This window comes from Empidonax traillii, unplaced genomic scaffold (assembly GCF_003031625.1).
Source record: "Empidonax traillii isolate 1590-97213 ecotype Southwest subspecies unplaced genomic scaffold, ASM303162v1 scaffold875:size256809, whole genome shotgun sequence".
NCBI lineage: Eukaryota > Metazoa > Chordata > Aves > Passeriformes > Tyrannidae > Empidonax > Empidonax traillii.
In genome coordinates this window covers 158,872-230,960 of record NW_020956068.1, presented here as the reverse complement: position 1 = coordinate 230,960, position 72,089 = coordinate 158,872, and the positions used below count along the sequence as shown (strand labels likewise).

Here is a 72,089-nt window from a genome sequence, read left to right as displayed (position 1 = left end):
AACCAAAAGATTAACATAGAAATCAGAAAATTAAATCCAGAATAAGAAAATACTCCCAGGCTAGAGAGGAGAAAAGAAGCATTTGGGAAACAAAACAGAACACAAGCAAAAGTTTTATGCTTTTCAGGAAACTAATTTAGATGTGTTTTAAAATTTTCTAATCAAGTGAATTAACAACTTATCCACGCAACCAGAATTGAGATAATTGTAGAATTTAACTAAATCCTCCATTTCACAATTTCTGACAATCCAATGATGTTAAATAATGGGCTTGAAAATCAATTGTCCCATTTGCCCAGAGCACCTTCTGTCCCTAACCACTAATGAGACTGTACCTACATATCACAATCTTCACCCTGGAAAGTACTCTCATACCCTCCATCATCTAGTGCTTCATGCCTTTAAGGACTGGCCAGAGCACACATGTTTTATATAATATATATTTATACCTGATAAGAGAGACCACACTGCTGGTATATGGTAAACAGTACACCTGCAGCAGGTATAAAATGAGAAGGGCCCCTCCTGCAGCCTATCTTTTGATATAAATTGGAAAAATCCCATAATCTCAAAGTGAAATCACTTCATTTTTTATTTTTGGAGATACTTCCTGAGAATATAATGGAGCAAATACATTAAAAATTTTCCTCACCTTCTCGGTCAAAAGAATTCTCTCAACAGTTTAAGCGATGTTTTACTGACTACTCTCAGCCTTCCATGTCTTTTGTCTCTCTCAACACTCTTCACAGCTCTCCAGCTTATTTCTCTATCTCTCTCTTCAATCCAACATCACGCCTCTAATGGGTGAATAAATAGGCCTTGAAACCAGAGCCCATCAGTTCTACCTGTTGAATCACATAAGCTCCTAGGTCATTTATAAATGACAAAGCAAATTACACCCAAAAACCTGAGCAGCTTTCAATCAGAACTGCTGTACGCTGCAGGACATTCAGCATACCTGTAAATGAGCTGTAAATTTTTCACTGCATTATTTCCCAATAAAATAAACTTTGCCTGCTTCTCGGCCTTCACTGCCTATACACATAGAATTGCATAGCCAAGCAGAACAGAAATGTCAGCTGCCAAGACCATTTTTATTACAAATTCAAACTTTCTGGCACAGTTCACTATTAGCACAACTCTGTCTCAAGTGACTGGAATGAATCCATTTGCCCTCATAATCTATACAGAAAGAATTAGAGGAATAAATATCCCATCAGGTTTCTAAACTGGGAAGCTGCTGGGAAATGAATAGTGAACTACCTGGAAAAGAGTATTTTTCTTTATTTAGCGAGTAAATTTCCAAAATAATGTTTTGTAAGCATCTAAATATTGTCAAAGTGGTTCAAATAATAATAATGACATGCCTAAAACTTATATAAAAGGATTCTGATGAAAACAAAAATTGCACTGCAAAGCCCAGAAAGAAGACAAGCTATGCTTATGACCAATTGTTCTAGAGATTGCTAAACATATGCTTGGAAGATATCAGTTATTGTGAACATTCAAATTATCTATATTGACTGTTCTGTTTCCTTCTGAAATAATGGAGTTACTAAAGATTTTTCAAAAGTATAGACCTAACCATAACTGTATTATCTTGTCTGTCTTCAAGTGTAATGAAGACCCCCACGCATTTACATGAGTGCACAATTAAGATCATGTAAGAGCATTAGAACATATGAAGGTGCTGCCCTGCTCCCAAACAGCTCCACTCCTAAGCCCTGGCCCCACAAATATAATATATTAATATTAAAGTACTAAAATAATCTGAGATATAAAAATAGTACTCTGGAGGGCTGTAACACAGACCTCATATTCTTCCAGTCATCCTGGATGAAAAAACCCATTAATACCAGTAGTTGTTTTTGTAACCCACACGAAGTGAGGTGTTGTTATTGAAGCCATGGGCTGCCTTTCCAGCTGACAACATGGGCCACAAAACTTGCCAGACTTTGTCTGAACTCATCTTGAGTGCCTGGAGCTTTGCTACAGCTTATTTAGCTGCAACAAATTCAGTTAACAACCAGGGAACTTGTCTAATTTGTTGAAGCTTTTTGCTTAGCTTTGTCCATTTATGTTTTAAAGTAACAGATAGCAATAACCGGTAGTTACTCTGTGAGGAGGGAACCACCTGTGATCTACAGCCCCTGCAAAAATGCAGCATAGGGTGGTCCAGCCATGGGGTGACTGCAGGGGCCTGAAAGTGCCAACACAGTACAGTGCTGGGGCCCTAAGCTGTGATATTTCACCTGTGCTTAATTCTGCAGGAGTCAGCCTTGGGAGCTGGGTAAAACCCAGCAACACAGAGGACAAAGAAAGAGTACACATGTAAAACACACCACGTGTAGTAAATTCAGATGGAATGTGGAACCATGAATTTATGGTCAGAATAGAACAGAATGCAATAAAGAGCAAGGTGCACAGTGTGTTAACAACCATGTAAAAATGATCCCAAACTGACACAAGGCAAGGAGGGAGAAACCATCAGCATCCTCCTCCTGCCACAGAATGTTGATGACTTGCTGTAAAGATGTCCCCCTCCCAGCTGAAGCCAGTCAAGTCCCAGAGGATGAGTGAGTGGGCAAAGATAACACAGAGGATTTGGTACTGGAGTTTGTGTTTGTATCACTGTACCCATATGTGGCTTGAACTGTGTTGGTATCTGGACTAATACTAAATCTTTGATTAGATTGTTAAGATTTTAATTAGACCAACAATCACTTGTTGGCTCTGCATTTGTGTTCCCTCGTAACTGCAGAATAAAACAAATTGGCAGGAATTCAAGCAGCCTGTCTGTTACTTGGACACAAGACTGTTCCATGGCCACTTCCAGAGTGCACATATCACTGTTAGAGGCACCATCACATCCAGGGGTGTTACCCCAGCCCTCTGTGGAGGCAGGGATTACTCTGTGAGGCAAGCACCTTCAACAGTGTAGATACAGCCAAGACACAAATTTTGTCTGCCTTCAGGGCACTGAAGGATAAAAAGAAATCATCACACATCGACTTCTTCTTCTTTGAAAACGAATGGGATGGTATTTAGGGAAGGCATAAATTCCTACAGGTCCATCATCAAGATGTCTAATTATATATATATATATATATATATATATATATATGTTTTTCTTAACTCATTGTATTTTAAGCAAACAAATTGTAAGAACTGGAGGATTACAATTATCCATCACCTCTGTACTGGATATTTCCCACTTTTAAGAATATTTTGCTAAGTATCATTGACACACAGCAATACAAATGAACAGAAATTTATGATGTATTCTAGAAGTACTTTGAAAAGCAATGGACTGAAAACAAATTGAAAAAGGTGAACCAATGACAGCTCCCTTGAAAATTTCCAAAACCATTTTTTCAATCTTCAAATGGTTTTCAGTTTTATAAATTGGTAACATTATCATATTTTCCATACAAAACAAGAAACCTTAGTCTGTCAAGTCTTGCCAACTCATTTTCCCACCAGTTTATAATATAATTCAATTAACAAAAGAATGCACAGTTTGTCTTGAGAACAAAAGAATCATTATTTGAGTTTCACTTCAGTTAGCCTAAGGACTTTCTAATTAAGAAACATTTTTGTTACCTGATTTTTCAATTGTTACCAACTAGTTTGAGCTGATTATAAAGTAAGTTCAACTTGTGTGAATCTACAAAGATATAGATTTTCCACTGTGTATTTAATGATTTTATAAGGAATGAAACATTGTGGGTTAGCAGTGGGTCTACTAAGAAACACCACCACCACCACCACCACCAAAACCCCAAGTCCCTCTCCTCAAGTCTCCATGCAGGTTTTTAGAAGCCTAAGGAATCGAGATCAGGTCAGTATGGAATGGCTGAAGTAAATCTGCACTTGCACAAACTTCAGAAAGAGTTTTGTTTCCATAATTTCATACTCTTTCACTTCAATGACTCCTATTTATTGCTATTATTTACATATTTTTTGTATTGAAAACACGTTCATTATTAAAAAAAACAGTCAAGCACCAGATCACTGCAAAGGACATGACAGACAGAACAGAGAATACAAAACAACTGAAACGGTGACAGGAGATTCTCTCCCTATTACTCCTAAGTAAATCACAGAAACAGAACCATTGGACTACAGGTATTAAGCAACAGACAGAAAGGAAAACCACTCAGTAATTCTTCTCTCACAGCACACCCAGAGCTCAGCCCTGTAATGCAACTTTTTATGACCTTTTCGGTATTAACACCCCTCCAGGACCAGGGGACGCCCGGTGCCTTCGCTGGTCACCGCACGGCACTTCCCGAGTACAAACACTGACCTCTAACGGCCTCCTCAGCTCTGCCGCCTATCCCGAGAGATGGACAGGGCAAGGAACGCGGCTTCGGGCAAGTACAGAAGCATCAACCCAAGTCATTAAAGTGCTGAACTTAAGAGCAAAGAAAAACTTCAAAAGAAATTCGTCTCACTCCTCTTCCTCCACCCGTTTGATACCCAAATGCTGTATTTTTTCCAGAAGAGAGAGGAGCAAAATAATTTACTGTACACTCAGAGATGAGACTTTAGTGAGAAGGAAGAATTTTATTAGGGAAGTTTTCTGCTGCTTTTGACTTAACTGTATGTTTTTCTTCTAGGCTTACCAGTTTCTCACAGACTCACGGAATTAATGAGGTTGGAAAAGACCTCTGAGATCATCGAGTCCAAACACCACCATGTCAACTAGACCATGGCACTGGTCCAGTCTTTCCTTAAATATCTCCAGGGATGGTGACTCCACCACCTCCCTGGGCAGCCCACTGCAACGTCTAATCATCCTTTCTGAGAAATTCTGCCTAATATCCAATCTAAACCTCCCCTGGTGCAGCTTAAGACTATGTCCTCTTGTCCTGCATTTTGGTGAATTAAAACGCAATATGGTTTTAAAAGCCAACGTTATGTGAACCTGACTCTGTGACAGTAATATACAGTGTTACTTTCATCAGCTCTCGAAATGAGAAAGCTTCTCTAAGTCCCAGGTCAGGGATAAGGAAACATCAAACAGGGAATGTTCAGGCCAGTCCTAAAACCAGGAAAAGGGATTATGTTTCTAAATCAGACTCCGCCACGGAGGCCCACGCCGTCACTCATATTCCCACCAATATCCCATGCGTGCAGACTTACCTAGTTCAGCTCAGCCATCCTTGGGCGCAGCTCTCCAGTTCCCAAGATGCAAGCGGGCAGCTTTCCTTCACCGAGCACAGGCGTTCTTAAAGAATGCACCGAATGTTATTTTCAGTCAGCACTTCCTGACAATACATTTTAAGTCACCGAATCGTAGCCACACTAGATGACTTTGCAGGAAAGGGGCTGAACACCGGCGGCCCGAGACTTTTCAGAGGCCAAGCCCAGGCCTAGGCCCGGGCCCGCTACCAGCGCCCGTAGCCCCCAGGAAAACAACAGCCCGCGCCGCGGTCCAGTTTCCCCCGAACGCTCCCTCCGCCCCTCGATGTCCCTGCCACCTCCGTCGCGGCCCTGCCGGCGATATCTGCCCGGCCTGGCCCGGCCCGGCCCCGCCCGCCCGGAGGACGCGCCGGCGGTTGCCGCGCTACGCTCGGAGGGGCCGCGAAGCCGCCATTGACAGCGGCTGCCCCGGCAACGGGCCGGGGGGCGGGCCCTCGGCGCCAGCCATTGGCTGTCCACCCTGCCAGCTCGGGGCAGCTGCTCTTCCCATTGGTGAAGGGCCGCATCCCGGCTGCTGATTGGCTGAGGTGCTGCAGGCGGGGCGGTGCCGGGCGGGGCTCTGGTCGCGCTGCCGCTCCGCGCGCCTCCGACCGCACCGGCAGGGGGCGCAGCGGACCCGGCGGGCGCGGGGCCGGGGGAGGCTCGGCGTGGGTGGCGGGGCCGCGGCCCTGCCCGGGTCTGCCCTGCCCTACCATGCCCGGAGTCTGCCCTGCCCTCCCTGAGTCTGCCCTGCCCTGCCCTGCCCTGCCGACACTGCCTTGGTTCTATCAGGCCGCGTGTGCGCCGTCGAAGCACAGCAGCCCAGGGAAAAGTACCTGGGGGCGCTGGTGGACAGTGGCTGAGCACGAGCCAGCAGTGTGCCCAGGTGGCCAAGAAGGCCAATGGCATCCTAGCCTGTATCAGGAACAGTGTGGCCAGCAGGAGCAGGGAAGTGATCCTTCCCCTGTACTCGGCACTGCTGAGGCTGTGCCTCGAGTGTTGTGTCAGTTCTGGGCCCCTCAGTTCAGGAAGGATATTGAGGTGCTGGAGTGTGTCCGGAGATGGGTAACAAAGCTGATGAAGCACCTGGAGCCCATGTCCTACAAGAAGCAGTTAAGGGAGCTGGGGTTGTTTAGCCTGTGAGAAAGGAGGCTCAGGAGAGACCTTGTTGCTCTCTACAACTACCTCAAAGGAGGTTGTAGCCAAGTGGGGATCGATCTTTTCTCCCAAGCAAATAGGCACTGGTTGACAGGGCAGTCTCAAGCTGCACCATTAGGAGGAATTTCTTCACAGAAAGGGTGATTAGGTTGGAATGGGCTGCCCAGGGAAGTGGTGGAGTCACCATCCCTGGAGGCATTTTGGGAAAGACTGGGGATGGAATTTAGTGCCACAGTCTAGTTGACGTGGTGGTGTTTGGTCATAGGCTGGACTAGATCTCAGAGGTCTTTTCCAGCTGGAATGAATCTGTGATTCTGTTTGGAGAGCTGCCAGGGAGCACAGGGGTGGACAAGCAGCCCACCACGATGCTGGCACTCATTGCATCCCCTCACAACCCCTCCAGACAGTGGGACTGAGGGAAACCTTTGGGGAGCTTTAGGCACATACCGGCAGTGCCAGCTTGAACACAAAGCTTTAGGTCAGGGCAGCACCTGGGTGTAACGACTGGTTAGGATGAGAGCAAAAAGAGAGAAAGTGCTCTCTGCTGAAATGTTTACTTAGGATGAGAGTTAGAGGAATAGGCAGTATGACCAATATGTGACAGGTTTTATGCATATGTACAAATACATCTTTGTGTGCATGGTGTAATTAAAAAGCAAAACTCCCCCACACTAGCAGGAAAAAAAATAAAAGAGGAACAGTATCAGGTTGTAAAATACCTAGAACTTGAAGCAAAATAGGTTGTACTGACAAAAGGATAAAAGTACTGCCTAAGGCCAGCAAATACACTTGAATTCAAAGGCAGGCCCAATTTAATGAGGTTGTTGTGGTTTATTCCACAAAGAAGTTACAGGGTTTCTAAATATTTGCTTTTATTACTCGAAGTTAATGTTTTTGGTTTTGTTTGGTTGGTTGGTTGGTTTTTTTGGGGGGGGGGTTGTGGGTTTTGGTGGGTTTGGTTTTGGTTTTGGTTTGTTTGTTTGTTTTTTTTTGTTTACCCTAATGCTAATCTTTGTTAATAAATATAGTTAAGTAAACTTCTTTCTGGAGAGAGGAAGGGAAAAGGCAATAGCAGATCTTGCTTGCATCACTTGCTGATGGAATATGTTATGAGAGCACAGTGATGGAAGTGACAAAAGAATTTGGGTGGAGTAGGATAAAGCAGAACATTTGGTACGAAAATTATAACCTGCCTGCATGGGGAGGCACAAATGGGACATTCTTGAGACGAAGACAGATTTGCTTTTGACAGAACTGAGTTTCCACAGTTATGAATGTTCAAAAGTAATGCTCATTGACCATTAAATGAAAACAATAAAATGGAGAAAACAGGAAAAAATACTTGTTTTTTTTTGCCATGGTAATATTTTCAGGCAAAACCTGAAAAAACTTTCTTCGCAATAAAAATAAGAAAATATGTAGGAAATCGGAGTTTAATGCACTTGAAATTAAAATATTGTCATCCTCTCCTCCCAATCATAAATTTCAGGAGGAAAAATAAAAAAATAATGGTTGTGAAAGAACTGAGAGATTCTCAAAAATTATGTGCTTTGTGTGGAAGAACTCTGAGTATGCTTAATTAAATTACTTGAAAATGTGATTTAGTGAGTAGGTTAGAATGCAATCATAGAGACGTTAGCGTAAACTCCTGTGGAAGGAGACAGACACTGTTATTTCAAAAGCAATAAAATATCTGTGAGGCATAACCTGACATGAATTCTCTTGAGCTGAATGGAGCTTTTAATTTTTTGATCCTAAAATCCAAGAAAGCAGGCATGAAGCATGCAAAAACCCGAAAAACCAGTCTGTGAATTCCCTAATTTTGATTGCCTTCCTAATTGCACTTCATAATTTTGCTATACTTGCCTTAATATTATGAAATTGCTTTAAATAAACAATAAAAACTCATGTGGCTCATTTTTAAAATTCATCCTTCTGTGGCTTTGTGTAGCTCACCTTTGTGCTAAACAGTTAAACCATATAATTCATCATAGCAATGCTGGCAGAGAATCATTGATGTCCTTCAAAAAGACCCAGGGAATGACAAAGACAGAATAATTTTATTGCTTGCAACTGGAGGAAATGTACTGCTTGTATCTGGCAGCAAGCCAGGCCAGAATCTGAAATGCTGTTGCTGCTGTAAATAGGATGAAAAGGATTCATAATCCATCTCCATGCCCACCGCAGCTAGGAAAATTGTAAGCAGAAAAAGCAATTAAAAAACCAACTAGACAAAGCATTACAAAATGTGTAAGGGACTTTTTTTGTGTTGATAATTTATAGGCTAATTGTCATGACTAACCATTTGGGGCTTGGTTAGTAACTGACTAATGATTAGTTTCTGATTGTAAGTAATACAGGTACTGAGTTCAGGCGGTGCGTATGTGTAATATAGGTATTGAATACAGGTATTGAGTCATACTGAAAACAGGACTCTTGTTCGGAACAAACGACATCTTATCAGACTTCTCCATCAAATGCTTCATCCAGAATAATGCCAACAGATTTGAATCAGCTGCTGAGCTGGAATAGATTCAGATATTGCAAAAGGTTGGCATAAGGATTAGTTGATGGAAGTTTGTTAATCTAAAACCTGCAAATAATGTATTTTATATATTTTCCTAGCAACCTAACAGTTGATACAGTGAAGATAAATGGTGATGTGGTATTTCAGATTCCCTTGGACAGGACAAACATATGAATCACCTGAGCAAGAAATAGTTTTGCAGTTTTCTTCTTTCTATGTAAAGCATGTCTGATGTCTTAACTGATTGCTTGGATGGGAAGGTCGTTGAAACAGAGTACGTAATTCAAAAGCTGGAGGGGGAAGTAGAAGCCTCAAAAAGAACATCAGCCCCAGAGCTTAACTGAGGGGAGGGATGCTTTAGAAAGAGGGATGGAAGCCTTCAAAAACTAAATCAGGTCGTAGTGTCACACAGATTGATACTCCCGGAGGTACCAACAGGGATAAAAGCCCCAGGCTTATTCAGAGGAGTGGAACCCATGCTCATTTAATTGTCATACATAAATATTGACGGTGAATCCCTGATGCACAGAGAACATACTATTGATTTCCACTGCACCACAGCAACAGCTGTAGCATATGGGGCAGGAACTGTTGCAATGAATGTCTCTAATGTGATGGATACAACAGATTCCCTGAATTGCCAGAACAAAGATGATCAAATTTGGAAGGGGAAAATCTTCACGGTATTGCTTTCAATACCACAACTTCTTGAAGAAGTGGTGACCTAAAGTATGCACGGAGATATGAGGGAGCCAAAGTGACATACTGCTTGCTTTAACCAGGAGCACAGCATGGGGTGAAAATTCACAGTGAGATTTAGGTTTAGACACTCAGTTTATGCAAAAGAACAAAGGCTGATGAAAACTATCAGGTTGAGTATGAAGTACCAAAGAAGATCCCTTTTGGCTCCAGTAGCCTTCACTTTTTCTGATGCTTTCCCTCAGAATAGGCTATGTGATACTGCCTTGCACATTGGAACAGATGAGTAAACTTAGTATATATCTCCCTGAATATATACCTAAGGTAGTATTTTGCATTCACACTTGCAAAAAAATCTTTGTTTAAAGTCAGTGAGTTTACACCAAAGAGATTTTGGCTCAAGGCAGTTCCACAGGTCTGGGTAGCCAGGAGTGCTAGTTCAGGCAGCTGCTCCCAGTAGCAAGGCAGATATTTATAGAATAGAATAACATCATCATTTAGGTTGAAAATGACCTTTAAGATCATTGAGTCCAGCCATAATTTATTCCCTCTCTCCACTGCTATAAAGGTGGCCTACAAGGTCAGTAAGATCTCTCTATCAGTATGAGTATGGATGTAGTTATGGTCCAGCTGAAGGTTTTTTTCTTACCGTGTGTTGTAATATTCTCCTGCATTCAAGATACATTGTGTATGAGCACACAATTCCCTTTGTTCTCAATTACCTGCAATCATATAATCAAAATATTTCAAATTCTAATGCAAATAAAGTTAAATGTCAGTCTATTTTGATGTTATAAATATTCATGGTGTCCTTGTAGTTTTTAATGCATGTGTCAAAATAAGCTGTGGTTTTGCTGGAGGCCGGCTGCTTCACTTACCTAAGGCTCACCCACCTTGAGAAATGAAAAGCCCAAGATCACTTTCAGAGTTTGTCTCCCATGCCCTGGCAACTGATGGGACCCAAAACCTTTCCACTGTTTCTTTTCGCAGGTGCTCCTGAGTCACTGGCCAAATAGCAACTGCTCACCTTTTACGACTTAGTGTTATAATTCCTTGAAAGATTGTCTTCTGGTGTCACTTCTCATACTATGACAAGTTTCAACCCCCTCTAGGGGATTTTCTTGAGGATTTTCTGACCACGGTGGCATTGGAGCTGCTGCGGTGCTCCTGACACCTCTTTTGTGTCTCTGACAGGCACCAGAGAATGGACTTTGATGAACTCAGCTGAACTTGCAAGTGTATAAAAGGAGCATTGGACATTGTTCATGGGGATTTGCTTTTAAACAATACAATTTTCCAAGGCTGTGAAATGGGGAAATATTAAAGGGAAAGTATGATGCAATGAAATAAATATTTTCATATACTTTGCAGCACTAGTTGATTTCAGAGATTTTAGGCATTTCTTATAATTCTTTGTGTTAGTATACCTGCTTGGATTTTGAGCTCACAACTGCCTTGTGGAGAAATACCAGGTGAATAACAAAAGCGTTTGCTGGTGAATCAAGGGAACGTAATTTACAGTGTGATGAATTAACACTTCCACATAATAAAATAAGGTACTCCAATACTACAATGTGAAGTTTTAACTTCTCATGTTGTGTTTTAGCAAGGGCCCAAATTAAAACAAGGTAACTGTTCATGCTCCAGCAACGAGCAATTTATAAGCAATTTAAATTAAAAAAAACCAAACCCAGTACAGCCTGGGAAGGTGGAGAAGATGCTGAGCAAGTATTGGATGTTTGATTAGAAAAAAAGTATTTGAAGGAGACATTTCAGCTTAAGGACATCTCTCTTTGGAAAACATAGCTACTGGGAGGAAAACTTCAGAGGTATTATTCAGGATCTGGTAGTTTTATGTTAAATACTGCATTTGTTCTTGGAAGGTTTTAGTAATTTTTTTGGGAAACCACTTTTTGAAGGACAAACGTGGCATCTGTGGACTTGTTTCTGCTGCTTTTGCATAATCTACAATTTCATATTCACAGTGTGTGTATTAGTCTTTGACAAAAAAAAAATATGGTGACCAAATAATTTTGACAAATTGTTTAATCAGAAGCAATGTGTATTGCTTTTGAACATCCATCTCTTTTGGCTTTAAAATTAATTTCTACTGCTAGGATAGGAAATGAATTTTGTTCTGTCTCTGTAGAGTTTAGTGATATAAATTATGTTGTGGAGGAATGAGGTCAAATATATCTTTGAAACCAGTAAAGAGAACGGATGTTATGTCAAAATAAATTCGGCTTCAGCATTGAATGTGACTGCTTTGAAAACAGCTATATTGTTCCAGTTACACAAATATTGTGTAGGGATGAAGAAAAATCTTCCCCTTAAAAAAAAAAAAATCTGTATTCAAAATATAGGCAACCCATATCATCAATAAAAAAGGAGAAACACCCATCCAAACAAAGTGGATGAAATAGGCTTTACTACCACTTGCTTTATCTCTTTCTGGTCAGCGGTGGGGAACCTTCTGGAAGCCCAACACAGTGTCACGACTGGCCCTCTTGCTGGATGCACGATCTGAAAAGCCATGAGTCAGCTCCTAGCCCTTGGGAGAAGATGGTGGTGGGGCATGCTTCCTTGAGGAAGGAATGGATTTGGGGCTGTGTGTTTCACCTGTTCCACAGAGCAGATTCTGCTCCTTTCTTTCTGTCCTGCACCTTTCAGGCTCACGAGTTTAATGCAGTCTAGAACTGGAGAAAAGGTCAGTTTGTAACCGGGATTGTAAATTCATTTTGGTTAAAGTAATTAAAAAATTATAAAGAGGTATTGGTGATTGGATATTTAGTCCAGTCCTTTCCATGGCTGCTGCCAGGAGATACCAGTCTGGAGAGGAAAGTGGCATCACATCTTCCTCTGCCACAAGTCTAACCTGTCAACTGGAATAAGATAGGCAGTTGTGGTGTCCACACTTGAAGAAAGGTGTTCAAAAACATTTCAAGAATTGCCAAGGGTCCATAAAACTCAATGTTACAGTGAGAGACACCCAAAAGAAGATACAAATAAAGGTTAGAGATTGTTTGAGGGTTGGTTCTATTGTTCCTCCTGGTAGATGTCTTTTAGTCCATCAGTAAAAAGGTGCAGGGAACTTTAGTGGTTAGAAGTTGCAACTAGTTCCAAGCAAGAAAACGCACATTTTTTTAGCAGCAAAAGGGAGTTCTTTTACCCAGATGAACTGAGTGGAAAAGATGTAGGAGCTTTATGAGTGACCCCAGCTGCCTGCTCTGCCATGCTGCTGCTGGTGACTGCTCTAATGAGACCCTACAGAAGGAGGTGAGGGGCTGTATCTCAGGTAGTCTGGAGTAAATCTGGTATTTTGAGTCAAATTAATCTCCACTGATGACTGAAGCTGTTCTTCCAGGGAAGGAGAAATTGTATCACGCTAAATTACCACAGCAGTGTTTGCCAGAAGTGGTTGGTTGTGTCCTTATTGCACTGTGAGAACAACCTGTAATGCCCGGTTGACAAGGACTACCTGTTACTTGGTGAAATAACTGTGATGAAGCAGGCTGGAGTGGTTCTCAAAAGCAGGATGTTGAAATTAGCTAACCTCATGGTTTTAACTGGATCGCAGCTCCGAGGTCACTTCCAGTCTGGACCAGGTATGTGTGTGACACAGAGTACTTATGCTGGGAGGTAGTTAGGTATTGATCTCTTGTGTAATGTGTGAACACTAACATGAGCCAGCAAGGCACCCTTACGGCCAAGGCAACCAATGGCACCTGGGTCTGTGTGTGTGGGAGCACTGTCAGCTGATGGAGGGGACCCTTCCGCCCTGCTCAGCACTGGTGGAGCAGTTTCAGAGTGCTGGGATCAGTTCTGGGATCAGTTGTGGGGTCCCCAGTAGAAGACAGGCATGGATATACTGAAGTAGGTCCAGTGAAGTAATGAAATGATTAAGGCATCTGATGTACAAGGAGAGGCTGAGCAAGCTGGCACTGTTCAGCTTGGAGAAGAGAAGGCTCAGGGGGGTCTCCTCAGTGCCCATAAATACCTGATGGGAGGAGTAAGGCAAAGGGAGTAAAGGCAAAGGAACCAGACTCTCCCCAGTGATGCCCAGTGGCAGGGCAAGAGGCAGTGGTCATAATCTCAAACACAGGAAATTCCATTTAAACATAAGAAAACACTTTTTACTGTGCAAGTGATTAAAGACAAGAAGTTTTTTCCAGGAAGGCTGAGGAGTCTTTATCCTTGGAGACACTCAAAACTTGACAGGACACGTTCCTGGACAACCTAGTCCTGACCTGCTGACTCTGCTTGAGCAGGTGGGGGATTGACCAAGGCAATATTCTGAGGTTTCCATGACTTCAGCCATTCTGAGATTCTGTGATACCAGAATACATATTATGGACAAGGAGTGCTGGAGCTGATGACACTTGTCCTGCTAAGACACTGTATCATTTGAATTCTCATTTATGCAATGTTTTGATTAGGACTTTTATTGTGGCATCAGCACTCAACTGATGTTCATTAGTCCTTCTTCTTCTGATGGGCTTCCTTTGTCGTGTCCTATTGCATTTTAGCACTCAGCCCCAGATCTAGAAATTTAATTCTGTTTTTGGTTCTTAGGTACATAAGCTTGCATTTGGGATCACATCTGAATTAACAAAACTGGACAATTTTTTTTATCTCAGCAATTGATCAGTCAGTCTGTATAATAGAACTGTTAACTTTATTGTTTTCCACATTAGCAGTTTGTGTGTCACGTTGCAAGTTTTATGTGCAGTAATGTTATGTTTTTATCAAGGGCATTGATAAATGAATTGAAAAAATTCATACCAAAAAAATCCTTCTATAAGCTCACAAAACATGCGATGCCTGGGAATGAAAACACTTCAGCTATAGTCTATTTTTCACCTAGTTGTTAACCAGTTTTGAAAATTAACATTTAATATGTTACATTGATTTTGTTTATAGCCATTTTTTAATGCACGATTATGTCAGATATTTGGTGAAGATACTATTTCAATCACAATCTTCATTATCAGTCTAATGCTTAATCTCATTAAAACAGTATCAAATTTGTTTGATATTCTGGGTTCCTGGCAAACTGTGCCAACTGACATTAATAAACCCTTAATCCGTTAATTCCTTCATTAGTATCCCATAGCAGGGTTTCTATTAGTTTGCTTGATGACACTTGCTAGCTGAAGCTGCCTGTAGTTACCCAAGCGATTATATTTTTTTGTTGAAAATGCGGGTTCAACGTTAACTTTTTCTATACAAAGTCTGAAATTCAAATTACCGCGGTGCCATTGCCAAGGGCCCTGACAGCAGAAGCACAGGATTGTCGAGCAGACCATTTTGTCTTCGGTTTCTTAACCCTTCTCCCCTTCCTTAAAGGCGACGGGCGGGTTTCTGTGGCATCCCCCTCGCTGCCCGCCCCGGAGCGCTGCCAGTGCCGGTCCTGGCGGGGCGGAGGGCGCAGTAGCGCGGCGATGCTCTAGATGGGGCTTCAGCACCGGCAGAGGCAGCCAGCTAGCCTGCCAGCCTCTGAGCGAGTAAAACCAGCCTATTAAAGGCAATGGAAGGGTCGGAAACAGCGTGGTCCCTCCCTTAAATTCGTTCTTCTTCCTTTGCTCCAATTGTCTCTTTTCACACAGGCTTGCTTGGTGGCTAGAGATATCCATCAGGGATGGAGGCCGAAGCCATTATTGTTTAATATCTTTATTATCCAGCTGGACAAGGGGTGGAGTTTGTTTGGGCTTTGGGTATATGTTTCCACTCCTGGGTTTTGACTGCTGGGCTTGGGGCTAGATCCCTACCTGTGCACCTGGCAGTGGCCTCTGGCAACTGGGGAGAGCTCTCCAGTGTGCTGTGGAGGAGCTGCAGTCAGGGCCAACCCTTGCCATCGGGAGCTGCTTTCAGCTGCCTGTCTTGTGCCAAGGGCACTGACCTGCGGATGGGACCTCTCAGCTCACCCCAGGCAGCACCGTTGTTGTGGACCAGTCTGGTGACCACAGGGTCTGGGTTGCACCCACCACTGCCCCAGGCCGGCCCTGCTGGCTCTGCAGGCACTGCAGAGCTGGCCCCAGTCTGTGAGACCCTCAGGCTCCACTGTCACTCGGTGACAGAGCAAACCCAGAGGCAAGTATGAGCCAGCAGGCAGTTCTTCTGAAAAAAACCTGGGATGCTGATGGACAACAGGTTGAACATGAGTTAGTAATGTACCCTGGGATCCTCTGTCTGCTGTTACCTGCCGGGAGGGTGTGGGGAAGACTGATCCAGACTCTTCTGTAAGGTGCCATGTGGGATGATGAGAGGCAGCTGAACACGCATGGCAAACGTGGGGAATTCTGAGCAGATGTTAGGAAAAAATTGTTCACCACAAGGGTGGTCAAATACTGAAGCAGGTTGCCCAGAGAGGTGATGAAGTCTCCAGCCTTGGAGATAAAATCTCAACAGGACACAGCCCTGAGCAGCCCAATCTAGTTGCCCCTACTTTTAGCAGCTTGTCTGACTGATGGCCTCCAGAAATCCCTTCCAAACTATATTAGTCTGTAATTCGGTGATTCTGAAGTGGTGTTGCTGTATCTAAACCAGCAGTGTGTCCTGGCCTGTGCTGCCTCCCAGAGTGTGCATGGAAATCCTTGGGGAGATTGCTAGCTGATCCACAAAAGCCATGTCACAATTTAACAGGGAAGGAGACAGAGTTCCAGTGTCTGGAATGGTTTAAGTAAGTAAGAACAACTTCCTAAAATATAAATTTGGAAAATAAAAATACCCCTTTATTTCATGCAGATGCTGTTAGCTTGTCAGTTCCGTTAATTTCATTTATGGCAATAGTTACAAATGGGAAATCCTGATCCTTCTCAGGCTGCATTCTGGACAGGGATCATTGGTGGCTTGTGCACACCAGTATAACTATATACAAATACCTTTCCTTTAGCAGACATGTTTCATTTGTACTTCTGTAGATTGAACCCCCTTTTTGAAATCGAAAGCTGAAATTTCAGAACCAAACTAAAGAGTTCTTAACATTTGACTTCCTTTAATAATACATATAACTAATTATTAAATCCTCATTCCTGATTAGGATGCATTCATGTCAATATTTATAAAACATGATGACTTTTAGGATTGCTTAATTTTTTGCATACAGAAGACGGCGTTTACTTTCTACATATTTTAAAGCAGGTTTTCTGGAGAAACCTGGAAGTTGAGAGGAAAGCTGAGAATCTTGCCTGCACCTTCCAAGTTAACAGTGTCATTCCTAGAGGAAGAATATAAGCCAAAGAAGCTGAAAATGCCCTGCCATCAGCCTTTCTCTGTTTAATCTATTAGCCACTCAGCTGTATAATGTATTATCTGTCACACAGTGATAAGCAGCTTAGCTCTCTGAGATAATATTAAATATGTTCAGTTTAGCCTAATTCCACAGCGTTCCATGAGGAGACACCCTGATGTCCACCTGGAGCCCTCATGAAACCAGTGCAGCCCTGCAGTGGCGAGGACCCTCCTGAGTGGCTCATGGCCTTGGAGGAGAATATCCTTTCCAACTCTCAGGTCTTTCCCTCTTTTTTAAAACTGTTTCTTCAGCTCCTGTTTATGCGCTTCAGGAAATGAAATATTCAAGTGAGCTCATGCTCCAGAAAACAAAAATATCCCTGTCACAGATCATCCAGAAGTTCAGAGGTTTGAATAGAACTGCCTCCGTCTCTCGTTTAACAAGTTCTGCTGCAAAACCACATTTACTCCTACTTGCATTTTTCATAATTTAAAATTACATTTATTTAGTATTTCATTAGTAGTTCCTTAGAAGTTTGACAATCACATCTACTTCCTATATTCTCTTCCATTACTTGGAAAATTCATGTGACCTTGAAAAAAGCCCTGAAAAATCAGGTTTCTCTTGAGTCCACTGAAAGCCCTAATGACACTAATACATAGGTGAGGTAGCAGTCTTTGCTTTTTTTTGACACCTCTCTGAGGCTGAAGGGATAAAGACTGTGTGATGACAGATCCTCTCAGCCCCCTCTCCACAGTGATTCCAACTGTTCCTGGCACAGATGCATGTACTCCTTTGCTCTTCAGGGAGTTCCATCTGCAGCTCAGTGATCACAAGCTGAATTTTAACCAATGGATATAAATAGATTTGATGGGGATGATGAATGTGATAGTCATCCCTAGACAGTCAGTGCCAAGAAAACAGTGATATTACTTAAAAAAAAAAAAAAATTCAAAATGTTTGACTTTTTTGAAGAGAGAGAACGAGGTGGAAGGATGCAGTTATGGCAAGTATAGAACTTAAAATAGTATAAACTGAATTTATCTTGGCAAAATATAATAAATACAGCACTGACTAAAATGCAGGTCTACCAGTGTTGGTGGGTGACCCTGAAGCAAGTATTGGTGAATACTGTTTGTGGTAGGAAAAGTAGAATAAACACAAGTTCCTGCTCTTTTTCCTTGACTTTTCTGTTAATTCTTTGCATATTTTAAAACACAATCACAGTCCTCAGGTCATCAGCTTAAAAAAAAAAAAAACTGCTCAGACTTCTGCTTATAAATTCTAAAAGTACTCTTTTTAGAGTATTGCATGTATTCCTTTTGGTAGGAAACCAAATTCGACATTGGAGTTAAATGTCATATGACCTCAAACAAGGTGTGCACCAGTGCTGAGAAAACTGAATAGAGTGGTACAATTTCCACAGGATTTAAAATTAACCTCATTGGATGATTGGCTTACATTTCTAATCCGATATATCAGGCTAAATATAGACTTTGAAGACAATTTCTTCCCATGCAAATAATCACTGCAGGTTAAAAATGAATGAAAATGTAAATTAAGAAAGAAAAATATTAAGTTAAATTATAGACAAACTGTCACTTGCTAGAATATTGAAGATGCCTGCAAGGGAAAGAATGCAAAAGTGGAAAAAAAGAAAGAGCAAAATTATTATCTTTGAATATATATTTATAGAGGGAGAGTTTCTGATGCTGTCAGCAGTTTCTGTCAAAGATCTACCTTTAGAGACGTCACTGCTGACTTTCAAACATTTCATGTTTTATTACTGCATTTTAATCATTAATTATGAATGGCGTCCCTGAATGATCTGCAGGAGCTATGAATCATTCATTATAACTAAAACATTTTTTTTCTAAACCAGGAAAAGGACAGCAGAACCTTTAGAAAAAGAACTAACATTTTAGGAAATGCTACAAATCAATACTGCAAAAACCTGTAAGGTCACAGAGGGAACCAGAGAGTGAGGAGCTGAGAAGAAGACTGTATGCAGGTTGGGTGTTTTTTTTAAATTTTGTTTTCTCCTCTAGTCTCCTAAATTCCTGAAGGATGTAAATATCATAAAATGTATTATGTATGCTGATGCAAATCGAATTTAGTAAGCCCATACTAAAATTTGGTAGATAACAGAGCTGCTTCTGTGCAAGAACCAGCCCTGTGGCACTAAACCAATTTGGGAACAGTCTTTAATTTCCCATATTAAAGCAAGACATGAATTTCCATGTGACAGATAAAAAATATTTGCTTCACTGACAAAGGTTGCTATCTCTGTTGGAATTCAGCAAGTTCCAAACATAGAAGAAATATCATAACCCGGTTCACTTGCTTTTATTTGTTTGTTAGTGTAACTTGTGCCAAGAAGTATAAATAGCCCTTAGTTCCTGGGGAAGCTCACAGCACTGTTTTTGATCAGTCTCATTAGAAATTTACTCTGAATCCTTAAGGAGTTTAATATTCTTAATACATGAATTCCAGCCTATGAGAGAAACTGTATCTTCAACCATGATCTTCATTATACCCTAGTCCCGTAAAAATCACTCTCGTTGAATGAAGATGCAGTTTTCAGACAAAAAGGTGAGACAGCCCAGGCTTGGAAGTGACAGCAACAAGTAGACAGCGTGAAGACACCGCAGGTAAAGCTGAGTCTAAGTAAAATGGAGATGTCTGTAAGTATGAAAACCATGACTAATAATTATCTCCTGCTTGTCATCTTTAATGGCTGCATGCCAGTGAGCGAAAATATGGAAAGATCCTAAAAGAAATATCAAAAACGAGACTGTCTCTCAGAAGTTGCTTTAAAGAAGATATACAAGACATATATAATTCTCTGATTCTCTGCCTGCTGCAAACTAGGTAGACTGCTAAACTCAGAACCAAGCCAGGTTTTCTCGCCCTCTAGGCCAGTGTCTCACCACTGGGTCATGCACTGGAAGTTTTGTGAGGCCCTCGCCAGTCATATCCTGAAAAGAATCTGACCTTTGAGTTCATGATGATTCCAGGAGTTGCTGTCTCCCAGCATGAATCCACAACCCATTTTGTGGAGTATCCATCTTTCACACAGTCACATTTATTTCACTGAATGCGACTTGTCTGAGCAAGGTCTACTCAATGGGAATAAGGAATGCAGCTATGGGCTTTAGTGATTCCATGGTGAACTGAAATGAAGGAGCTGAACTGGCTCTATGGACCTATGAAACAATATTTTTCCCTTCTGCAAAGTCTTCCATGAGGTCTTTGCTGGACCCTTGCTAGTGTTTTACCCACTGATGATGTGAGTGATCTCAGGAGGAACCCCTCACACTGGATTCCAGTGAAGCCTATTTTGTAGTCCAAAAACTCTGAGAAAGGGTCTGTTTTTTGTCCTATTATCCAGATTCCATTAAGAAATGCTGCATCCAATTATGACACCAAAGTATCTACTGTGTTGAGTTTAATATTTCTCAGACTTTCCTAAACTGTAGTAATCACCATTAAAAAGTTAATATCAAGTCAAAGTTATCTCTTCTTGTTTTAAATAGAACTGGTAGGGGGTTTTTATGCATAGAAAATAGACCGGGCATCACAGATATCTACCCAATTAGGGTACAGGCCATGGAAATGCAAAACATAATGAACTTTATTCTACAAATCTGAAAGGAATAAATACATTTTAGCCAATTTTGCAGGATTACTTTGCCAAAGAATACAGACAGTGGATATACTTTGACAAGCAAGTCCATGCTTGGCACAAAAGAGTTTGGGTTGAGACTGGAAAGACAATGCATGGAAGGACAATGATTTCTCTATCCTTTGCCTGAGACATTGTATGGTTTCTCATTTATTTGGCTGCTGTTTAGCCTGGCTTACATTGACTTCTACATGTTCCTTTGTTCAGTGTATTAGTTGAGCAGATTTTATCTATGCTGATCTGCCAGGCCAGGCAGCTGCTTTCCACCCAGTGCACTCCTGCTCTGAATCCAAGTCTCTTCTGCTTCTGCACAGGCAGGGGAGGGTCCTCTCTGTTAAAACCAGCCCATGAATCACAATAATTTCCCATGTAGGGCAATATAGCCTGTCCGCAGCACTTCCCTAATCATTGCTGCCACATTTTTCATTCTCCCTCCATCAGCTTCAGCTCAAACTTACTAGTCCCCTCTCCAGCTTGGGTCATCTCCTCTCCAGTTTGGGTAACAAGACCCATGTGGTTTCACCACTCTTTCACTCTTCTTGGTTCCTCACCATGAAACATGCAATGCCATCAGGGAAGCACTCCCCTGGCCTAGAAGAATGCCAGTAGGTTGGCTGCAGCTGTTTTTATGGAGTTGAATTCATGCCATTTATGCCTCCTGTCTGTGGGCAGAATCTCTGTCCGTTGCCCAGGATCTTCTGCAGAAAGATGGGCTACACCTGTGGCAGGGTAGGCTTGTCCACACTGCACCTTTGGCTGAGGAGTAAGGGTGGGCCAAAGATTCTCTCCTGCTGGTTCCCAAAGGTCATCTCAAACCTGTGAGGGAGTAGAGTCTTGGGTCTCCTCAATATGAACGTGGCCCCCATTTGTGGGCTTGAACCCATGCTTGAAATGAGCGCACACATAATCTTTATCCTCAAATTTGTGTCAGCTTTCCAAGTCTGAGAGGTTTCCCCACCTCTCTGTGCTGTGAAACATCTAAAAAACTCCTAACTATAAAAATGTTAACTATTCTTAGTTCATTTACTGCATACACTTGGGGAAAGTTGCCAATATTCATGTACTCACTCAGCTGCTTCTTATTCTCCACAAGTTTACTTTTTCTTTGTCCTTGTATACGTAAATATTATTACAGACCAAATTCTCCTGCATCCTGTAAGAAATGAATCTTCTAAAGTACCTTGTCAGAGTAGAACTGGTCAGACATGGAAAACCAGCTGGAAAACAGCCAAAATGGATGTGGTGGTAGATTGCTTTTCAAAGGGCTTGGCAGAAGGTCCCTCCTGGAGGAGCTGGCAGGACTGTAATGCTCTATGGCTGCTCCCTGAGTGCACTTCACATCTTGAGTGCTCACTAATTCAGGTTTCACTGGAACTGCAGATGGGGAAATGGGATTTGTGGGGGGTTGCATCCCTCTGCAGTAATGAAGAGTACTGAAGGTTTTTCAAATTAGCAGAAATAAGGACACAAGCCTACTGAACCAGCCATTGTCGAGCCTGATTTGTTTGCAGTATCTTGGACTGAAAGAGTAGGCAGGGTAGAAGGTTCACTGAATGAAACCTGCCTGATTTCCTGCCCCTCAGTTAGAGCCACCATCTTCAGAAATGGTGAGATCTTTAAACACACAAGTAGAAAATGAACTCTGGAACTTCTTATAAGTTGTAGCTGTAAGTTTAAGGAATGATGATTGATTTAATACAGAGCATGAAGGATGTAATAATCTCCAGGTTCAGTTATGGCATGTCAGCTGACTGAGCGGTATCAGATGATGAATTTCACATGAAAATGTTTTTCTTTTCAAAGGTCCTCAGTATTAGGAATTCATGGAGGGAATCAAATCAGCCACAGATACTAAAACCAGTCATGCAGCAGACTAAAGGGCAGCAGCTGAGAAGAATGGACTCATACAGCTCTGGAATTATCTAGGTATATTTAGATTTAAATGGTATGAAGGAAGGCTTACTCGGCTCTCTGAGGATTTTTCTTTTTTTTTTTTCTTTTTCTTTTTTTTTATTTTATTTTTATTTTTTGGGCTTTCTTTTTATTCAGTTAGTTATAAAGAGATGGTACAGAAATCATTCTGAAATCAAGAACAGTGCTACCTTTCCATTTTCCTCAACATACCACAAGTTTGTGAATGCGAGTGTCAAAACCTTTCTCAAAGTTGTTCCAGCTCTGTCTCTTTCCAAGAACCTGCTTTAACACATGTGCTTTGTAGTAGCTTCAGAGTAATTCAAGTCAAAAGAGAAAAAGCTTTGTCTTGGGACATTATCTCTAAAATCTGACTGTGGGGATAGCTGAGAAATGCTCTTAATGTAAACCTCTGGCCACAGGGAAGGTTCTGGAAAAACAGAGTCTTATGTGAATCTGAGCTTGTTATTGAGAGATGTTGGTGAGTAATAAAACATCCAAGGCATTTCTGCAAGGGATAAGGTGATCCTGACTAGGGGCTGCCTGTTCTGCATGTAGAGGAGGACTCATAACAGCAGGTACAGCACACAGCTGCAGGCATTAAAGCACAACTGAGAAAACGTATCCTGGAGGTTCCTTTGCGATTAAAATGATACCTTAAAAATACAGTGGTTTCTAGGATGTATGCAGAGGATTGGGCTCCAAACAGCATTATTGCATGTGCTTTCAAGCTGTGTCTAGCCAAGATGTTTATAGGCCATCAGCCACCACACTGACTGTCATTATGCAACAAGTGCAACAGTCCTGTACTTACATTACATTACTTTGGCCATTCTGCATGTTTTAGAGCCTTTAAGTTATCTTTCTCTTGAGTTCTGCAGTGTGAGAGCAGTTGATGATATTCTGCAGCTCTGTCGATGCTGGAGCACTATGTTTTCGCTACTCTTTTTTGCTCCCTACCATGACAGTCACATTCCTACCAAGCAAGATTGCTCAGAACTGTCAGATCTTTTAATGAAACTCTAAAACTGTAATTTTCAACATGTTTTGATACTTTGAATTTTTAAAAAGTGCTAAAGAATTCTTTAGAAATTTCAAATATGTGGATTGTTGCAGAGTCTATATGATTTTACTACTTCTTAGCAACATTACACAGAAGTAACTGATGGGTACCAGCAACACAAAGACCAGAAAACTTCTAATATGCCTAAGACAGACTGTTCCTTTCAGGTGAGAAATGAAGCCATCTCAAGCACTTTTCCAGTCCTGAACATAATATTCTGTTTCTCCCATATTTTTCTCCTATCCCTGTTGTATCTTGCTATACAATTCATCTTTTATCATAGTTAGAATGTTCTTTGTTCAAAGCTGTACTTTCATACTTCTGTTTTCACATACTCATACGCCTTGATTTTGTGTGTACTTTGTTACCTTAGCAGCGGGAAAGTTCTGTTTAATCTTCCGTGAAGATCTGGCATAACAATGAATCACTCTTACCACGAAATCTTTAGAAACTACCCCCTGCCCCTCCTGCAAACACTGGAAACTGCTCATAAATCATTTTAGCAATGTTTTTAATTTATTACATTTCCTCTACTTAACTAAATGTTTGTACCATTGCCTTCAAGCCTCTAGATCTATACAATAGGAATGGAGTTAAAGGTGTGGCCTTTAAATAAATGGCCTCAGGACATTTACCAGCAGCAGCTGCAGGACAGAGCATGATGTCCAGTCTTAACCTGTACACCACCTGCAAGTGCAAAATGTCACGTGATAATGTCTGATTGGTTTTACCCTCTGCAGAGTAATAGTTCCCTGCTTAGGAGCCATGTAAAGTAAGAAGCTGCTCTACAAGCTTTAAAGTCTTTAACTGCTCAGTGTAATGTTTATTTTTCCTAATTTTCTGGATTATTTCCACAATGAACTAGCTTCTTGATGTGTATGGATACACTAGCAAAAGAGATAAATGAAAAGGCTGTCTGGATTTTCAATGCCCATGTTGCACCCAAGTTGATACCAAGAAGTTAGAAGCGCAAAATTTTTAGCCCAAAGTATTATAAATTTACTTATTGAGAACTAAAAGAATATTCATTGAAATACAGATCTGTTAAAAATCTGCTTCAAAGGGTGTTTGAAAGGACACTTTAATTAAGTTGTGGTATTTGTTGTGAAGTGGTTGAATGCAGGCAGGAAGCCCCCTGCTCTGTCTTTGATGGTGTCTCTAAACGTGTGGAATAAGGATGCTGAAGCTTTGGCTAAAGCTGTGTCAAGTGTGGTGGATGGAAGACCTCCACGAGCTCTGACACTTTAGCTCCATTTGAGTCTATCAACTCTGGCTGTGAGCTTAGCTGCTTAGACTCTGTTTTGAAACTCAAACTGCAGAAGCCTCCCAACCGAAGGGCTAAGGAGCAAAAGGGAGAATCTAAAAACAAAAAGAAAAATGTACATTGTCTTGGCTGGCTACAGATCAGTTTGGGGCATTTGAAATGGAGTAGTGGGTCTGGATTCTTCTAACAGGTGATAGTTCTACCTTTCCAACTACATCATTTTTTCCTCATAGCTTTTTGTGAATTTATGCAGCTCTGAAACACTTCCAAGTGAACTGAAATGAAAATTGTTTGTTTTCCAGATGGGAAAGGAGACTAAATCTGTGGCTTTTGAAGGTTACAAAGTAGAGGATTCCTAAAAGGAGAGGAAATAACTTTTAAAATACCTTAGTTACAGTTTTTACAGTCCTATGAGAATTCTTAATTTTTTTGTTTAGAGCTCATGCTTTTTCCAGTTAGTGCCATTGCAACATGGTTTCTCTAGGCTACTGGTTATGTGTTATGTGTCAAGGCTCTCTCTGAGAGGTAGGAGCATCCTCTTCTTCTATTTACTGAGAGATAAAGATGTTCAATAGCTTTCAGAATCAGACTTATAATTTTTTTCTTTTTTTTTTCCCCTGCCGTATTTAAGAAATTTATTAGAAAGCAGGAGTTATTAATATTACAGTGTAATTCTATACAGTGAGTATAGCATATGAAGTGCCGTGAGTGAATCACATACAGCCAGCTGCAGTGAGTTGCCCTGATTCTATTTGTTTCATTAAAGACTGCCAAAATAGAATATTAAACCCAATATTTTCTAGTAGTGAGTAAATAGAGAACAAGTGGGAAGTAAGCACCTCTGTCTTTTAAAGAAAACTTAAGAGAAACACAGGAAAAGATGTTGTTAGAAATAATCCTGCAGTCTGAAGGAAATTCACTGAGTAAGGTAATGGGAATTTTCCAGCAAATTCCTATAAATACACACCTATCACAGAATTTTATCAAGCTGCTTGGTGGTACCTTACAAATCAACATAAAGAGAAGTTTGTCTCCTTTGTTCCTTTTGCTGAGCAGTCAGCAGCAATTAAGCAGTAAACACTTGTTGGTCACTGATTGGTGGTTCCCACAGTAAAAGTTATGCTTAAGTGAAGACAGGAGCACCAAAGCCAGAAAATCTTAACCTTTGTACCTAAGTGTACCCTGATGATGTTTACTCTTTTTTTTCAACAAGCACTCTCATGAAAGCAAAGTAATGTGTAGCTGTAAACCCTTGTGGGATTGGTACTTGAATTCACATTTTAGGACTGGACTTTGTATAGTGCTGACATTAAGCTCCACTCCAGAGGACAGTGAAGTCAGTGGAAAGCTTCCCAATGACTTTCACAAGATAAATCAAGCTCAAAGTGAGCACTGAGCATTTTATGGCTCTTGATAGGTACCTTCCTCAAGACCTGCAGGATTTCAAAACAGATGATCAATATTAAAATGTAAAGAAAGTTTTAAGGACATATTTAGCAGCAAGTCAAGGTCTGGTTAGTCTGGACACTGGAAGATCACTGAGGGCTGTGGCAATGCAAAGGTGTGAAAGAGGCTGACACCACGCTCTTCAGCATTGGGGTGAAACGGTGGAGAGTTTAGTCAGAGGAAATGAATAACCATCTGGCTGCACGTAAAGACGCAAGAAGATGAGAGTTGCAACTGTAGTAACACGTGTAAGGCTGCCAGGTATGTGGTTCTTAGACTTTAAATAAAGACAGGCTGTGTCCTCACATACCCAAAAGCTGACCCAAGGGCTGTAGGGATTCCCCTTGGTTCCTTGCAGATGAGCTGACTGATGAAGGGTTATTTGGGGTTATCTGCTTATCCCGTTGATTAATAACATCTGTTCCACCGCTGACAATATTGGGAACTGTACATCTATACCAGAGAATGAAAACTGGCAGCACCGTTTAACTCCTTTGGGATGTCTGGTGTAGGACAGCTCTCTTGCCCAGTGACCTACCCACCTTGTGCTGTCACTCTAGCTTGCCTCCTCAGGGGCGCCTGCCTTAGAACGGCTTCATTTTCCGCCGCTTTGCCGCAGCAAGCGGCGGCCAGAGGGTCCAGACCCGGCCCCGGCGGAGCAGAGCCGGCAGCTCTGCACGGGGCAGGAGGACCAGGGGCAGCCTGAGCTGTGAGCCAGGAGCAGCCCTCTTGGCGGGGTGGGTCAATTTCACCCCTTGCTCACCTGGACCTTTGGGCAACTCACCTGGAGGGCGGCGCAAGCCGCTCTCAGCCTCCCCAAAGGCTCCCGGTAGCACCGGGCAGGCCCGGGCGCTGGGCACGGCGGCCAGGGGTGGGCAGGCTGCCGCTCGCCTCTGTTTCCCCTGCAGCCGGGCGCGGGCAGGCTGCCTCCCACCTCCGTCCTGCGGCTGTCCCCGCCCGGGCGGGACTACAGCGCCCGTCGGTCCCTGCGCGCTGCCCCCACACTCCCGCCTCCCGCCGCTATCGCCTGCCTCCTGCCAGCCGGGAGCCGGACCCGGCTCACCGAGAGGGGCTGCGGCCGCCGGGCAGGGCAGGGCAGGGCGGGGGTGCTGCGGGCCGTGGCCGCCCTCGGGGGCGGTGGCGGGGTGGAGCCGGGCGGCCCCGGCCCCGTCCGTGCGGGGGAGCGGCTCCCGCAGCCTCGCTGCCCCGTCCCGTCCGCTCCCGCCGCCGCGGCTCATGAGGTGAAGATGGTGATCCGCGTCTTCGTCGCCTCCTCCTCGGGCTCGGTGGCGGTGAGTGGGGGCGAGCGGCGGGGAGCAGGGAGGGAGGGAGGGAGGGAGGGGAGCGGGGCCGCCGCAGGCAGAGCTCAGCCTGCGGGGCCGGTGCTGCGCGGGGTTGGAGCCGCCGCTCGCCCGCCCCGTGGCTGCCGAGCCTGCCCTCGGCTCCCAGCCCTCATCCCGCACGCCGGCACGGACCCCAGACCCGAGAGTGAGTCCGTGGGCTGTCCTGGAGCGCCGGGTGAATTCGTCGGGGTTGCGTGTGCGCTTGGGAGGAAAAAGACAACAAGGCTGCCAGAGCTTAACTGGTTCGTAAATTGTAAAACCAAGCACCCCTAAACCCCTTTGTAGGGGGCAAACCTTGGGTGCGTTTAAAGGGTCTTAAGGGTGATTAAACAGGGCTAAACTTGCCCACTTGGGAGGCGGTCAGCAGGGGAGAGCGCCCGGAGGGGCGCCGAGCCCGGGCAGGTACGGTGCGTCGGTGCCTGCACCGCTGCAGGATGGACAGATAAACACAAGGAGAGCCCAGGGACAGGCTTCAGGCCACCAGCATCCACCTCTCTGCATTAAGAAATACTCTGGAGAAGGTACAGTTCCTTTCAAACTCGCTTTTGAAAGACCTCACTGCTTTCACTGTTTAATATAAACTCATACAGCATTCTCTTGTTGAGTTAATTATGCGTGCGACCTATCAATTTCCATATTTTCATATGAAGTGACAGTTTTCTATTAAGGAAATTTGAGTGTAAGTGGTCTACTAAATTTGTTCTTTAATGACAAACATCAGAAGGATTTAAATATAATTGATATTCTTTATGCTTCAGCAGTGAGGGCAATGGCATTTTTTGCATTGCAGAAGGCTGTAGCACTGAATTTTTGCCATCTGAGGGTTTATTGTGTGTTCACTTCCTCCAGCCTTTTACTGTGTGGTACTAGTTTTCAGTTCAGTGGCATGATGACAGGTATGTGTTCTGATATGTTTTGGCATGAAGTGTTCAAAATGCTTAGTGGCTGCATTACAGCTAGTAGAAACTAATTATCCATTTGAGTAGCCAACTCAGTAAACAGTGTCTTCAGAATTCTATTCTCCAGGTCCATCAAGCGTCCACAAGAGAAACATATTCTCCAGATAGGCAGTTGTTTCATGCTGTGGTAGCTTAGTATTGCTAGTTTTAGTTTCTGTTTCATGCCTCACAGGTTGAACAATAATGCATAGGTTTGTATTTCGTTTTTGTTGAAGCGGTAGAAAAGGGCCACATAATTAGCTCACCCAGATCTCCAGTCTGCAAGGAGGTTATTGATAGGGGTTTTTGGTTCTGCTCTCTCCTTACCTTGTTTGTCTGCAAGGTGCAGCAACAATATAACCCTCTTAACTATCTATTAACCCAACAAACCAAATCTGAATTTTACAAACAACTCAATTTGCACATTAGTGCACTTACTGACTTTTTTTCTGGGTTGGACAACAAGAAAATTATATGTAATACTGGTAACAGGTTGTGTGCTGGTGATAGTGAACTTTCTTCATCTAGACAGCAGTACATCTGAGTACAGCCTAGCCAGAGAAGAACAGATCATTTAGTGATTGAAAGTGCTGTTATACAGGACAAGAGCTGTGACATCTCTTTTCTGTCAATGTCTCTTCATCTGTGTTATCGCAGCATTTAAGAGCTTTCATTATGGGTTAGGCTCCTGCTGTTCTCAGTGTTGTATCATGGAGGCTTTTTCTCTGTGGGCTTTGCAAGGGGTGTCTATAGATCCTAGTTAAGTGATAGAGGAAAATGAAAAAATAAAAACTAAAATTAGCTGGTTATGTGGGAACCAGCACTTGGAGAAAAAGGTGGTTACTGTACTGCATGTCTCTAAACATGGAAGTTTTAAACTTATTTTCATTCTCCTAGAACTAAACTTTAGTGTAAAGAAACAAGAAGTGTTTGAGTCATCTAATTCCTTGTCATCTCCTCCAGCCTTCAGCATGACTGCATTAGTTTTTTTTGGGGATCCTGTGCAACTGATGAGGCAGATGATTTCTCTGTCTAGAGAAATGAGTATCCCTTATTGATCCTACTCTGTGTCCTGCTACAAATGGTTTCAGAATCCATGGTTTAATTTTTACCTGGAGGTCAACCTGAGTCAAATTGTAATCTAGCTGCTAGTTAGAGTGGATGTTACTCAGATTAGTAGCTGACCTGCTGTAATTGACAAAAAATTTCTGTATGTAATACTGGCTGATAAACAAAAAACAATGTTATTGTGACACAATTCACTTTCCTAATCTCACTAGAAATACTTTGTTAAATTTACTCTTTATTTTAAAATAGAAGTCCATGTAGACTGTAGGGTAAGCTTTTGTTCTGGCAAATATAGTGAGCTAAACTCTTTGTGTGTGACTCCTTTTGAAATCTTCAGAATACTGAGGTCAAATGATAGGCATTTGGCTGAAATATTCCTGAGAAATATACTGGTTATGTAGCATATAACCAGGCTTCAGTCAGCACAGGCTTCAGTTTGCATAAATATAACTTCCTCTGGAAACTACTAAAATATTTATTGATCTCGATACTTAGTGTAATTTCTTTTGTGAGAAAGAAAATAAAAATATGCAATTGTCACATATAAGTCTGAAAGATAAGGGCACACAGTGTTTTGAGGGATCATTCAGAAGAATGAGAAAAGGAAATAATTGGAGCATATGAGAAGGAGCCAAGAATAACATGGATTTTCCCTTAATTTCATCTTTGAGTTCTTCCTGCAACATCTTCCAAACATCTGAAGGCTCTTAGACCCCCAAGAGATTAATGGTAATAACTATGGGTTTTTTGTGATTTTGTTTTGTTTGCTTGGTTTTGTTTTTGTGGTTTTGTTTGTTTTTTAAATAGTATTTGTGAATATAAACTCCTCATGAGCTTAAAGTAGCTCACAGATCCCAAAACCTAGTTGTTGCTTGAGAGGAAATATTAATTTTCAGTGTTGAGGGAAGCAGAACTGTGGGTTTAGCCTGTAGGGACGCTGTAGACAAGCTTCTGACACCTTCTTGTGAGAAGGCAGGAGAGAGCCATTGTGTGTGTGTACATTTCTGAATAACCTCGTGTTGTTTGAAGCGTGCACTAGGCAGATCCGATTGAATCACAATGTGAAGCCTCTGAATAGGCAGGCAGGCATGTTTCTACAAGCCTTACTGCCTCCTACTTTTACTGACCTGAATTTCTACTCGTGATGGTAAGCTGTGTCTTGAATTCCAAGCACTTCTTTGTAGGGCTGGGGAGACAGGCTTTGCTACTCCTCCCTGATAAGGACATTCAGTGTTCTTCTGTGCTTAGGAGAAAGGTTATTTTTAAAGTAGCCTTTGCTTTTCTCCTCAGCAGTGCCTCACTGTTTTCAGGAAATAGCTTGTGTCCGTGTTTTTCACCAAATCATTCCTAGGTGGCTGTAATTTTATCTGTTTCACTTTTCTGAGTCTATCAATAAAAATTTACATTTGTGCTGCCGTACTATGTATTGACTCATAGTTAAATGGTTTTCAGTGTTTTAAAGCAGCTCTACCTTTGCCAGGAGGCTGGTAGCATGAGCTAAGTAACTCTGTGTCTGGAATCCCTGCAATTATCTAGAAATGCCAAACCAGAGAAGACTTCAGTCTTGCAGTCAGAGGACTGAGGATCATATAAGGGGAATATCAGTGAATACCTTTCAAATAATGGAGAAGCTTCAAACAACTGCATCACTTGTACCTTCTCTTTTGTGGTATTTATTTATTGAAACTTCACCTCTTAAGCTGGACAAATAATATAGAGAAGTTAGTGGAATAATAACACAGCAGGTAGAATCTACTTTGACTAATGAGAGATGAGAACACACAAAAATATCAGTGGGAAAGCCTTCCACAAGGTGAGAAGAACACATCACTGAAATGAATTCCCATTAGTGTACAAGGGCAAGTGCTGCTTAACTATATTCTCCGTGAAAGCATGTTAGGAGGGACAGGAGGGTTTTGGAAGGAACAGCAACAGCTTGAATAGACTTTTTTAAATGACCAAAACTTGGACTTTGACTCTTGCTACTGAAGAGAATTATTTATGGATTTTTTACTAGGAAGCTTAATAAGTGCAGTTATAGTTAAATTGTTTCTACAGCAAATATTGGGTTTATGAGACTAAAGCGTGGGTTTTGTTTAAGCGTATTATGGAGGTCAAACAAGTTGGATTTTTCACTTCCTGGAATGATTTTAAATCACATTATAAAACATTGGAATGTCAGAATAATTATAGTCATGTTTGTTTGGTTCACGTATTGTTAGGTAATGTAATGAAGACAAATACAGTGCTAGCATTCTTAAGGCTGAGCTGGTCTTTTATCAATGGTGAATTTCAACTCCACCCTTGTTTGTGCAAAGTCACTGTACTTCAACATTTCTCGTAGCACTTCTCAGGAATATTGTGCATCTTGTTGAGTGGGGTGGAATAAGTTAACTTATAATATGTCACTTTTAGAATATCCATCATATGACTTTTTTTGTTGTTGGTGGGGGTGTTTTTTTTGTTTTGTTTTGTTTTGTTTTGTTTTTTGCTTTTATGCACCCTGAAAGCACAACAGTCAAAACTGAAAGTGATTTGATTGAGTGATACATGTACTTTTTGTGAAAACAATTATGGTGGTCATTTGGAGGAATTTATAACTTGTTGCATGTGATTTACAGAAGTTCAACTCCCTATAATATAAAATAATAATCTTTGCAAATTATAAACAATATAATGACTTTTTAAATTTATAATTTAGTAAAATCAGAGCAGCAGGTGCGTTGGCTTTTCAGAAATGAGACAATCTTTGCAGTTAGAAGTGATCCTGCAATATCTACTTGGGAAGTAGCCGTAAATTCGTAACCACAGAATTGTCTGACGTGTCAGCATGCTGAGGGTACACCTGTTGGATTGGTTCTTCAAAGCCTGATTTATGAATCCCACATGAACATCGTACTTTGTCACTTCACTTGATCAAGATGGTGCTTTTGCTTGTGCACCCACAGAGCAGTGCTGTAACCACAGCAGTGGCCCTGGAAAAAAAAAAGTTGTATCCTTCTTTCTCAGTCACTGGACACATCATGTTTATCCACGTCTTGGACATTAGCAATTATATCAGGCCCATAGGAGAGATCTGGAGACTTTCTGGATCCCTTTGACTGACAAAATTAGTTCCCTCCTCCTTCCTCAAGTTTCTTATTGTCAGGTCAGGTGGCTCATATTCCTCTTTGCTGGCTTTTGTCAGTCCTATTTTGCAGGGCTGTGGTAGAGGGGGCCTGAGAGCCTCACTCATGACTGTGAATTCTGTGAGGCAGGGAGGTCAGTGCTGAAGGCTTTAGCTGGTTTTCACCTAAAGGACTGACTGTCTGTGGATCTGGGTTTCAAGTATTCCAAATAAGTCTGAATTCTAGTTAATTCTCCTGCCTTGTGATAGAGAGAAGTGTGAGCTTTGGAACAGCAGTTCAGATAGCTCAAGGAACGTGTTCAGGAGAGAGCCAAGTGAGAACCCTAGTCACAAGGATGCAGATGGAATTTGTGTATGGTATTCAGTACCTAACAGTTGCACCATTCTTGTATGCTCTAGTGCTTTTCAAATATTTACATTTCTTCTTGGCAGATAAAGTATGTGGGAAATAATGCTACGCTGAAGAGCATGCTGTGGGCTACACAGTATCATGAGCAGTAGGACAGTTATTGACCTTTGATTACAGTTGTAGCTGTAATAAAATTTCAAAGGAGGTGTTGCTCTGACTAGGTTTTAGAAAACTTTTCCCCTTTTTCTACAGAGTACAGCAGTGTCAAAGTACAAGTCCCCTAATGGGCATTCTTCACTGATGGTGACCTGTTCTCCTTAATCTTCCACCCATATTTTCAAAGCATAGAAATTCTTTTTCCTGGGCCTGATCATAGCGTCAGTGATCACTGAATGTCACATATAACTGAATTTGAACATATTAATGAAAAAGGATATTGAAGTAATGACTAACTTGCATGCTAACTTGTCACATTATTGGCTGCCAACATCGCTCCTGCAGAGAGAAACTCCAACTGAGGGGTGAGATTGGTGGCTCCCATGCTGAAACACTTTGGGTCCCTGCACCTGCTCATTTCAGTGCTGCTGAAATGAAGATCCTGGTAACAGAAACTTTAATCTGGTGAATTCCAGTTGAAAACAACATGTTTTCTCTACACAGCCTACTGCATGCTGAATGTCTGGTTTCTTGTCACTACAAGGGTAGCTCAGCCAAGGGACAATGAGCTGAATTTCGCTACATTTTGGGATCACAGAACTGCTTTCCCAAAATTTGTTCAGCTATTCTTCTGTAAACCTAGGTCAGATACTCATTTCCTCTCAAGACTTTTTTTTTTTTTCCCCTCAAAGTATTATTTGGTCAAAATATGCTAAGCACTAGAGGCTTGGGTGGTGGGGTTTTGTTTGTTTGTTTTTGTTCATTTTTGTTTTTCTTTTGAGCTAAGTATCTATGTAAAAAGAGGTATTAAAGAAGATATTGAGTTAAAGTCATTGCTGGACTAATGTGAATCCTGTGATCTGCAGTCACTTACTAGGTTGTGGTGTTTAGTGTGGTAAATTCATGTAAGATGTGATCCAAAGTTTGTTGAAATTGGTGAAAACATCTTCATTGACTGACTGGGCTTTCGTTCAAGGTGGAGGACCTCCATGCTTATCATTAAACCCAAATGGTGTCTCACTTGTATGAAAAGTTCAGGACTTTATTAATGTGTATTGTTTTGAAAATTCTTTTTCATGCCTGTAAGAGATAAAATGCTGCTGGCTCCAACTTGCAATTGCTCAGGTATGTCTGCAACATTACGTGTCCTCATTAGCAGTAAGGAGGCATGAACCTCAGAATATAATCTATCTAAAAGGAAAGAACTGGCTTGTTGGTAGAAGGTTGTATTGGGCTCCTAAGCCTCTGTCCTTGGGCAAACCACAGCAAGTGAGTACCAGTTACGTGTTTTACAGTCCACATTCTAGGCAAGAGAGCTGAATTTCCTGAATCTCCACCTTATGGTAGACAGTATGGCTAGAAACAAATTATTAGCTCCTGTAAAGTTATGTCTTTTATTACTGAATAGTTCTCTGTTTTTAAGGTTTAAGGATATATAGGTAAAATCCAAGGAAAGTGAAAGTTTACTAGGCAGACTTACCTGATAGTGCCAAAGCCCAGCAAAGCTTGCCAATGCAACGGGACAGTATTTATTCAGAGTAAATTACCTTTCTTAGCATTTGTAAGAGCTTGAAAAAAAAATCCTATATTTTAACAGATACATTGAGTATTCTGGTTCTAATAGTCTTGCTAGAAATGAAGTATACTGCTGAGTAAGTCCATTTCCCTTGCTATATGAATGTTTTTGATTTTAATATAAATACAAGCAAAACTTAAGTCTATAATTCAACATGTTTCAGTTGACCACTGTTAGATTCTCTCTGGTGCTCTTCTGTACTATCCATTTCCCAGTGTAATTATTTCAGACAGTTTATGCTTCTGTTTATCCAATGAGGGAAATGTAGAATAAATTATTAGTTTTGGGAAAATAGTCAGCATTTAAGGAAGTTCTTCATCATATAAAATCATTATCCCCTTTGGCTTTAGCACTTTGAATGGAACTTGAAGATAAAGAACTGTCACTTAACTGGTAACCCACAGTATATCTCATTGCTAGCAAGTACACTAAGGGCAACAGCTTCCTCAGCTACAGCCTGAAGTGTTGGTCCCCTAAGGGAGTCTGTCCAGAAGGAAATGCTGCTATCTTTGTTTTGCCTGAAGTGTGTAAGCTCACTAAGTGGAGTAATCAACACAGAAATGCTGTATTTTGTAGAATCTACTCCTTGTTGAAATCTACTATACCCAAAACCTTCATCACATTCCAGTGTGTCAGTGTTTTTTAACAGCTTAATTTTTAAATAAGTTTTACAGGAGGTAGTTAACTTTTTGCAAGTCCCTTCAGTTGGTAAATTTCCTTCCTGGCAAGGTGAGGGGAAATGTAGAGGCAGTGGTAGTGTTTCTAACCTGTGGCTGTCAATGGAAACAGTCTGCAGTTATCTGCAAAAGTTCAAAAAGCTTCTGAGTTACTAAGTAGTCACGAGATTGTTTCTGTAATCATCTCTCCCCAAACTGGTATGTTGTTTGATTGGAACCCACTAGGTGGGCAAATAGAGTCAATCCAGAAACTTAAGTCACTGTTGACTGTTATTTCTGAAGACATCAAATTTTAGTATGACTCATGTAGGTGAGTAAAATGTGACTGATCTTTCAAGAAATGAAGATATTGGTGGCTAAGATACAAACATTGTACAGGCAATTAATTTAACATAGTTTGTCTCATAGCAAGAGAGCATGCGCACAAAGCTTCCTTTCTTTTCCTGCATGGGCTTTAGACCTCCATCTGTGAAGTATTTTGGGGTGAAATCTTCTAATTATTTTATTCAAAGCTGTGGCAGTCCTTCCATTCAGATGTGCTGCTTTACTGTTAGAGATATTTATCACTATTCTGAAGGGGCTGAGTCTAAAGCATGTGGATATCCTTCTTTTGGGGTGAAAAGAGCTACAGTGAAGAGGAACCTTCTCAAGACCAAGTAATTTCTATCTCATTAGTGGGTGAAGAGAAAATCAATTTGATTTTACATGAGTAAACAAGCTTATTTAGTCTAGATTTAATATTGTACTTCACTATAAGGTAATTGAATTTGGCACAGACAAAAGGGATTAACTGTCTTGCTAGCTAATTTATGAAGAGAAGCTCTTAGGAGATGCAGGTTGGATAGATCCCAGCTGAATGTGACTCAGTAAAAAATTCATCAGAATTTAACAGTGGAAATTCTGTCACAACTTTCACAAGTTTTTGTTTCCTGGCCCTTTCATATACTGCAGAGGATGATATTGGGTATTGTCAGTGCTATTAAATCCTTTGAGTGATTATTTGGAACAATTTAATAGTAACATTACAAATCAGATTTCTTAATTATGGAATTGAGGTCTGTGTTTTTTAGAGAAAGACAAATGAATTTTTGTGTGTCTTCATTTGAAAGGAAGCTTCTTTTGACTTGTTGAACAGTAGAGCATCAGCATTAAGTTGCTGCAGGGATGATAGTGAAATTATCCCTGTCTAATCTAAAGACATGCAATTCATGTACTCATTAAAACTTTGATCTGGATCTGCATCTCATCTTCCTGAAACGTCTCTAGCTGAGTGATCTGATATGCGTATATAGAAGCAGAGATAGGAGTGGCATTTGAAGGATTTAGGTAGCAGCACATTTTTCAGTAGGAACCTCCTACAAAGCTAAAATTGGTTAGAAAGAAGACATAAAACTAGTCTTTGATCAAAGAAGACAGCTGCTATGAAGGCCCTGATGCACAAGCAGTCCCATCCTGCTCAGTGAAACTGGGTTACCTGCAGCAAGGTCTGTTTTTTGGTAAAGGTTCCCAGCATCAGGCCCCTGGGAAGTATGAAAATCTGTGGGTTTATGCTGAGTGGTATTCAGCGATAACTTTGGCTTCGTGGAGGTCACTCCTGTTGTCCTCCTGTTACAGGAGATGTGTTTGCAGTTTATGGGATAATAATCAGATGGCTGCTGTGTTTGGGGATGCAGCTAGTCACTAAGAAATGGGTCTGCAGAAGTATAGAAGAGAATTTACAGATATGGAGCTCTAAGAACACATAAGCTACATGGATATAGTTGCATTTGTTGAAAGAGAAATACTCTTGACATTTATTAATAAAGTTAGAAGCCTTGTTCAGCTCAGTTGAGTCAAAGATAATTTTGTTACTGATCTGAATAATAGCAGTGGCAATCAGCCTTGGTTTAGAGAATGATATCAACAAAATCCATCATCCTAGCCTTACAAAAACATGCTGGTAGAATGTTGCAGTAATATAGTTCAAGTTTATCTGAAGTATGACATTTATCTAGAGCCACAAATGCATTTTTTGGTTGCAGGTTCATATACTGCTGGGAAAACTTGTAAATGTCTGTAAAAACATAACACAACAAATTCTGAACGACTTGCATTGCTGTTACTGCTGTTACTTGCATTGTCAGGGTGTGTATATCTGTAGCTGGCAGAATGACACATCTGTGCCATGTGGATTGTAACTGTCAGAAGAAAATAAGAAAAGTATTGACAACTTTATTTTGCATACTCGTTTTTCAGATTCTTGGGAGCATTTTGAAATCATAATATCCTTTCAGATGAGAAAGCAAGTAAATGCAAGCATAGTCCTTTTAGGGAAAGGCTAGATTTCCTACCACCTCCACCCCCCTCCAAGTGTCCAAGAGGCATTATCATTCTTCCAAATTCCTGGAGGAGGATTAATACCTATGTGGGAGAAAAATTGCTTATGTGGGAACAGAATTTTCCATTAAACCTCTGCTGGGCTAGGCAGTACTTCAGTTTTGGAGCTTGCCTTAATGTCCTTAAAAAACTCTGCCATACCGTAAGGAGACTCTGCTGCACGTAGCATCTTGTGGATCCACACTCTATGTTCACCAGCTCTTGTTTCTGGAATAGCAGGAGCTGCAGCTGGGTGTAGCTGGGTGCTCTGCTATGGGTCCTGAGTGACAAAATACGGAGGGTGCAGCCTCATGAGTATGGTAGGAGATGGCCAAAGAAACTTGTATCTTGAGCTGACAGAACTGAAACCCCACCCAGGCAAAGTGAGGCTAATTACTTGTTATGCCTCGTGGGCTGCTCAGTGTTTTTATCCATTCTGATAGGTAAATACTCCTATGCCACTGGGTTTTGATGCTTAAAGCTAATGAGAAGGAAGAAACATGACCTACTTTTTTTAATGGAGAAAATTTTTCTTTTATGTCTCATTTGCAATAAGTACAGAGAATATAGCTGGGGATGCTTTATTCATTGTGACAAAACAATGTCACTGATAAATGCATAGAACTAGTTCAAACACTTTCAGTGCTCTGCTGACTCACCGTGTCACAAAAAAAGACAATTGTGTGTTTTCATCTTTAAAGTTTAGATGATAAACATGTTACATAATAGGAAATGTGTGTTCGTGTCTTGTTAGGGAGATTTTGTGGGTATAAACTCTTATTTTTCTTTGCAGAATTTAGAGTAGAATAGAATATTTCAGTTGGAAGTAACTTACAATGATCATCTAATCCAACTGCTTGACCAGTTGAGGGCTCACCTAAAGTTAATTAAAGCATGTTATTAATGGCATTGTCCAAATGCATCTTAAATGTTGACAGACTAGGAACCCTATTCCAGCGTTTGACCACCCTGGGAAGAAAATGCTTCCTAATGTCAAGTCTGAACCTCCCCTGACACAGTTGTTACACGTCTCATCACTGGATACTAGGCAGATCAACACCTTGCTCTCCACTTCCCTTCCTCAGGAAGCTGTAGAGAGCCATGGGGTCATCCCCCAGCCTCCTTTTCTCCAGTCTAGACAAGTACAGAGTCCTCAGCTGCTCCTCACAGGACACTCCTTCCAACCCTATCACCAGCTTTGTTGCCTCCTCTGGGCACATCCAAGGACCGTCACATGAGGTATGGGGCCCAAAACTACACACAGCACTCCAAGTGAGGCTCCACCAATGCTGAGTGCAGAGGGATAATCGCCTTTGGTGATGCTGTGTTTGATGCACCCCAAGACATAAGCTGCACTCTTTGCTGCCAGGATGCATTGCTGACTCATACTATTAGAACATTTGCTTACTTTCCAAAACCTGCTTATAAAACTGCTCTCTTTGGTGCAATTTCAGTGAACTTTAAACAATTGCCAAATATATAGCATTTTAAGAAAATAAAGAAACAAAATGCATTTACCATGTTTTTCTTCCCTTCACAAAATCATAATTCTACCAAGCAACCTTGATGCACACTAACAAAGTGACAACTCTAAATCCCTGAAGATTTTTAGCTATAATAGTATTGGACTTCCATGTGCAAGACACCAAACTATTCCCCACTCTCCTAACTCTGTGGGAGGAACTGTGAGATTTGAAGATCAACTGTTTGTTCATCTCTGCAGGACACTTTCCAGTAGTTCGGAACTTGACAGTTCTCATCTACCTTGCTGAGCTGGGACTTGGCTGGAAAGCAAAAGATATTCTTCAGAATCAAATAACTCGGAGAAATCAAAAGAAACAAACATATGCATAAACATAATATAACATGGAGATCAGAGAACTACTTGCATTTAGTTATGAGGTACTGAAGAGTAGCTGAATTAATTAGGGTTGCAGTTATCATACTTGTATTTATGTGTAGTATACATTTTGAAAAGAAAGATAGATTTTGCTTGTTGAAAGGGTTTCTTTCATGATGCGAAATACTTGCTATAAATGTGCCACTGTGACAAAAGGGAGTAGTACGAGGAGGAGTTAAATGTAGAATGCTGAACAGGAGATTTAAATTATTCACTAGCATCTTTGAGAGGTTTCTGTTGGAAAAATGCATGAAAATAACAGTTTCTTTTTAATCATTCTCTTTAAGTACCGGAACATATGGTAAATCACAAACAAAACCATCTATCTATTGAAAGAAGTTAGCTGCAAGCTATGGTTTGAATTGTTAGTCTTTTGAAGCAATAGTCTACTCCTGCAGGATGTTTCCATCAGGAGAAGTTTTTGATAGCTCAGGATATGTTTAGGAATCCCTGAGACCTTAAAAGCTGCTCAAAGTTTCTCTTATCTTTTGTGCTAGCCACTAGGATCATCAACTTTCTTAAAAAAAAAAAAAAAAAAAAAAAAAAAAAAAAAGTCCTGGCACATAATTCTAATGATTTTGACTTCTTGACTTGTTGTCGACTGAGACATTTTAAAAACGAAATCAAGTTACCAGCAAGCTCTGGTAATCTGTCCTCTGTTGTAGCTAGAGTCCAGCCACCAAACATTCAGCATGCTTTCCCAATGTCCTCACAAGGAAATACCTATGACTAGGAAAGATCCTGTATCTGAAGCACAAATACCATTTCAAGCGAATAGGAATGTTTTCAGGGTAGTGTAATTTCACAGAATGGAGCTCTGTCTGTAGGTTACAATGTACATGAGCAATAGGCTTTGCAAGCTCCCCTACTAGAACAACCAGCCGTGCATCCTGACCTTCAATCTGGCAATCACCTGCTTCTTGCCAGGCTAGCCAGGGAACCTTCTTCCTGTGTTTCTCAGCCTACATGGAGCAGACACCATCTTCTTGGCTGCTTCTCTGTCTCTCTAGTTTGGAGCTGCCTGTTTGTACACTCGGTGGGTATTCCAAGTTCTGGATCAATTCCTCTTGCAAAGTCTTCAAGTTTTACTTTGTTTTAAGCCATTTTTTTCTTTTAGTTTCACATTGATGCAACAGAATGCAAATTCACACCAATAAGTGGAAGATAGATCCAGCCTCAGTGACATTCTTATTTTTTTGATGAGGAAGTAATGAGCCAAAATTTGGATCTCACAGTATCTGTTTTCCTGCGGTCCATCAGAGACTCATGTGTAACTGGATTTTCAAGACTGTGAGGACACATTGTTCCTACTGCAAGAAGAAAATTATGATAGAATCACTTACTTAATTTGTGTACACTGTTGGCATGACTTTTTTCCTGAAATACAGAAGAAATCAGAAGAAGTAGACTTGGGAGTGACTTTAGAGGCTTTTTCAGCTGAATGCTGTTCAAAGGCACCCTGTGTGGCAATATCTCTAGGTGATTTTTTCCTGTAGAACCACCTTCTCTTCCTTTCTTGGTCTTTCCCCTTTTTTTTTTTTTTTTGTTTGTTTGTTTGGTTTTTTTTTTAAATTTATTTTTTGTTTGTTTGGTTGGTTGGTTTTTGTGTGGGTTTTGTTTGTTTGGTTTTTGTTTTGGTTTTTTGTTTGTTTGTTTTGTTTTGTTTTTGGTTTCTTTTCCATTTTTATCTGTTCTTTTCCTTTTATATTTACTGAAACAATATCTAGTAACCCCCTGAGCAAACTCTTATCTCTTGTTTTGAGCAGCGATAGGTGTATCTGTACTCACTACAGACTCCTTCATATTTCTGAGTGTTACTCTATTACTTGCATAGAGAACAATGATTTCTGACACACTACCTTAAATAAGAAACCTTTCCCTTCAGCTTGTGATAAACATACATAAACACAGAAATAGAGTTAAATGCATTTGTCATAGTGCAACATCTGACAAAGAAAGTATCAGGTTATGAATGCATTGGACATGAAGCAGCCTATTGTCTTTGTAGCTCTACAGAAAAAGTAAATATAAATGCTTTCCTTTGCTGACTGCTTGTGGGGCTTTTAAAAAACAGACCTGTCTCAAATTTTAGTTGTATTTCTTAAATACTGTACTCTTTTAAACATACCATGCATACATTGCACTGAAGTAAAGGTGTGCACATTACCTGAGCAGCAGCCAATTACCTGAGCAGCTCCCAGAGATGTGCAAATTGATTTTGCATAAAGCTGAACAGATTGCCCTCCCAGTTCAACGGAGTGTTTCATATTGTGTGTTCTTAATTATGTCTCTGTATGCAAGCAGAAGATTGCTGCTAGCAGGAGACTGGGGCAGTGCAGACTGCATGTGGCCACTGTTTGCAGACTGTTCCATTTCTTTTCAGATTGAAAAGTTCTGAGGTCAGTTTTTATGATATTGAAACATTTTCTTGAGGATGAAGCATTCAGATGTTTATTATTGCTTCTTTATTGGAGCAGAAACATATTTGAAACACGGAAAAGAATGCAGATGTTGCTTAGTGTGTTTATAGAAGCACTGCCTCCTCCTGGCTCTTCTAAGGAAGGTTTATGTATGTTTGCAGTTAACACTGTTTAGAATTCTGTTTGTTTGATGTGGTTAGGGCTTGCATCTCTTTGTTAGAGCATAGAATCTCCTTAATATGTGGGAGTATGGGTTAAACCTCATCTGTATGAAAAATGAAGATTAGTAATTCTCTACAGTAGCTATATTATATCTACATTTTACACTTCAGCAGTCCCTTTGGTTATGTTTGCATGACTTGTAAAGGTAGAGGCTCAATATACTGTTGTGGGAGTAAGCTGAGCTTGCGTTTATGGAACACAAATGCTGCTTATGCAGTTCATATTTCACATACCTGTAGCTGGTTCATGCTTCAGCCTCTGCTGAGCCATTTTCTTAGGATGCAGTTTTGTTACTGATATAAACTGATGAGTTTGTGGTGCTGGCAGTATTGATGCTTCTTCCCTTGTTTCCCTGGTCCCTGCATTATGCTTCTGCAGGAAAAGCTGCGGGAGCTACTTGGCAGGAGGGAAGAACATTGTGTCATGTCAGTGACAGCCAGCAGTGAGATCTACTGAGCTGTATCATCAAACTGTGCTATAAAGGTGCCCCTGCCAAATGGAGTACATTCAATTTTGGGCTGAGTCAGTGGGGTGATAATGTGGCTGATGCAGTTCTGGAGTAAGGACAGGTGTGAGGAAAGAGTAACCAGACTGAAAGGGAGGGAAGCAAATCAGTGAGACCACCTCCATCTTTAGAGGCACAGGTCTAAATAGGTGTATGCCAGGATGTGAAACAAGTATGTGAGGTGAACTTAGACGTGCATTCAGTTTTCATTTTTTAAATGTCGGACTTCTAAAATATGCTTGTGGTCTGACAAGCCAGCTTAGAAGATAACCATCACAGGGCTTTGTTCTCACTCTGCGTGTGTGGTCCAAATATTTTTTTGGGGTGGGATTTTGTGTTAGAAAGCTGGCTATTTGTTCTTGGTATCCGTCTGGAATGAGTGGATAGTTCAGGTTAGGCTTTCAGTTCCAGGATGAAGAGTCTGTAGGACAGTCGGTGCAACACATCTCAGTGACCAGCCAATGCACGGAGAGGTACCTGCTGTCATTTCATTTACTTCAGGCAGGAGGACAGAAACCCGGAGAACACCCTGTCTCCAGAAGGTGGGGGCTAGAGTTGAGAGCAGAAGACCAACCTTCTGCATCCACTTTGAGGGCACCAGACGCCCAGCAACATGCCTGCTGACAGTGTGAAGAAATTTGAAAGCGAGAATGTGTCTGCTTTGTGCCATTTATATAGACTGGGCTAATGAAATAAGGCAGAGAAGTTGTCTTTAATCGTGGCTATCTCACAGTTCCTATCAATACTGCTACTTGAGTCATCTTGCATATAGTATAGTAGAAGTAATATTAATGTATCCTATTTGAGTTAGGTAAGTCCTGAACTAGTAAGTTTTTTGCATGATATCGAATATCTTGGTTAGAATAGTACAGAATAATGAAATACTCCTGCCATTCAGTAATGAAGAGACCACATGCTGTGCTCCTCTGGTTCAGCAGCTGTCAGTAGGAAAGCTTTTCTAGTACAGAAGAACTTATGAAAACAGATTCAGGAAGCATAGAGAGCAGGGAAAAAAAAGAAGGAAACTGTCACCTGTTGGAAGTGATGAGGAACTTCCAAGGAATTTTGGATAGAGCACGTGATCTGATTTTGCTAAACCTCTGCTCCAGTCTGGACATGATTTATGATGGTAAGATCCTCTTTTTCTCATTCTGCTGTTAAATGAGCAATGGGATTTCTCTTGTTACTGAAGATCCACATATTACTTGTGTGGGAAACAGAAATCCTAGAACAGAACAGTTTTTAGTGTGGCCAAAGACATGAAAAGTAAAGTGTCTGAAAGCTGAAAGTGAGGTAAATTCTGAACAGAAGCAAGCAAATATTTTAAGTGAAGACAGTTAATTAACTGTGGGAAAAATTTGCAAAGACTAGCAGATTCTCTGTTATTATCAGTTCAGGAATGCAGCTTAGAAGGAAAAAAAAATATCAAAGAAACTTTACTCCTAAGAGGTATTAATTCAGGGATGCTGAAGGTCAGAAATAATCCCAGTGGTCCCACCTGGCCAGACCTGAATATGTCTTTCTCCTAAGCTTGAAAGTTTGGCTATCCTCCTGTTACCTGTTGCAAATCAGTATGAAAAAATGAAAACTAGGGCAGAAAGACAGAATGCTTAAGCTACAATAGACTTTGTTCATAAATTGGGCTACTGATTAAATTGGGCTGAGTGATTAGCTCATTTTAGCAGTTTTGTGTGTCACAATGGACATCCTATTTTGGCTGCTTTTTAATTCTAATAAAGACATCAGCTCTGAATACCAGGATAAAATTGAGATGCCTCTGGGGATTTTTTTTTTTTTTAGTTTTTTGAATAGAAACATAGTTGAACAGTAAAACCAAATCCAGAGAAACGATGTTCAGAAAACAATCACCCTTCTAAAAATACAGGAGGCAATAATAGAATTATAATAGGAGACCATTAGCTCTATCAGTTTTCTTATCACATTTAAAGATAGATTAGGAACATATTATGTAAAGATTTTTGCCTAAAACTTCACAGTGGATATATGTTTTGATGGTGTATCTCAATGTCTTCTGGTGTACTAAAAGATCTTAAACCCAAAATATTTTGATGCTGAAGTGGTCCATCCTGTAAGACTACAAATTCCTTCCCAAAGAGGTATACGAATAGCCTCCAACCAAACTTTTCTGAACATGATACCTCTGATAATATGAATACTATTTTCAGATTCCTTTCAGTTGCATCAAACTCTGGAAACCTTGGAAGCAGCAAGGTACAAAGTAAAATTTTACAAAGAGGACTATCGACCTCCACAGTTCGTCAGATGAGAATGTCTATTTCTCTACTGGGCTCTTGACAAGAGTTCTGATCCTCTGCACGGGCTAGTGAGGATGGGAGGACTGACCCTGCTCTTTGCACCATGTTGTCTTTGCTCCATGTTTCATGTGGCTGAATGCTGGGAGCTCTTAGAGCGCAGAGTAAGCACAGATGAGAGCTGCAGCAGGATTGTGAGGCTGACGCACTCCTGCGGCACAGATCCAGTTGTAGAGGGAGACAAAGGTCCTGTGGTTTTCTTGGGGAATAATCAGCTGGCTTCTGTTGTGGCAGATGCTCTGAGCATCCGTCTTGCACAACAAGGCATAATTTAATAGGATTTTAAATGTAACTAATGCTCTTGTTTCACTTTATAGGCTTGAATCAAATCACTTGGGGGAGGAGAAAATGCTACTTTTTTGGCTTAAAATTTTCAGGCTATTTTGTTTAAATTTATGCAGCTGGTACATCCACAGCTGATAACTCATACAGATGTCATGTGGAGAATTGTAAGGCTTATGGCTAAAAAAAACTCAACCCAATTTATTTCACTTCAACATTTTAATTAGTTTTATAAATATAAAAGGAGAGATTATGAAATATGTGTTTGTGGGAGAATTTTTGTGGTGTGAACTGTAAAATAATAGGGATCTGATTAAATCTAAGTTGCAGTTAAAATCCTGCTCAGTGTACAGGGTACTGGAAGATACTGTGTTGGAAGGTACAGCAGATGAAAATAGGTACATGTGGATATACATCTGTACTGGTGCATGTCCTGGCCCTGAGCAATGGAGCTCTTTAGCACTCTGAAATGGTTCAAAGAATGGTTACTGGCACAGACAGTTTTGGCCAAGGCCAACTTGGAGCCTCACAAACAGCTCGTGGCCATGATTTAGATGTTACGGCATGCCAGGGATCATTCCCAGTGTACAGTTTGCATGCAGCCACTCTGAGAGGCTGCAGGTTTAACAGGCTTGGCCAGATGATGCCAATTGGCTTTGGGGTCAGAGGGCTGGACCAGCCACTGCGTATTTTGCTAGTTGCTCTGACTAGTGCAGGAGGAATTTCGTATTAGTTTTAGCAGTACTCCACTGTAAGGAAGTGGAGTACTCTCCCACACATCATTTTAGATTTTTTTTTTCTTTTGGTTGAAAGACAGAGGAAAATACATTGGTCTTTCACTTCTATATTTGGAATTTTTAGGAATATAGTAAAAGGTGTGTTGTCTTGGGTAACAGCAGTGATGATGATGCGGTAATTTTGCTGTTGTTGATGATGTATTAGTTGCATGCAATTTTAGGCACTGCCTTCTCGTGTAAAAAAGAGATCCTTTCACATATGCCTAAAAAAATCTCGCCAGTATACACAAAGAAAGGAAAAAGAATGAGGCAATGAGACACAAATTTACTGTGCAGGCCACTCCTTAAGAAAGACAGTAATAGTTTAAGAGCAGTTTTTGCAGTTTCTTGGGATGGCTGCCATCTTATTTCAAGGAAATAATGATTCCATCTGTATTTCCTTCAAAAGTTAGTAATTTTTGTGATGCATTTAGATAGAGAGACTGGGTTGTGTGACAAGAACAACTAGCACATGCACTTTAAAAATCCTCTGATTTCCAGATAGTATCTAGGTCATATGATACCCAGAGGCATGATTCATCCACCTGGGCTTTATGCCAGCCAGCAACTGCATGGATCCGACACTCTAGGAATACTGTAAAATTATTAAAGCTGATTTTTTTTTTTTTTCAAATAACACTACAGCACCTAAGTTATAGTTCCTTTCTGAAATAAATAATTTCATTAAGCAGATGCAACAAATAGAGAATAGACTGACAAGAATGCAGAGCAGACCTAGCTGAATTGTCCCAGGTGGCTTTCCTTGGCTCCATAGACTTTAACCTCAAAGGTTGTTGTCTTGATATAAAGTCCTATTTGAGGCAGAAGTGGTCTTTATCTGAGTGTATCTGCTTGAAGCCCAGCTAGCCATTAAGGGTTGATCTTAGAGTTGCAGGATCATTAAGGTTGGAAATGACCTCTGAGATCATGCAGTTAGCGCATCTTAGCCACAATGGCCTAAAAACTGCCTGTGTTCTGCCTCTGTTAGGCTTTTGTATAAAGATGAAAATCTCATAGGGGGGCTGAAATCCCATACATTCAGTACAAACCTCCTGCTTTTTTTTGTTTTTTTTTGCAAAAAAGGTAATTTTCAAGAGATGATGTCATGCTTACTTGAAGGCATATGTATTATGCAGACAGACACTCTTAATTAAGATTCAGCGAGCTTTGCTCAGGAGAATGTAGAGCTGCATTTTAAAATGTGTGTAGAAGTCTAGCAAAACAAAAATGTGTATAGCTGGGGTGGGTTTTTTTTCAGATGTAATAACATGTTTATCTCAATGAACACTTAGAGGAGTAAATTCTCCTGGGACTTGCAAGGTTGTTTACCTTCATTTCTAGGTGCCTGTATACTTTAAAAATATAGCCCCTAAAATGCCTCTTTTAACTTCTACTTCTGGTGAGACCCTTACAGGGTCTGCATTACAAGTCTCTATTATGGTGAACTTGCTATGACTATTGTTTTTTTCTTTCTTCTATCTAGATAAAGAAGAGGCAACAGGATGTGGTGAGGTTTCTGGAAGCCAATCGCATAGAGTTTGAAGAAGTGGATATCACCATGTCAGAGGAGAAAAGACAGTGGATGTATAAAAACATTCCTGAGGATAGGCAGCCTGCACAGGGCAATCCGCTGCCACCACAGATATTCAGCGATGACCGGTACTGTGGAGTAAGTAGCTGTCATAGTTCCAACAGATGACATATGAATATATCATAGCTGGCCATTTAAAAATCTGGGACTTACTGTTATGCTTTACTCTAATAAGTATCCGAATTAATGGGGCAGTAGGACCAGGTAATGATCATACTGGGAAAATTCAAGTCATTCATCTGTAAATCCTAAGGTTGTCTAGGGGATTCCCTCCACAAATGTAAGAACTGGCAGTGTCACATGCTTCATGTACAACCTGTTGATGGTAAAGCCCCTTGTGAGACTGCTGTAACTTGGGGATCTGCGGTTTTCTTGCTACTTGGGTCTTGTCCAAACACAAAAATTCAGAAGGAAAGCTTTGGCACACTGAATGAGAACATTGTCTAGACTGAGTTATATTGTCATTGTAATTAAACTCCTTCTCTGGTGCTATCATAGTGTAAATTTCATTTATGCTTTGAGCATCTTTATGCGTTCAGAGTCTCTAGGATAAATGAATATTATTTGCTCTGAATCTGACAACAGATTAATGGATAGGCTGGTTTTTGGTTTTGGTTTTTTTTTTTTTTTTTTGGTGTAAGCTTCTCCATCCACCGGTGCAAGCTGAAGCAGGAACCTCTGATATGTACATTCAAACGGTTCTAACTTAGTTCCTGGCGCATTCAACAGTGCTGTAACAAAGCTGCTTCTGGCTGATTGTTCAGATCTCATGGGAATTTGTTGACTGCCGTGCAATTGTTAGTTTAATGTAGGAAGCACATAAGAAGTGATTTAGTATCCTCTGCAACAAACAGATTGAGTATGATGTGGCAGCTAATTGGCTTCTTGAAGTGAGGTATTTAACATCCTTCCCATATGCTTTGTATTGGCCTTACTTGTTTACCTCAGCAGTATAACTGATATATATCTTCTTAGTCCCAGGTAAGATCTGTCAGTCAAAGAGATGTATCTGGGACGTGGAGGGGATTTTGGCCCTCACTTATGAGGCAGCCCCTCACAAATAACAACACTTGCATCGCTCCATGTGATTTTAGTTTGTCTGGGAAATACAGCATCTTGAGGTGTTTTTTCTTACTGTTTCAGCTTGTCTTTATAATGTGTTTTAACCTAGTCTTAGAATTTTCTGTTTGGAATTAGCAAGGCAGAAGATGTCATGCAACATGTGAGATGATCTCATTAATCTGTCTGCTGAGCTGATAGCTGTTTTGGTTGAGCAGAGTTAATCCTATTACTGGACTTCACTGTCTGCATAAACATCTTTAAAGAGCAAACATGTTTTGAAGGAAACCATATTTTCTAGGATGAAAAAAGAGGTACATGCAGAATCTCCAGCATTTATCAGTTAGCCTACTACACTAGTTCATGAAGTTCTTAGGTAATAGTGTGGAGGCAAAACATTATGCAGGAGACAAAGGAGGTCAGTGCTGGAAGGGAGGGTAAAATATCACAATTAGATAAAGTTAGCAGACACTGCACATGTTGTCTCTGTCATTCCACAGTGACTGTTTTCATGTGTTTATCTTGACATAAATAGCTAAAACATAAATTCTATTCAGTAACTTTAGCTGAAAAAATACCCACTGAGTTTTCTGCTAGTTGAGTTTGTGAAATTTGTAGGTTATCATTCCTGATTTGTGTCCAGGCAAATTTTAATCCAGTTTTCTCTATTAACAAACTCTGCCTGTTTTTCTGCCTGGCAGTTCTACAGTCTCACCAGAAAACTGTCTATGTACTTATTCTGTTTTATAAATTGTCACTGACAATTCAGACTTACTTAAGATACAAACTGGTTGGGTCTATTGCTGTTCTTCTAAATATATGGGGGCTAGACAATGCAAAGCAAAATAGGTACACTTTTTTTTTTGGTCGTGTTATTTTAATAGAGGCTTACAAGCATATTGTGTACGAGCCATGACTCAGTGTCATGTTCATAGCTATACTGTTTTTTCTGTGTTAGTATTAGTATTAATAGATTTTTTTGGATATTTTTCTACTCGTTTTGTCTTTTGTAGAAAACCTCAGCAATGTGCGTGAGGGTTTTATCTTACAATATATTTTATCTGACATTGCCATTTGAAATAATCACTTTTCAGAACATAACTGCAGGATAGAGGAGGTTTGTCTTTAATGGTTTCACTAAGTATCCAAAAAGGATTTGTGTCAACCATTTGAACATCTGACTCAAATTATGGATTGTTTTCCCCCAGCATTAGATCTCCTTGATGTACACACCAGGTTTTCCCATCCTCCTGCATTATCCACCAACTGCAACCCGGTCCTTGAGCAAAACCAACCCCATGAACAGGTTTGACTTTTCCTGAGGAAGCAGCAACCCACACTGTTTTTCCCAGCCACTGTTCTCCACAGCAGAGAGGCTTTACCCACTTGACTTGCATAATCATGGCACATGTTTCATATTCATAGATAACCTGTTCAGTGGCTTCAGTGGTCAGGCCCTCCCCTCGCCCACGAGCCCATCCATGCACTGCATTACCCTGTAGGTGTTCTGATGTGTCGTGGGCCCACTGAGTTAAGATTACCTCACCCTTACATTCCCAATCCAGGTTCACTGTAGCCATTTCAGTTCTGGGAACCCAGTCTGTCTATTCCTTGTTTCCATCTTCTTTGGTGACATGGCTCTTGGGCATGTGAGTATCTACATAATGTCCTCTTAGAACAAGGTTCTCTACCCGGGCAGCAACATCCTGTCACAGTGCAGCAGCCCAGATGAGCTCTTTAAGCAGAAAGCAAGAAATGCTAGAAAACTGATGTCTGAAATCAGCCTGCCACTCACACCTCCCCTGTTCTTGAATTCTCCATAGTTGGATACATAACACCTCTTAGGCTAGAAGTGACTCCTGGATCTTTCAGAAGATTGGAAATATCCACTTCCCTATGAAAATGCAGTCTTGCAAAGCTGCAAGTTAGCACTTTGAACACTGGTAGTTTAATATGCAGAAATCTGTCACTGATGTGAGATTGCCTGACATTTAGACCAATCAAAATTAAAAGGAAATCTGTTTCCAGGTGGGAGTTTGAGCTGAAGGGAAAATATTTTCATAGCAGGCTGACTTTTTTTTTTTTTTCTTCTCCCTTACAGTGTTATGGTAAGTCCTGATAAGCGCCTAGTGGGCAGCAGTAGAAGCAGAGATATGTGATATTTATTGTCCTTCCCTGAAATATAATATATGGGTATCAACTCTAACAAAACAGTGAAGGCCTATAGACATGAAAGAAATAAAATAGGCTGCTGAAAGAGGTACAGTGTTCTTGGGAAACTATTCCATGCACAGGCAATTACTGACACACTGATTTCTTTGCACTGTTATGTATCAATCTCTTCTGGGTTTTCTTTAAAGATTGTGGAAGGATGCATACATGTTTCTTTTTTATTTTTTGCAGGCATCAAATTACAAATAAGCAACTACTCACTGATAAAAGAAAGAAAAGGAAAGAGGATTTTAACAGAATTGGCTAGAGGCCACCTCAGGGTTTCTGCCCTGGCCTGTTGTTGGGGAGTTTGTCATTACTCTTGTGCCTACAGAGAGTTTGAACTCTGTCTCTCTAGATCCTCAAGCAGTATGGCAGAATTCAGCTTGGCGTGCCAGCTGTAGTGTGTTCACTTTAGGAGCTAGAGCAGTTGTGAGGCTAATTTATGTTCAGCAAGTCTACATTTGGTTCTCTGTACCCTTGGGGATATCTTACCTGACTCAGCACCTTGTTGGTTCGGATCTGTCTTTAGAAGAGGGATAATTTTGCTAGGCAAAAGTTAATGTGAATTGCACAGAGATCATGTAACAACTGTTAATGGTCGATGATGCTGAAACTCTCTTGACTAATTACTCTTACCATCAGAAGTAGAGTTTCCTTTATGGCCAATTTAAATTGTTTGTGAAATCATTCTTAACTACCTCTTGCAGTCGTATTGGAGTAGTTTTTGGCTCACAGGCATCCACAAACCCTAGGCTGAATGTGTGTAACTTGAGGCCAGTGGCATCTTGATTAAGCCCTTGTCTCAAGCGAGGAATATGGAAGGCAGAGCTGATGTTCAAAAGCAACCCCTGCCCACGTGTCTTCCCCATGTTGGCAAGATACTGTTCAGACCATTCATGAGGTCTGTATGGTTATTACTTTCAGGCTATGCCTATATTTTTGCCATCCACTTCTACACTGCCTTTCTGTGTCCTGAGGCAAAGAGCTTTGATTCTGTGTGATATGTACTTTATAAAGGGGAGTGTGGTACCAGAGGCAAAGTGTAGAGTAACCGGCTTGCCCATTGCCAAGGCTTAAAAAATAGAAGTTCAGCAACTTGGTAAAAATAAAATAATCCAAGAATTTTGTCTTCCTCAGAGAAGTTAGAACTCATATCAGTAGTGTATTATAGTTCTGCTGTTTACCCTGCAGTGGAGAGAGTGCATTCCTGTTGAGCACCATGATTTTTATTTGGAGTCTTTCCTCTCTGCATTCTAAACTTCATGAATAGCTGTTTCAAATTGAAGTAGTTGGTATTTTGTAAACCATCCCTCTACAAAAAGATGATAGCTGTCAGACATCTCTGGAGACACCTTACTCTGTTTGCAGACTCTCTGTTTCCTAATAATAATAATATAGGGTATTTGCCTATTTTAAAATGTGTAAAAGTGACTGATATAAAATTAGAAATGTTACCTTTACAGGATATAGTAGAAAATACTGTATATTTTTTTCTTTATGAGTTTTGTATTTGTTACATTGATGTTCTGCAATACTTATGGATAACCAGCAAAGGTGAAATAATTACTAACAATTTTCTTTGGGATCCTAATTCTCCTTTCCGTGGAAGGGAAACTTCTTATTGTGCCATACTTTCTTGAAGAAAAGGGGTTTGTTACTGAAGATGTTGTGACTACTTTAATTAAAGGCCAGTTCCACTGCTTCTAAAAGGCCAGTTCCACTAAAATATAGGATATATGAGAAAAGGATAAGAAATATTACTAAGTGGCAATAATACTTTGAGGGTGCATAGAACTGCACAAAATATGGATGTAGCAGTATGATGGAACAGTATCTAGAAAAGGTCATGGCTGCTGTCAGAGAACAACCAGGATAAAATAAGAAATTCAGTTCACCACTGCTCCACTTTTAATCATGATAATAAAATTATTTACTAAGAAACACTTTGAAGATATGGCAAAGTTATAATCAACTTATATGTAAAAATGGTGTTAGACATGCAGTGCCATTACAATTAGTGTGACTTTCATCTTTCTTTAGTACCTTCCCTTTTCTGTTCTTTGAAGGAACAGCAGAAAATAAAGGAAATGTTGAAAGATAATTCTGCTAGTGTCCAATTCCTAAAATAAATGGAAGGGTGAAATTCGTATTTCATGTAGTATTCTGAGATGTCACCTAATATTGTTTTGAGTAAAATGCTCTTAGAAGAAAATCAACCAACATGTGGTGGTCATGTACTCTGTAAAGTTACAGCTGCCTTAGAACATGGCCAAGTTAAAGTACGTGCATGCAGAGCTTCTCTGCAGCACAGCTGGTTTATGCCTTTCAGCCATGACTTCAGGTAATAGGATGACTACCGTAGTTAATTCCCTGATGTTTCTATCACTCCTCAAATTCCTGTTGTGGTCTGGTTTGATAATATTCTTATCCAAACAAGCTGTAAAATAACATGATGAGTTGGAAGGTGCAGGTGGAGGTGACACGTGTTACCATCTATACTACTTACTGATTCTGTCACTGATGCCCCCCTGAATATTCCCCTACCCCAGGTGGGCACTATGCCAGTTTGGAGTCCTTGGTGCTTGGTTGGGAGAAGCCCTACTGCGCTTGGACTCTCTGCCTTAGGAGTGAGGGGTGTCGGTCCTTAGATAGTTGATGTCTGTATATCTTGTCACCTTTGCTGCATGAATGGCAAACATCACATCAGCCTGAGTTTGTCATGTACTGTCCAGACAATAGAGCTGTGGCTGACATCTGCTCTCTTTTATTAAAGCCTTTGTTTCTGAAAGCCTGTAACTAAACAGATTACTGAAGTAAACATCTGGCCTTTAGTATAGGAGTAACAAGTTCCTTTGTAGAGTCAATTGTATAAGCTCTTTAAAAATCCTGTGCAGGGATCTTATCAGAAGGTTAGGTAATTGAAAACTGTCATGTTTAGCTTGTCCTGTATTGTTCAGACAAGATCCTCTTATATTTGTGTATTTATATAATATTAAAAAGGACTCACACATGCAACACACAGTCATTCTCCAAGGAGAGCTGTGCTGAGTAAGAGTTTTCCATTGTAATCCTAATCAGATCAGTAAATGAATGTCATCTGTTCTGGAGAACTGAACTGCCCTTTTCAGAAAGGTTGCTAACAGTTCATTCTCAATGGCACACAGTATTAACTCAGTCAGGAGCAAAGTGCTGATTCAATGTGTTTAAATTACGAGTTCGTCACAATTACTTGTAGGAGCAATTATGTTGCCCCTTTTATAAGAATGGAGAGATCCTAATAATAATATATTAAAACTATTGACAAAGAGAAACAAATTTGAACAGTGTGTCAGGAGACAAAGTACTGTCCAACAATCACTGCATTTAAAAAAATCTTTAGAAGAAGCAGTGCAAGCTACATTTGGGTGCTTTTCTTATTTTCGTGCTTTTCAGTGTTGTTAGTATTGTTTCTCTGCTTCTTGGTGTTGTAAGCAATAAGGATTTGTCTGAGATGTTTAACAAGCTCACTCTTTTTCTTGTTGCAAATTAAAAGAAACAGCAACAAAGCCAACATGGTTGTTTAGAGAAACTTATTGGAAAGAATTTTATTAACAGTTACTGTCTTTTAAACCTCGTTAGATGTAATGTTCTCCTAATCTCAGTGCAGTAATGGACAGACGGTGTCTGTGTAATTGCTAATTGTAAATGAAATCCAGTTTGTGTTAACGTTTTACTTTGACCTAATGCCATCATGCTTGTGTTATGTTCCTTGAAGCACAAATAGTTATTTATGCTGATCTGCAGTACTGCCAATTTTAACTTTGCTGTGCAGTAAATAGTTTCTCCTCAGCAGTGACAGTGTTTATTTAAACAAGCCTCAGTGTACCTGCTTAACAAAATCCTGAGCCAAATTAATTATGGCAGTGTCTGTAATCACAGCACTACAGTGAGCTGGTTTCCTAGCACACTTAAGATCTCCACATTACAGCTGGAATCACAACTGTAAGCAGGTTGAGCTTTGTGAGCTTGGTAGTTGCTGTAGAGAGAAGAAGCCACCCTGGAAGTGAGGTTTCTAAAGAGGAGACAATTCCCAAGGACCAGTGGTTTTCCTACTGGGATAAATTGGCAAAAAATCCATATGAATGCCAGAAGAACCTAAGACGTTTGTGTCATAATGAAGAGCTAAATCTAGATTTCCTGAATGCTTGTCCACTGTCTTAAAGACTAAGCTGCTGTTAGTTTTCTGTAACCTTTGGGCAGGGGATGGCCTTTGGGATTGCTATATAATGTAGACATTAGGGAAGTTCTCCTGTCTTTGATCAATCTGGTTTTGAAGAGGTGCAAAGCAGCCACAGCACCTCTTAGTTTCAGGATAAACTGCAAGGATGCAAATTTTAAAAACAAACTATATAAGTGTGAGGCTTGGAGGCTTGTGTTGTTTTTTTCTGTTTCGTTTTTTTTGTTTGCTTGTTTTTTAAACCTGCATATTTAATGGAAAACATCACTTGGCTTTGCTGATTATTGAGGGTTAGAACTAGATGATCTTCAAAGTCCCTTCCCAACCAAACCATGTTCTATGATTATTTTAAAACTTTGTGTAAAATACACCTTAAGATAACGTAAATGGCCTTAAATGTGTGAGACTGAAGGTCCATCTAGCTCAGTTTTGTCCCAGCAATGGCCATAAGCCTTAGGGAAGACCACAAACCAGTTAAGCATATGAAATGCTTGTGTTGAGTATTTTCCTGGTCTCCGGTAATTTTTCTAAAACACATATCACTTTAACATATTTAGTAATTCTTACTTAATTACTCTTTCATGAACTTAAGCCTTCTGGTTAAGCCATGTAAACATTTAGCAGCTTTTGTGTGCTGTGGAAATGTGCTCCTTGTGTCCATTGAGCTCTACATCTAGTACCAACCATCTTGCCACCACAGTGAGCTTCCCAGCCTTCCTCCCATTGCCCCCTGGGGTAACTTTGATCCCAAAGATCTTTGCCTCTCTCTCTATCCCAGTTTAGAGTCACTCAGCAGGAGCTGACAGAGCAAAGAAGAGCTTTAGGCAGTGCAAGGCTAGAAAGATTTTGTTTGTCTGTAGGTGAGAAGCTCACCTGCAGTAGCTTCAGTTTATTTTCAACAAAGCAAGAGCTTATTAGGTCAGCTAATACATTCCCCAGTAGCTTGGTAGATAGAGCATGTTTAGTGCTGGAACTGCTCTGATGTTAAAACAGAGAGTCTGCACCTTGCTCAGGTTACTTGGTGGGTGATCAAGCTGCCACTGATTTTAAGGATGAGGAGCCAGGCCTAAAGCAGTCAGATAATTGTTATCTTGTTAAGAAGCCTTTTCTGCCTTGGAATAGCTTTTTACTTACCATCTTTATGCTCCTGTCACTTCTTTATCCCCTCAAACCATTCTGAGATATATTTTTTCCTCCTAACTGGCTTTTGTCTTTTTCAATAAGCTTTCATACCCTCAGCTGTGGGATTTATCATCTGTATTTTTGGCTTTTCAACTCTTCCAGAGGGATTGAGCATCTTTGCGTCACTGATGATTCATGTCCACTGTCTCTGTGTCCCATTAGCTTTAGTAGTCAGTTTTTAGTTAGTTTTAATCAGCTATTGATGTTGCCAGACTTTTAAGCATTAATAAGTTTAATTAGCAGCTCTGGAAAGCACCAAGTATCACAATTTAAAATGTTGCAGTCAAAATTATATTTGTACACATAGTTGCCTTTTGAAGTGGGGCAGTGGGTAGCAGTTTGCTGTACTAACAGCTGCTTTCTGAATGCCTCCAGGGTGTCAGTGGGAGCTGCTTCCTTGCACAGGGCTGAGACAGCACTGCTCCACTGATTCCAGCAAAGCCACAGCACCTGCTGCCTTGGTAGAGCTGCCTGGGACAGTGACAAAGGGATTGTAGTAACTTGATGCTGATGCAGAAAGATGGAACCACTGCCTGGCCAAAAACCAGTGAATGGTGGTGTCCTTCTGTGGGAGGCAGAATGTCCCACAGAATTTTTCCAAATGGAAGCTGCTGGCTCACCAGCAAGTTGGGCTCTTGCCCATGTAAGAAATTCTCAGCTTCCACTGAGCTTGGCACCATTTTGCTTCTTCAGCCTCTGCATCTACTGCTGGTAGCAGTGGGATGTTCTTTATGTGAGATAAGAATTTTCATGTCCTCACCCATGGATTGCATGTGGTTCAAATCTGCACAGACTTCTTCTTCTTACAAAGGTGAGATCAAAGGCAGGGCCTTTTTGGAACATCTGTTACCTCATCTGTGTTACAGGAAAAGTCAGGGATGCCCACTCCTACCACATGCCAAAGCATAACTGTTGAGTCCCTCAGATCATATTTCTCAATTATCTCTTAAGAAACTATCATGCTAAAGTGATATCTTAAAAATCAGACTATTTATGCATTTTTTTATTTTTTTTTTTCAATTTGAATATTTGGAGATTGTTTTAATTGCAGAGACTAGTAGGAAAGTTGTCCTATTTAAAATTTTACTGATACTTTAGCTAAAAGCATGATGCTTCTTCTCCCCCATGAAAGTAAGTGTCAATAGCATTTTAATAGGTTTTGCAGTGCAGATATTTCAAAACATTGGGGAGATTACTTCTGGTGGATAATCTCTTACGGTTATTAAATATCCTGGTCCTTTCAAAATTAATCCACTGGGTTTAGTGCCCTTTCAAACATAAACTTAGTCAGTTTAGCTCATTGTTTAACCTTCACCATTTTTTCAGTAAGTGAATCCAGGTCTGATAATTAGTAAAAATGCGGACAAAACATGCTAAATTAGGACTTGATAAATCTGAAAGTAAAAATTAAGACTGATGCTTGAAGACAACTTTTTATTATTAAGTGTTAAATTATATTACAGAGATAAGGGTAAACAGATATTAGTGGATTAACTGAGTCTCAAAGTCATTGTCAGAGCCAGCAATGCAGCCTTATTTCTTATGACATTATTTTCAGTCTGTTGAGTTCTTCCCTACCCTGGTTTTTTACCAGTTTATTAACAAAGAGTGAAAAAAACCATGGTCTTAGAGTAGTGGTACTTTTAGAGGTAATTGAAGTACTGGGATTAAGACACTTCAGGAGAACCCCAGAACTTGCAGATGGTGATAAGAGATGATGACTCACCTGAACAAACACAGAACCTCCCTTGGACAGACTGTTGAGACAAATAAGTGTCTGGGGGTTCATGAAAACTGCCTCTGTGCTTAGGAGGCATGGATGCTTCTGGCAGGGACCAAAAAAGATGCCTACCTTGAGCCATGCTGCTGCAGAAATACTCACGATAGCTGCCTGCCCGCAGGTTGCTGGTAGTTTACAGGGCTGTAATGAGCATCTTCAGGCAATTTAAACCTGCCCTGATATTAAAGGAGCAGTGCCCGTGTTCGTCTCCCTGTTGTGGGTTGTACTCATCCGCTGCTCCCCTATCTTCAGCTCCAGGGGTAGTGTGACTCATTTATAGAGGAACCCAAAGGTTAATCTATATGAAGGAGAAAATTAAGGTTGTTTCTTGGTTAGATCATGCGCTGTCTTCACATGTGGTTGCTTGTATAGCTTGTGTCTCTTGTGGCTTTTAAGCTGCTTTTAGAAAAGTCAAAACAAAATTTTTTCAAGTTTAACAGTGTCCATTCAGTTTTTGAAGTCTCATTCATAGACGTCAAGGACTTAATCAAACATCCTTCTGTAAAGCTTGAGTGTTATTTATTACTCCTCTAGGAATTCGGTGACTATGATGTCCCTTTTTAATCCATGGCACTGTTGGGATTCCTTCCAGTACTCTTTCAGCTTACACCATGGCTTAGTTGATTTGTCTATTTTATTTGGATTTGCTTTCAGGTTATTAACTGTAAATTTATGTTAATTCAGAAATTAGCGTATACCATGTTTTAGAAGGAAACAACAAAAAAATATCTTAAGAATGTTTACTCTTTCTGTTTTCTACTTATGTCAGCTAATATATCCAAGGCCTGATGGCCATTATACACTCCTGCAGGCCTCTCTGTCTTTCAGGGCTCATGCTTTTAGTATAGAGGGTTGGGCTGGGCAACTGCCTTTGTGCAGCAATGGGTTGTGGTTTTCTGGGGGGGGCTGAGGCTGTTTGAATAATTATGCAGCTGCTCGGACAGTTGTGTTCACATTGATATAGCATTATATCATTATCGAAATGCTGGTAAAGCATCTTTATCTAGTACACCATAAATGTTTTTTTTTGAGAAATTCTGCACATCTGCAGGGTGATTATGGATCTCGTGGGAAGTACGTTATTTTTGCTATGGTGACTATGTATTTTCTATCCAAACAGTCATTTGTTTTACATTGATGAAGAGGAAAAAAAAAAGGAGAGGTTTCCGAGAATAACTAGGTCAGAAGAAGATTTCTTCTTTTCAATTAGAGCTTCTGTTTGTTGTCCATGGTTCCCCCTGTAATTGTGGGGTGGTTAGATGTTCAAGAGAGTACAGGAAGGAGACAAGCAGGCAAAGCAGCTGCTGCTGGGGAAAAACTGAGGTCCAGTTTCAGGGAAAGCACCTGAAAGTGTGTCCCAGCCAAAACCAGGACAAACTTAACACTGAGAGATGAGCTCCCAAAAAGTAATGAGATTAGAGGTTAGGAGCCAAAGAAGTGCTAACTTTTGGGGGTCAGGTGCATTGGGAGTGACAGGTAGGAAGCATGCTGAGATGCTGAGACTGCCTGTTATTACTCTGTGTTGAAAGCATGTATGTGCACAGTCAATATTTAAAGGGATTTCTCTTGTTGAATGCTCCCAAGTTTAGCGTAACTGCTAATTTTGGATATTTAGAGATAATTGCTATGCAGTGATGAGCACATATTTGAATTTTTCTGACATTTACAGAGTATTTTAAATGTCAGAAGTGGCTAAGTAAGGATTGATGTTTCCATTTTGCAGTTATGTGGTGGAGGAAGAGTCTGAACTGCGTGCTTTCTTGTTTACTAGTGGTCATAGAAGAAATCTTTGCCAAACCACAAAGAGCACATGAAACTTCTTGCCTTCTTGCCATATGCCAGATCCATTCATTAAACTGTGCTCTGATTTTCTCTGTTTTTTTTGCCTTGAAAACTGAATATTGTAAGTTCATCTGATGATAGATGAGTAGCAGGTATCCAATGCAATAAAAATCAGTAAAAGTAGTAATTAACACTTTGAGATCAGAACCTGATCTCAGACAGCTGAAATCTAAAAGCCACTTAATCATAATAGTTATGCTTGTTTTTTTATCTTTATATACAATAAGTTTATTTATTTTATGTTGAACTATGTGATGGGCTGAGGCTGAGATATGATTGCTGATTTCAAGGGATACAATGATGATGAAGTCTCTGTTCCATGACAGAAGAAATAAGGAGTTCAGCTGCCTTAGGACTTCTTGGAGGTTTCCAAGTTAGGGAGTATTTTGGTTGCTAAAATGCAAATTGGAAACCTGGTCAGAAACTTATTTGCATTGTCAGGCACTTAAATAGCTTTGAAATATGCCCATAATAGATTTCCTTTCATGCAAGTCTGTGTTTATACTTTCCTATCAAATAAATTAGTGAGAGGTATTGCAGTTAGAGAATATGTGTTTTTCTTTGCCACTGTAGTTGGTGATTCTGTTGCAATTTAGAATAGGTTTTAGGTTTGCAGAGGACAACATGGGTAAGTATGAATATTTTCCTGAGCATTATTATGTGTCAGCCTTTGGTCTAATACAAGTTGTGGTAATATCAGTCAGGAAAACATAAATACAAATTTTGACTCAACTTTTTTTGCTTCTAATTCCCTAGGATTATGATGGCTTTTTTGAATCAAAGGAGAGCAACACTGTCTTCTCCTTTCTTGGACTGAAACCTACTTTGGCATCAAAGGTCAGTGTCATGTTGCAGACTTTTCATGGAATTCTTGAAATAGTGAGAATGAATTTTCTTTGAACAGAAAGAGTCCTGTGTGTTCAGATGCACCACTGCCCTGATCTATACCTTGCCCATATCAACTCAATGCTAATGAGGTAATTGAAATGGTTGTCAGGAAAAGCAAAGCATTTTAAATGAAACCAAGCATTGGGAGTTGATTTGAGGCAGCAGATAAGTTTAAAGAACACATTCTCCTTCACATTATCAATCTAAATTGGAAGCAACTGGATGAATTATAAGAGGAGACAGAACTAGGATCTTAAGCACTGGAATGTCTATAGCCTGGCATAATGGCTCAGCATTTATTCATTAAGCATTGATTTTTTAATTTTCTTTTTGGTAACGCTGAAGTGCTGGAGCAGTCAAGAATTATATTAACTTTTTGGTTAAGAATTCAGTTTTAGCAAATACGTATATACAAGTCAGAACACAAAGCCAGGTAACATCTTTCTATTGATACCAGTATAACAGGAAATTTTATTGCCATATGGAAGCCTGGACACTTGTTCAAAGAGACTTTATGGTGCACCTTCTGGCAGTAGATTAGACACATAGGGGAGGATTTTTCTTCCCTTGGATACTGCAGATATAGGTGTGTTTGGTAGTAGTACTGTCTCAGGCCTGGATGGTAGCTCTTGTGTATCTATAGAGCTCTGCTTCCACCAGGAATTAATTTACTTATGGACCCCATGAGGGACAGGAGTGGGAAGGAATCTCAGCAGAGAACTGCAAAAGCAGGTTATTTTGGCAGCCTGCCTCATTTTGTAGCTTGGAGAACTAGTCCTAGAAAAAAGATTGTGTTCTACTACAATCTGAAATGCCACCTTCTGTGCAGCTCTGTTCCTAGAAAATATCCTGTTGTAAACCTGAAGGAGTGTCTCTGTAAACTATCCACTTCGGTCTGGTAGCACTACAGAGGATGCATCCTCAGCTGCTATGTGGACCAAGGTTAGGGACACCTTATGGGCAAGGGGCACAGGAGATGTGAGTGTATTCATAATATTATCTTAATAATAATCAATATTTTGTTTTTTTCTCTTCAGTAGGCATCAGAACACTAGAAAGCCCATGTGAAGTGTCAACAAGCACATTCCTGAGTGGATGACCCTGTTCTTCAGCACATAACAGCTTCCCTAATGGATCACTGTGATAGAGCAAACATGCATCTTTAGTAGTAGTCTGCTTGCCATGAGATGGTGCTCTCCGATAGTGTGGAGCTAATGACACACATACGAAACAGGCCGGGCTACTCATCTTCCTTTTTAATAGTACTCACTGTTGATGTTTCACTTTTGTCTTTGGATTGCTCTTGCAAATGGCCCTGATATTCTAACAGACACATATGTTTGAGAGTAAGGAGTGGAAGTGTAGGGCTTATGTCATTCATGGATATACTTGTGTAGTCAGATTTCTTACTGTTTTTAATTCTTCCCAAATTAGCTCATCATGATAGTTAAAGTGCTGGTGGTTATTAGTCTGTGTTGGCTATGATCCAGAATATAAAAAACATGAATCTTGAGATCTCAGTCTAAGCAAATAACTGCTGTATTTTTGCTCTACATTTATTTATTGTGATGTTTATTCCAGATCATGGTTATTTTAAGAGACATGGGCTGCTAATATTGTTCATGAAAACTTGATTTGTCTAATGATGCACATTGCAACTGACTGTTTAAAACCAGTTCCTTTCATGAGGGAGGTGCCAAAGTGAAATATTTTGACATTTCCTCTTCCAAAAGCGGGTGAAATGTGCATGAAAATGCTTGGTGGAAATACTGGGGAGTTCAGAAGAACTAAAGGGGTCTCATAGCTAATGGTAATATGAAGTTATCTCTTAACTGAGAAGGTCTTAACGCCCACAGTTGGAGCTTTGTAGTTGGTCTATCTTGAAATTTTGCCAAAACCTTCAGTTTACCTCTGATAACACACAGCTCCACCCCAAGCCACATGAGAGTCAGGGGGATACTCTGAGAGTCAGGGCTCAGTCTCATGGGTGGTTAACCCTCTACCATGGTCCAAGAGCACGCCTAACTTGCCTAGCTGTTTTCCTGGTTATATCCCCAGATGTGGTCATGTGGTGGTGCCTCAAAGACAGTGAGAAAGCTGGGGGTGTGCTTTGCTGGATGAGACCACAATGGCAGCTCAGCTGGGGAACAGGAGCCAAGTAAAGGAAGTGGAGAGTATTCCAAGGAGACTGCATTGATGCGTAAAGCAGAACTTAGGCCCATGACTTGCCAACAAACATTAAAAAATACATTTTAGAGAGAAGTCAAATTGCATTATGCATCTTGAATCAAGTTTGGCTTTGTATCTTTTACTCAAGTGATTTCATAATGACAGGGTAGTGCCATCGCAGTCTTTGGGTAATGAAAGACGAGCATTATGTGGAAAAGCATCTTTGCAATCACAGTACCACTCAGACTGTGTGGCTTGAAGGGAGCTAAACTTGTAAAAAGTGTCACACTGTCTTGTGCAACAAATCACATGTTCTGTTAACATCAGTAAACATGGCATACAAGACATGATAGTTGGAAGGGACAACAGCTGGAGGTCATCTGGCCCAGCACTGTCAAAATCAGGGTGAACGACAATGCTGACTTGGAACAGATATAGGTTTGTCTAGCAGAACGTTAAAAATATCCAAGGATGAAGATCTCTTAACTCTCTAGGTAACCTGTGCCATTGCTGCAGTGCTTTCCTAGTGAAAACTTTCTTATAAAGTCCAGCTTTGACTCCTAGGCTGTAATTTGTGGCTGTGGCCTTTGCTGAGTTTTCTGGCACTCACAGAAGGAGATTGGCACCATTCTTCTTGCCCTCAAGATAGTCATCGTCTACCATTAGATCACCTCTTAGCCTTCTTTCTACCAGACTGAACAAACCTAGGGCTAGATGGAGCAAGAGCATACTCAGATTTGAAGTCTGTGGTTGTATTTACTGCTCAAAGTCTTAGCCACGGCACTTTCTCTACAGGAATCCCGAATGTGTGTTTTTAAGAATTGTTGTCTGTGTTATGATACTGTGACATTCTTGTAACCAATCCCATATTTTCACAAGACTTGAACCTCACTATAAGAAGGGAATACGACATGAAGTGGAGCTGTACATTGTTAACTTCAACAAGTTAACAGGGGAAGGAACTATTCTTAAAAGGAAGGTAAATATTTAACTTTGTAAATGAATACAGATATAAATTTACATAGTTGCGCAGTTGATTACAGAGAAGCCATCCTGGATTTATCATGTACTTGATACGTTGTAAACTTTTAGAACTGCCTGAAGTCCCAGGTTTGAAAAATTTACCTAAGTGTGTAAGTATATACACATGAGTAATCCTGGGCAAAATCCCAGGCTTACTGATGTGAAAGGCAAAACCACACTGGTTCCTCCAGGGATGAAATTAGTTTTACAAAACTCCTCTTGAATTTAGATAAATGTAGAATAGAAGGCTCTCATTTAGTGGAGAGTTAGTCTTGTTACAGCTGTTAAGTAAACCTAGCTTATTTCAGAGCACACCTGTGGGCATAACCTGTGTGGAGGACAACACTAGCTCTGAAGATATTCTGCTTGCTTGTGTGGATTGGCAGTGTAAGTCCCTTAGAATATGTGCTTTTGAATTATAAGTGGCTAGCTTGAAAAAAAAGAAAGAAGAAGTATATATATATATATATATATATAAAAGGATATTATTTGAATGTGAATTTGGTCTGTTGTGTGACAGCCTTATTTTTGTAATTAAACTAAGTAGAGTTCTAGTTTGTTACACAAGATGATCTGGAATTTTTTAAAACAGTTTTGTAATAATGAAATGTAGCTATCAGGTAACTGAAAAGGTCTGGGGAAACTAGAGATAGTTATTGAAAGAAATAGCAAATTCTTAATTATCTTCAAAATTTTTGCGTATAAGGGTATGCTTGAGAACCAAAAGGTCCAAATTTCTAGCTAATACTTCTAACTACTCCACTTTTTAAAAGGGAGAGCAGTGTGAATTAAACTGTAGATCTTTGTACCTAGCTGAAGCTGCTGTGTGGGCTGACGTGCACATGCACATTCACTGTATCAGTGGCTTTGATAGAGGTGGTTTTGTTTGTGCCACACATTATTGGATAGTGCCTTCCCAGAAAGAGGACTGTTTCTGTAGGGTCTTCTTAGATATGCTTAAACTTTGAACAGAGAAAGGGGTAGTTTCTATATTGCCATTTTTTTAATAATACAGTAAATTGGTTTCGAGGCCTGAGTCAAAGAGCACATGCTTTGTAAGACTGAAACAGGTTTTGATGAGTCTTCTGATCTTCTGTTTTTTCTTAGGTGATTTTCTTTTTTTTTTTCTTTTTCCTATTTGTTGACTGTCTAGAATCAAACCTTCCAAGGGAAGTGGACCTGCAGTAAAGCCCATAAATCCATGTTTACACTTACTTTACAATAAGTCTCTGATTCAAGTGTTGAGCAGCTCAAGTGCTGTGACTGACTGAAGTGAAGAGTAGCTGCCAAGCTCTCAGTGCATCTCCTGGTTGTCCCTCCCTGCCCTTTTCCCCCATCAGGCCATTATTTGGGGCAATACCACAGTTCAGATGTAGGACCCTGAAATTTTAGGCAGTGCCTTGTGGCACTTCACAGGAGGGCAAGAATGAGGTGATCACCAGGAAAGTGCCAAATCCCATTAGTCTTTAGTGATTTACTGATTACACCGGATCTTGGCACGGACAGTTAGAGGAGGATGGAGCCCTGTCTGTTCACCCTGCACAGAGAGCAGGAGTGGCAGACACGGTGCAGAATGGCCCACGGCTTGTGATGGCACCCTGACCAGGGGTTCTCACAGGGGCCTTTGGCAGGCAGTGCCACGTGTGAAACCACATAGCACTGCTTTCCACAGGGCTCCTGCTGCACCATGGCCTGTCCTTCACCCTCTTGCTCCCTAAGGAATTTGGCAGGGAAAACGGAGAACAGTGTCTTGAGAGCAGTCCTCCAGCCAGGGCAGATCCAGCTTACTCCCCTTTCCCTACTCTTCACCTCTTCCTAACGTGCGTCATCCTGTCCTCTGTAGACCTACATGTGTGCAAAGCTTCCACTCCCAGCCATCTGTAACATCCCTGTGAGGCACAAATGCAGAGCTGGTGTTCACCTTCACGGCGTCAGTGTTCTGTAACTTGGTAGGGGAGGGAGCACGTTGCATCCTAGGCCATGTACACATGATGTATTAAACTGTGTTCATCTAATAAAAAGTTGTAATTCAAAAAAGACATTTGCTCTGTGTTTTGTATGTGTCAAAAAAAACAATGAAAAAATGTCTTTATTCTTGCTGTCGCTCTGGTGACAATCAGAGTGCTTTGGTTTGGGCAGCTTCTGCAGATAGAAGCACTGCAGAACTTTTCACCTGGGAGGGGTGAGCCTGATTCTCTAAGATGTTTAGGGGCTTTGAACCCTGGTGTCTTTATGGGAATTACAATGTGCAGAATGCCTGCTGTGCTAGGATGTCCCCAGGTAAATAGTAGTAAAGGAAAAAAAAAAAAAGGGGGATGATTTATTGTCTTTCAGGTTTTGTGCTTGGGTTAGCTGATAAATACCACAAAAATAAAGGACAGATCCTTTGGGACGACTTGAACACTGAGGCCAGGAAGTTTCCACATACTAAAGTTTTGCTCCTAGATAAAGCTAAAAGCTTCACTGCTTTTTTATTGCCTGAAAGAAATATGAGTTCTTGGTTTGCCTATCCACTTTGTTGATCCATAGAAGGTAATTAAATATGTTTTACCAGGTAAGTGTCTAATCAAAGGTACAGGCTTGCGTCATTACAGTCTTCCCTTGATTCTCCATCTAATATGTATTTTTTAATACATATTATTTCTATTACATATTATTTAATACCTTATTGTTCCTGTCTAAAACTTGTCTGCTGTCTCATGTGAGAAATGCCATGAAAACTTTGCCTGCTTGTGACTTCTGCACTTTGGAGCAAGGTTCTTTGCTGCCTGCTCTGACACAGGAGGTATGGAAGGAAAAGGCAAACCTGAAATGCCTGAAGAGGGATCCTCAGCTGAGGGAGGACCAGTAGCACCTTTCTGAAGTGAGCAGAGCTCTAGCAGCTCAACTGTGTTACGTCATGGTGGGTAGAAGCAGACAGATTTCGCTGCAGGGGTGAGCAGGAGCTTCTTGATTTGCAGAGAGGAAGTGATGTTCTGTGTCACTTTGCTCATGTAGCATCGCAGCCTGTGTGTAAAGTCGTGGCCCTCACATTCCTCTTACCCGGCTATTGAGGAATACAGAGAGCAGTAAGCAGGCAAAGGTTACACAGTTCAGGATGGTTTGCCACAGTCATCCTCCCATGCATCCCACCTCTGTGTCTGCTCCCTGTGCCAAGGGTGCATCAGTGGGAAAATGCTTGAAAGTCATCGCTGTGTTTGCACACATGTGTCTGCCAGTCTGTCTCCATCTCATTCCTACCCCAGAGCTGTTGGTTTGGGCTGTGAGAAGGCCCTCCTGAACTTGCTCATTTGCTTGATCTGCCTTTTAGGTGCCAGAAGGACTTGCCTGCTTCATTCCAATAGACCAAGCTGTCACTGAAGATCCCTTGACACTCTCATCTGAAGTGACCTCCCTCAGGTTGCATGGTGCAGCACAAGCAAACATTCTGGGTGCAAGTCCTCCATACATGGATTTCTTTAAAGGTGACCATTGCATGTGACGGAATCCCCTGATGAATATGGGAAACACTAGAAAATTATAGGATGAAGGAATTAGCACCCTAAAGAAAAGGTCAGCTGGAGCCTTGAAAAATTGTGTTTAGAAGGCAGGAAAGAATTTATTAGATTGGAAATAGGGAGTTCAGAAGCAGAGTCTTTGGGAAATGTGTGCCACTATCTAGCTGCTTGGTTGTCCTATCCAGTTTGGCTGTCCACAGCACATATATTTAGTTCAGGAGAGGAACCTCACTCTCCAGGGAAAGCACACACTTCTGGCCATGACTCCTCAGTCCAGGGAAATACTCAGAAATCAAAAAGTTCGTGTCTTAAAAATCTCTGCTCTAGATGCACTCAGATGCAAAGCCAGTAGTAGATAGACACAGGAAGAGAAAACCCTTTCTTCATGTCTGGGGAAGCAGGCAGACCCTGTACACCCCATCCCAACCCACAAGGATGCCCCAGTGGGCACCCTGTAAGAAAGGATTCTTAGGTGGTGATGCTGCCGTTCTCAGAAAACACCTCACATCCTGCAGCAGCTCTGCATTCACCTGTGGATGCTTCCTGCTCCCTGCTGCTTGAGGAAGGAGGTATTTTTCATATACCAGGAATAAACAGCACACTGGTTTGGTGCCTCTCAAACCTCAGAGACCATCTACCTCTTCCAGTCCAGGTGCTACCTCCTTCAACTGTGCCACACAGCAAACCGTGCTTACCTTTCACAGCTTTATATCCTTAATGGGGGGAGACAGGAGGGATATAGGTGTGAAGAGGCAAACATTGAGGATGTACTGACAGACTTTCATGTGTAAGAACTAAGAAAGCTGAATCAGTCTTAAGCATAATAGGAGCAGCATACTAATGTTTTCAAATACAACTTTTATCATTTAGTTGTCTGATTAAAGCTCTATGTGGACAGGACTCCAGTTCTTTCTCCCTCAGCTTTGCCCACATACCCATATTATCCTCTTTCAGCTATTGCCTGATAACTGTCACTACTGGGAACAGCTCTTGCAGAGTCCTCTGGTGATATCATCTGTCTGCAGCAGTGACAGGGCCATATGTCATCTCTAAAAGACAGGAAATCTGCTTGCTGAGCTGTCTGTAGTGTTCTGGGCACTGTGCCTGACCGGTGCTGCAACCCACAGAGTCAGGGCATCCCACTGCTGTCCTGACGTGGGGCACCACATAACAGCTGATAATGGCTTTCTCTGCTGCCCCCCAAAGTAATGGTCTTCCTACTGTGAGACCTTGATAATCATTGGCACCGTTGCTATAATTTTCCTTCAACACATTTTCTTCTTTGCGTCTTCATAGCTTTAAATCCTCTGTTTTTCTTCCTGGTTTTATTGGATGTGCTTTTCTTCTTTTAGATGTCTTCTGTGAGGGGCATAAATTTGAGTTTAAGCCATGAGAGGGCTTTTAGGTCAGGACATTGCTGTGAAATATGCTCCTGAGTCATTAAGGTAAATTGCTGTAGCATCAGTACTGTTCCAGATGGACTATAATACTTAAGCCCTAAGTGACCATTTCATATCCTTAGGAACATTCTCACTCTGAGCAAAGTGTGAGTATCCATCAAACCCACTTATACCAACTGAAACCTACAAAGGGCATGGCATTTCAGTGCAACAAATTTCATGGTCTGCATTGAATAGTCAACCTAGAGGAGATCTCTTGGGTTAGAGAGACAAGTCCTCTGCTGTTTCTGTTGTCCCAGAGTCTATTTCGTAAAACTACCCAACCCCAGCTTAAAGCACCACACTGGATCTGGGTTGATAGTTTTTTCCTGTGTTTTGTTTTGTTTTGTTTTGCTTTTTTTGTTTGTTTGTTGTTGTTTTGGTGTGTTTTTTTCCCCTGCTATACCAGTTGGAAAGTTGTCTTGAAATCCTGCTTCTCTTGCACAAAAAAAATAAACTTTCTTCCAAATTCCAGCTGAACTTTATTCTTGATGGGCTTGTCTTCATTGTCCTCAGTGTCCTTTCATTTGAAGACCCTCCCTCACAGGAATTACCTGTCGTATGAGCTGCTTTAATCTACTGCTTCAGCTATGCTTCTGCCACTGGAGAGTTCAGTTCTCTCTTGTCAGCACCACTGACATTCAGGGCCAACTGAGATCCCTGGACAGAGGAGGTTCCCTCCCTTGTCCAGAACGAGCACGTAAATTACTTCAGCTACGAAAATTTGTAATTAGAGATGATTCTGATATTTGCTTTCAGTCTCTTGGCAGAAGTGTTGCCATTTAGCAGTTTCCCATTTTAGCCCTGACTGAGTTATTGCTCCAATTTAGCGTATTTCCTGGGCATATTGTGTGGGCAGATGAAAGAACTGCACTTGCTAAATACATGAATTAAACATTCTCATGACAGACTTTAACCTTCAGTTAATTCAAAGGAGTCAGAAAAATTGATAGCCAGGGATCTGGTCCTTGAACTTACAACAGCTGCAGGAGTGAAATACGGATCTAGAAAAGACCATGAGTAGCCAATCAGCTTTTAAGATTTTAATTCAGTTTAATAGGTAGACATATGTTTTAAAAAATGTTGGTAAAGGCAGATCCTAATTCCCTACTAATTCGAACAAGGAACATGACTCTCCTTGGCAGACAGCAGTTATTTTGGTGTAAAATCCTGTACATGATGGACCTGAGACCTGTTGCAGTTATGGCCCTGTTTGTGTGCTGTGGTGAGCAAGACAAGGGCAATGGCCATTTTTCCCCGAGCCTGTACACAATCTGTCTCCTGCCTTTCACCAATTGAATGCTGCCTGCTGGTGTTGCACCAGGCTCAGGATCTCCTCCTTCCCTCTCCTCTTGCTGCTGCCTCTTGTTCACCTCCAGTCCAGTGCTGCTGCCTGGCTTTTCTGCATGTCAAACCAAAATCACTGGATTTGTCCCAAAAAAATCACTCTCGTCGTGTCCTTACAAAAGATACTCTTAGACACTTAACACTGTAGGGCATCACTAAAGGCAGACTAAATCATGGCTGTACCTTCTTGAAGACTTTTTTGACATCCTGGGAAATGGGAGGGTGAGGGATGAAAAGAGGGTGACATTAGAGAATGAGGTCTAGTGAATATGGGCTTCACACTGTGCTGACTGAAGATGTTTACACTTAGAGGTGTTTAGAAAAACATTGTCAACTTTCCCACTTTTCTTATAGAATAAAAAAAATGGAAAACAAGCCAATGTAATAAATAAATTATTTTCTATATTCTTCTTAAAAGATAGAAGCCCCAAAGAAAAAAAGTAGGTACGTTGACTTTTTTTTTATTTTTTTACTTTCACTCACCTCATTTTTCACTGATGGAAAATTATTTTACCAACAACTCCATTAATAATAAATTCATATAAATTAGCATTAGCACACACTGGCATGGCATCCCCCATCCTGAACAGGGGCCTACAGTAATCCTGCTCTGCTCACCTCTGAGGAGAGCAAACCTGCTCTGGGAAAGCATGCCCGTGTTATCATGGAGATCTGGATGGCCTGGTCCAACAGCACGGAAGGACAAACCATGTTGCCAAGAAGTGGTAACCCAGGGGAAAATTAGAGACTCACCTATTCAAAAAAATGAGGTCACAGATTTGCATCTCAGCTTGCTTTGGAGGACCATCTCCTTTGGTGCTACCACGAAGGGTCAGTCCTGTATCAGAGACAGTGAAGCCAGGGAAAGAAAAGGAGGGAAGAGCTTGGCCCAGTCATGAGGAGGTGTGGGTGGAAGCAGGGCCTGGTATATGCTGTCTGTCACTGACATCTAGAGGACAGCACAGACAGTAAGTACATTGTGAAACAATATGAAGTAACCAAACCCAGGCTTTGGTGAGTCTGTCTGGGCCCGGCATCACTCGTGGGCTCAGAGATGCTCATGGCTGACACTTGCTGGCTTTCCAAACTGGTGCTCATGCTACCTTTAAGCATTTTACCCATTTTACCCACTTTACCCACTGACATGACATTTTTTTCTTGTCTGGGAGACACCAGTACTGCTGTCTTCTGTGGGTGCTTTCTTGTCTTCCTCTCTCCAGCCAACACAAAATTTGAGGCTGACCAAACAAACTCTCAGCAGCAGAAGTTTCCTCACAGGGAACATGCCGGCAGCTGCCATCACCCACCATGCCTGTGAAGTCCATGGGCTTTACTCAACCAGGTGAGGGAGGCCAGGCACTGGCAGAGCCCTGTGGCTCTAATACCAGGGTCCATGGGCACCTGCTTGGCACCCCGTGCCAAGTGAGTGCTGGTAGGAGTGCTGCCAGATGCCATATGGTACAAGCCCTACTTCAAGCTGTGACTTCTGCCCTGCTGTGCTGTGGTTGGGGGCTGGATGGAGTCCCTCTGGTTGGAGGAGTGTCCGGGAGCATTGTGCAGTCCTGTTGTCATCTGTTTGTGTTATGAATACTTTATGCCTGCCTGTAAAGAGCATGTTTTTCAAGCTTCTGTTAATGCAAGATA

The 72,089-nt window shown here is 41.0% G+C and overlaps 2 protein-coding genes across 7 annotated transcripts in view; one reads left to right on the top strand and one right to left on the bottom strand.

Annotated features, from left to right (window-relative positions):
• Nucleotides 1–5,222, bottom strand: part of LCA5 (lebercilin LCA5) — an 18,359-nt gene extending 13,137 nt beyond the window's left edge. Inside the window, exons 1-3 of one of the 6 annotated variants that reach the window (XM_027902440.1) lie at nucleotides 5,149–5,222; nucleotides 4,931–5,047; nucleotides 4,221–4,336 (exon numbers count right to left, since the gene is read on the bottom strand). The gene's annotated coding sequence lies outside the window, so the exon portion shown is untranslated. Of the gene's footprint in view, nucleotides 1–652; nucleotides 1,005–2,803; nucleotides 2,846–4,220; nucleotides 4,337–4,930; nucleotides 5,048–5,148 lie in introns of those variants that run through there. The other 5 variants (XM_027902441.1, XM_027902444.1, XM_027902439.1 and 2 more) reach the window with 5 other exon arrangements.
• A 14,145-nt stretch (nucleotides 5,223–19,367) lies between these two features.
• Nucleotides 19,368–63,269, top strand: LOC114067168. The gene is made up of 5 exons (XM_027902436.1): nucleotides 19,368–19,394; nucleotides 27,080–27,463; nucleotides 47,682–47,867; nucleotides 60,839–60,919; nucleotides 62,008–63,269. The coding sequence occupies exons 1-5, from the start codon at nucleotides 19,368–19,370 to the stop codon at nucleotides 62,008–62,010; spliced, it is 681 nt and encodes a 226-aa protein (XP_027758237.1). The 3' UTR covers nucleotides 62,011–63,269.
• The last annotated feature ends 8,820 nt before the right edge of the window (nucleotides 63,270–72,089 follow it).

Bases quoted from the DNA above. Each gene is read 5' to 3' on its own strand.
- LOC114067168 (XM_027902436.1), top strand. From the start codon at position 19,368: ATGAAGATGCAGTTTTCAGACAAAAAG. The intron at 27,464-47,681 runs GTGAGTGGGGGC...TCTTCTATCTAG, and splicing joins CCTCCTCGGGCTCGGTGGCG to ATAAAGAAGAGGCAACAGGA. The intron at 47,868-60,838 runs GTAAGTAGCTGT...CTAATTCCCTAG, and splicing joins GCGATGACCGGTACTGTGGA to GATTATGATGGCTTTTTTGA.